The 70,827-nt window shown below is 40.2% G+C and overlaps 5 protein-coding genes across 6 annotated transcripts; 2 read left to right on the top strand and 3 right to left on the bottom strand.

Annotated features, from left to right (window-relative positions):
• Nucleotides 1-9,403: 9,403 nt before the first annotated feature.
• On the bottom strand, nucleotides 9,404-10,401 carry LOC133457727 (alpha-taxilin-like). Its single transcript, XM_061737039.1, has one exon. It carries the CDS (start codon nucleotides 10,378-10,380, stop codon nucleotides 9,742-9,744), a length of 639 nt encoding a protein of 212 aa, XP_061593023.1. The 5' UTR covers nucleotides 10,381-10,401; the 3' UTR covers nucleotides 9,404-9,741.
• A 32,219-nt stretch (nucleotides 10,402-42,620) lies between these two features.
• Nucleotides 42,621-47,349, top strand: nr2c2ap (nuclear receptor 2C2-associated protein). The gene is made up of 5 exons (XM_061737753.1): nucleotides 42,621-42,737; nucleotides 42,901-42,991; nucleotides 44,545-44,650; nucleotides 44,745-44,812; nucleotides 45,280-47,349. The coding sequence occupies exons 1-5, from the start codon at nucleotides 42,700-42,702 to the stop codon at nucleotides 45,400-45,402; spliced, it is 426 nt and encodes a 141-aa protein (XP_061593737.1). The 5' UTR covers nucleotides 42,621-42,699; the 3' UTR covers nucleotides 45,403-47,349.
• rfxank (regulatory factor X-associated ankyrin-containing protein) lies at nucleotides 46,485-49,457 on the bottom strand. The gene is made up of 9 exons (XM_061737751.1): nucleotides 49,239-49,457; nucleotides 49,028-49,132; nucleotides 48,769-48,870; nucleotides 48,618-48,683; nucleotides 47,722-47,822; nucleotides 47,517-47,642; nucleotides 47,350-47,416; nucleotides 47,185-47,265; nucleotides 46,485-46,855 (listed from the first exon to the last, which is right to left on the bottom strand). Exons 2-9 carry the CDS (start codon nucleotides 49,125-49,127, stop codon nucleotides 46,803-46,805), a joined length of 696 nt encoding a protein of 231 aa, XP_061593735.1. The 5' UTR covers nucleotides 49,128-49,132; nucleotides 49,239-49,457; the 3' UTR covers nucleotides 46,485-46,802.
• Nucleotides 49,458-49,500: 43 nt separating this feature from the next.
• Nucleotides 49,501-57,772, top strand: borcs8 (BLOC-1 related complex subunit 8). Of its 2 annotated transcripts, XM_061737749.1 has the most exons (6): nucleotides 49,501-49,634; nucleotides 49,814-49,926; nucleotides 53,907-53,971; nucleotides 54,069-54,176; nucleotides 55,852-55,943; nucleotides 57,265-57,772. In XM_061737749.1, the coding sequence occupies exons 1-5, from the start codon at nucleotides 49,598-49,600 to the stop codon at nucleotides 55,919-55,921; spliced, it is 393 nt and encodes a 130-aa protein (XP_061593733.1). In that variant the 5' UTR covers nucleotides 49,501-49,597; the 3' UTR covers nucleotides 55,922-55,943; nucleotides 57,265-57,772. The 2 variants fall into 2 exon arrangements, with proteins under 2 accessions (XP_061593733.1, XP_061593734.1); XM_061737750.1 differs by lacking the exon at nucleotides 55,852-55,943.
• tmem221 (transmembrane protein 221) lies at nucleotides 54,556-64,676 on the bottom strand. Its single transcript, XM_061737748.1, has 3 exons — nucleotides 64,263-64,676; nucleotides 57,796-57,881; nucleotides 54,556-57,090 (listed from the first exon to the last, which is right to left on the bottom strand). The coding sequence occupies exons 1-3, from the start codon at nucleotides 64,556-64,558 to the stop codon at nucleotides 56,558-56,560; spliced, it is 915 nt and encodes a 304-aa protein (XP_061593732.1). The 5' UTR covers nucleotides 64,559-64,676; the 3' UTR covers nucleotides 54,556-56,557.
• Between the last annotated feature and the right edge of the window lie 6,151 nt (nucleotides 64,677-70,827).

Genomic DNA, 70,827 nt, shown 5'->3' with positions numbered 1-70,827 from the left:
ATACAAGTGCAGCTGATTAAAGATGGTTCACAAAGAAAATTAAGCTCATTAGAGATGTTGAGTTTGCCAGCATTATCATGTATACAAACAAACAGCATCTCTGCAGACAAGTTGTCAGGACACCATTAGTGTAACACAACCAGAATAACACTTTTTCATTTATTGGCAAGGAAAATCTTGTTTGTAGTGGCAGCCATGTGCCAGCATTGCACCGACTCATTTTAGAGTTGGTGAAGTAACTGATTGGTAATCAGTTGCTTGAAATTGCCATAAAACCCCTGTAGGGCCATGAAATTTGAGGAAAGACTGTTGTGACACGGAGCTGAATCACCGTAGGTTCAGCAGTTACCAGGCAAGGCCGACAAATAAAGAGTTAAATTATGTTACGTACAACAGTAAATAATACAGGTTGATGAAGCTGACTAAATGAACTGAAGAGTTTCCCCCAACTGTATTACATTTCTGGCAGGAAAACCTTTAAGAATGTTGACTGAATGATTAGAAATGCTCTTCATGAAAGAGTCTAATCAACATCATGATCAAAATCCAAGTCAGAACAAATAAAAAGGATGTATATAGAGAATGTACAGTATGTATGTGAGCAAACAAGCAATTCCTATGGTGTGACATCTGTCCGAGTTATTGGAAATACTACAGATGATGCTGCACAAGAATCCTCTGCTGAATTGGTGGATGGAGTGAGAAGAAGTACATTTTATTGACTGCTTCAATCATCATTAGTTTAGCTCTTTTTACAGCTCCACTAAGTTTAAGATGTGAGGCCACTCCTTAACTGATGGAGTCCCTCTCAACTTGTGATATTTATATTTTTATTTTCAAACTACACAGCACAACATTGAGCTGCATTAGAAATTATGGATGAAATCACTTTCAAGATCTCGTCTCAGATGCCTTGCGCTGCTTTGTTTGATGTTGGCAAAGGAAGACAATTAAAGACATAGGAAACTTAGCACTTCTTTCTCTCTCTCTCTCTCTCTCTCTCTCTCTCTCTCTCTCTCTCTCTCTCTCTCTCTCTCTCTCTCTCTCTCTCTCTCTCTCTCTCTGTGTCAGCCTCTTATTATCCTCCTGAAATACACACACACACATAATAATTAACACACCAGCATTCTAAAGAACTGTTAAAATAGAATTGACATCACAACACAGAGGCTCTGACATGTGTTTTAGCTGTCCACTCATATTGGCTTTATTCAAAAATATGTGAATTTCTGGAGGCGTTAGCAGGCAGACACCACTAAAGGCTGTGTCTCGGTTCACGCTCGCTCGAAAACACAACCACTGATTTCAACAACTTGATATGGAGCTGACTTAGATACAGTGTAGCACATACACTAACCACATCAAACTGCATATATACATCCATGATCAAAAACCTTAGAGCTCCAACACATCGCATTTCTAACAGCAATATGAAGTGGCACCCTATGCTTGGGCAATGATAAAAGGAAAGCACAGCTACTATAGCTTCAGGGTTTTGCATCTCATGATGCTATGATTTGATGACAAGACAAGTACGTTTTTAAATGGCAGTTTCAGTTAATATCAGTTTGAATATTTCAAATTAATCAATTGATTAAACAATAACAGTAAGTTCTGTGTGTAGCAATATGAACAAATATCTGTGGTTCAGTCTGGTGGTGATCCGACGCTAGTAGTGTACATTTCTGACTTCAATTTCTGACTTCAAATTCTACACATACCAGCTTTAAGCTTCAAGAGTAAGTTCCCCTTCAAATTTGCTATTGCTATCCAGTTTACTTTCCATGAAACAGCCCTCAACAAATATTTATCTCATGTTTGTCTCCCGAATAATAAATCTTTTACTTTTATTTAGGAGATCAAAAACATGGAATAAACGATTTGAACATTTGCATGACACAATCACAATCCATCAAACAGACTATTCTTTTCCCATGACAAATCAGTAGTACCTTGTAAACAAATGAGCCAGAAAGAAGAACAGAGAGAAATATTTTTTTTTTAGAAAGGGCAACAAAGAAGTGCCTAGAATGTCCTTTTCTTAGCTCTCCCCCTGCAGTCGCCCTGCAGCCCAACATAGCTCATAACCGCCAGAAGAATCAATAATGAAAATGTGACTGCATGACAGAGTGCAGTGGTGTGAGGGATTGTTTCTGCTGTATTAGTAAACTGTCCCTTGTGAAACAGGGCTGAAAATATTTGTTTAGTCATTTTTTTTGTCACTTTATTCTATAAAAACAAGCAACGAGATATGATCATGAGTTGTTTACATGGACAACAAACCTCATACCACAATCAGATTGAGAAATAAATCTGATCAAGAAACTGACATTTTTTCATTTTCATTTATTCCATTCATGGTATATCTTCTTAACAATGTTGTACAAAATTCCAAGAAGTACACATTATCACCATGAAAGAAAAGGAGCAGGAAGAAGAAAACGTATGATACCTGCCCCTCTCTGTTAATACAATTACATTGACTTGCTGAACACCAATCTGTCTATACATATATAAACAAGAAAACAAACAAAAATACCACTCTTCTATTTTTTTTCTCTTTCTCCTTCTTCTTTTTTGTAGGCACTTATCTTTTCTTTTTTAAACATTTTCTTAAGCTGACACAAACTTGTGCAACTTTTCAGTTCCTTGCTTTGTCTATGCCATAATTTTACACCTGTAACAGAAATACACATTTGTTTTATGTTTAGCCTTGCAAAAGTATGTTTAAACAGCTTCTGTAAACAGCTACCTTAATCGAATTAGGGTAATAATCAGAGTAAGCAATAATAGCATTTAAGAATGTGAAATATACCGATCATATTCGCATTATGAAGAAACATAGTCATCTTAATTGATATATGACATCTTGTTGGAGTTTTCACTGCATTTGCATCAGTAAATTCCATGAAGACAATTGTTTCCAACCAGTCTTTACTTCTTATCCTCATCCAGTACTGTGGATCTTTGCGGGGGTAATGAAAAGTTACAGAATGACAGCAGAGCAAGCTGTAGGTGTTGGTGTATCTGCTGACATCTATTAGCAAGTAGAACACCGAATGTTCAAAAAGCAACAGGCCTACATGAGACTTCAGCACGATCTGAAGTAAAACAACAAAACAGCGTACGGCTTGATTATGGTGTTGAACTCATTATTTAGTTTTCTGGAGAGAATGGTGAACATCAAGCATAGTGACCAGGGTTACCAGATCTCAAGGAAAATAAGCAACAAAAACAACAACAACGGGAAAAAAAGCAATGTTCATTTGCTTTAGTTATTGCGACTGTTAATGAAGGCAGCTTAAAATTGAAAGTTGAGAGTCCCTGTGGAATGGCTCTGTGCATCAGATCAGGGAGGAGAGAGGGAACGTGTGTGCATGTGTCCATACTGGTGGGAGTGAGTGTGAATATTTCAATGTCACATTGTTTTTAAAAGTAAGGATGTGTGGCGCGTGTAATGTGTGTACAGTAGGTACAGTACAGCGTGTGACATTTAAATGCCCCTACATAATGAGCCACCATGTGGTGCAAAGATTTGTATGCACCTTCTGCTTGCTGGTTACCTTTGGAGCGCGGTCACGTTGGGTCAATGCCACGCTCAGACATTCTACTCAGGGCAAAGGAACGACATGGCCAAACCTTAAACAAGTTACAGCTTGGAAAAAATCCAAAACTCTGCAACCTCTTATTCCACATATTTCAAAGTGACTTCACAAAATAACAAGTCCAAAGTCACTTTTTATAAGCAGAATTGGCAGCACTGGTAGTGACAGGGGTGGATCTACAGGGGGGAAAGGAGGGGCATTTACCCCCCCCCACTCAACAGCCTCGCCCCACTGTTGCCCCCCTAATTATAATGCTACTCTGACTACTCTGCTCAAAAGCTCCCCAATGCATTGAAATACGGCATGATTCTTTTCTAAACTATAAAAGATCATCTTTGGCCCCTAAAATACTTCAGTGCCCCTCTCTAAAATCTGCTGGAGTCACCATTCTCACTAACTTCTCCCGATTTCCACCCGGGGAACAATATTGCCAAACCATCCTTCACTGATTACAGTTACACAGTGTATAGAGGAGTGTTGTTGTTATAGATATTGTTATGGTTAGGGAAGAGTATTCCCTGTTCTATGTATGTACGTATGTGTGCATGTACGTATGTATGTATGTATGTATGTATGTATGTATGTATGTATGTGTGTGTGTGTGTGTGTGTGTGTGTGTGTATGTGTGTGTGTGTGTGTGTGTGTGTGTGTGTGTGTGTGTGTGTGTGTGTGTGTGTGTGTGTGTGTGTGTGTGTGTGTGTGTGTGTGTGTGTGTGTGTGTGTGTGTGTGTGTGTATGTATGTATGTATGTATGTATGTATGTATGTATGTGTGCATGTAAGTATGTATGTATGTATGTATGTATGTATGTATGTGTGTGTGTGTGTGTGTGTGTGTGTGTGTGTGTGTGTGTGTGTGTGTGTGTGTGTGTGTGTGTGTGTGTGTGTGTGTGTGTGTGTGTGTGTGTGTGTGTGTGTGTATGTATGTATGTATGTATGTATGTATGTGTGCATGTAAGTATGTATGTATGTATGTATGTATGTATGTATGTATGTATGTATGTATGTATGTATGTATGTGTGTGTGTGTGTGTGTGTGTGTGTATGTGTGTATGTGTGTGTGTGTGTGTGTGTGTGTGTGTGTGTGTGTGTGTGTGTGTGTGTGTGTGTGTGTGTGTGTGTGTGTGTGTGTATGTATGTATGTATGTATGTATGTATGTGTGCATGTAAGTATGTATGTATGTATGTATGTATGTATGTATGTATGTATGTATGTGTGTGTGCATGTAAGTATGTACATATGTATGTACGTATTTATGTATGTAAACCTGATTTTGTCTGGGGTTTTTTTCTATTACCTCTGATTTTGTCAGACTGAAGGCTGTACTTTATGCCCTTCTTAGATGAAGGCTGAATAAACTGCTATTTGTAACTATTTGATATTTGCAAGCATCTCCTTGAGCCCTAACATTGTTGCGTAGGCGCAACAATTAGGTGTTATTCCAACAAAATTATTGTTTTTCTGTGTTATTGTTCTGAAGTATACAAATAGCAGGACATGAACCAATAACAGAAGAATGTCCAATGGACTCACCTGAAAATCACTCAAAAGACAAAAACAGGCTGAACAGAAATACATATTGAATGCAAAAAGAGGATGCAAGCCTTAATATTTCATGGCAGTGGCACCACCAGCTTTAGATGAAACATTTGTTCTGTGTCATCGCTCATTTCCCTTCAGCTCTGTCAGGTTCTATCCATACTCTGCTAAAAAAAAAATCCAAAGTCATTTCAAAAAGTACAGAAAACAATAAAACATCCAGCAACCTGCATTAACACAGTTTATGCATTAAAATTCAGTTCCAGGTGTGCCTTCCACGATGGCACTGTAAATGTTCAAGATTCAATTTGTTGCATAAAATGAGACATCTGCCCTTGGTGAATATTGCACATTTAAGATGTTGTTTACAGGTGTTACATGACAAACAGGACAACACACTGGAACGTATAGCGTTGCTCTTCAATGTGATTTGAAAGAATGTCTTGCTGTCTCAGTTAAGTGAGCTCTGTTCAGGTTACAGGCTCATGTAAGGATTTTACGGGTTGTACGGGAGGAAATGGACTGTGGGTGAGGTGATATGGAGAGAAGACAGGGATCATGAGCCAAAAAGTGTAATAAAAAAAATCAACACATTCCTTTGATTATTGGACAGCCCTCATTAAACATCAACAGTTTAAACCGTCTGCATCAAGGTTGCTGCTTTTTTATGGCATTTTTGTGAAGATGTGAACCGAGGAGCAGAGAAAATGTGAGAAAAGTGGAGAGATAATGTGCCAGTAATGTACTTCAGCTTCTTTTATGCACTAGTAAAATGGTTTATATCTTCTGTTTCAGCGAGACCATTCAATTATTAGTGAGCAGGTCAGACTGTAAAAGTACATTCATAAACCTGCATTTCTCTGAGCATGAATTTCAGTAGCTCCAGAGAAAGATTAAAGTGCAAATCAAATTTTCCTCAATACTATTATTCACAAGGAGGGTTTGTGGAGTCCTGAAGTTCTGTAATGTCTTTGCCTTTTTTTGAATGGATGAAATACATGGAGTGATTTCTTGCTTTTCTTTATCAATTCACCCACCATACCCTAGATTTTCTGTGGCTAGCAAATATAACAGTTTATTTTTCATTTATTAAGTTGGGAACTTATTTCTACAGATGCAGAGGAAATCATATTTCACTTGTAAAGCAATGCCCTGCTTGACATTGATGTATTACTGTATTTCATTCAAGAACATTCTCATTCACCCGTCAAGTAATTGTATTTACAGTCATGTGAAATAGAAAGTACACCTTTCAATTCTGTACTTTCATATGTGAGGTTAAAAAAAATCTTCTGGCCCTTGTTCGGGTTGAAATTTTTAACTCTTCGTGTCATCTTCTAACATTTCATGCCATCCAATGTTTTTGGTTTGTTACTGTGTTATTGCTCAGTAGATTTTATATTTCATGTCAAATATTACATTCATGTCTGAATATCATTCCTATTTTTCTGCACTCATTAGTGATGTGCAGAGATATAAATCTTGATTTTATATCACAAATGTAGCCAATAAGTTTGCACTAGTTGAGCTTGGTGGACCATGTGTTTGGAATAAAGCACATGTGAAGGACCAAGATAGAAGGCTGGGGGTTGTAGTTTTTTCTCTTCTCCAACGCACTTGATTGGACGAAGGGACGAGTCTCCAGGACCAGCCAACCACAGGAGCAGCAAAGTCTAAACCACGCTCTCTCCCCCTATAGTGTAAATGTTTACGTGCTGAACATGCAGGTTCATCTTATTTTATTTTATCACCTGAGGACTAGGTGGTGTAGACCCATGAGCTCGTGTTATTCTGTACAATACACTTCAGTTCCTCCTTCCAACGTTGGAACATGCGGTCAAACTTTGTTTATAAAAAAACTCTGACAACCTTGGCAGCTCTTAAAATCAGTTCATTACAACCTCAGATGAACAACAAAGTAGGAGATGTTGCACTCTGCTCTTGTTTACTGAACAAGGCAAACTGCAGAAGCAGTAGATAGTCCGAAAAAAATAGTTTTTTCTGGGTTTGAATCTAGAAGGTGACTTTTGTTGAGTATCCTTCTTAATTTTGTTTCCAATCATTTCCAAAAAACAAACACAAGTTGACAATGTTAAGGGTAGCAGATCAATATTTAGCTGGCGTTTCCCTTTAGATGGCAATTTTCCTGTTTTTTGGCCTCTGGAGGGTTGGAGATGTTTGTTTTTCTGCACCTAACAAATCAAGAAATCTGCTCCTCATTAAAGAATTGTCAGAATTAGAGTCTATTAAAACCCATCTGTGTTTTTTTTTTTTTATCTTCACCAAAAGCTGGTTTACTAAATCTATCTTTCTCAGTGGTCCAGGATCCCTCTGCCCTCCCTCCAGCAGGCTCTCCTAGAAGCAATTTATGTTGACTTTGCATTATTCATGAGCACCTAGTATTTATTACCATAGTACCTACTAAAATATCACGTTAGGTATCATGCAAATCTCATCACAGTGCACCTTTACCGCAAGTAATGACTGCAGCCAGAGACAGAAGAGTGTTTATAGTGAAACAGCTTCAGAATAGGAGAGTTCTTTATTCAGCAAACTACGACGGCCGTAAAATTACATTAAACCGACCGACGAGTTAGATAAACATTTACATTCATCAGTTATTTTATATTATGTTGAATGCAAACAATAATCAGTTTGGTAAGGAGCAATTACTTTTTGAGATGCTACAACTACTGTATAAACTGTGAGAGGTTGCAGATTATTTAAATTCAGAGTACAACTGGTGCATCCTCCAGATTCCTTGTTTTGCATTCCTGCCAGCAATGTATTACCCAAGCATCCCTGCAAGCGCAGTGCTACATGTGCAATAAAGAATCATTCAAAAGCAAGACCAGATGTTCTGCAGGTTGACCTGAGATGGATGGATGTCTCAACCACTTCTCCTGATGAGGAGCTCATTTGCTTTGGCTGCAGTGGTTAATTAGGCTTGACCATGGCGCCTGTTTCTGGACTGTCTGACCTGACCATAAATAACCCATGAGGAAAGCACTAATGGAGATGCTAATAGATAGCTGGTTCCTTTGGGACAAAACAGTTTGCTAAATCACTATTGTTTGATTTTTTTGCTTGTTTGTTGACCTTTTGTAGACTTTAAGTTACATTATAGCCCTGCATGTTTATTTTGTGTTGTCTAAGTAAAACTATGATTGCACATTATCATCTATGCTGATGAAACACACTGTCTACCTACTGCCAGCTAACTTTGATATGGACCTGCTTTCTATCACAACTTTTACCATTAACATTTCTCCAGTAGTTGCGTAATATGCTATGCTTCTCCAATTGTAAAAATGTTTTTTATTCTGCACATGTGCCATTGGAAGCAGACTCTTTTGCCTGATTTTACTAACAAAGAGCAGGAAAGTGAGGGAAGTGGGAGGAGGGGAGGGAGCTTTGAGTGTCTGCTGATAGGCTAATTCAATTTTAGGGAACACAATGGAGCAAGAGGCTGATTTCAAAAAGGCAAATTGTCACTCTGAGTGCCAGTGCACCTGTCTGGTTCTCCTCCTGTGCAGTGTGCAAGAGGAAGATGGAACCAGAAGAGGGGATCAGAGTGGGGCCCTGTGGTGGGGAGAAATGAAAATGAAACTGTTTGAAAAAACATCTGAAAAGCATTGAAAGGAAAATGGGGGACGCTTTTATGGCCGCTTTTGGAGTTCATTCATATGGGCACTCAACTTGTTTTGACCAGCTTAAGTGGGTGAACAGGTGGCCATTAAATGAATCAACCCTACAATGAGCAGTTGCCTCAGACCATAACCCCAGGGGTTATGGTCTTTTTTGTCATGCCAGTGCTTGCACACCATACCCCTTCCTAATTACCATCGATAGACAATCCCCCCCACCCCCCGCCCACACACACACCCGAAAAAAAAATGCACCCATCCTCCACCTCTATTATTTCATCTTCCAGACTGAGGGTGCTGTATCAGCTGCAGGCCCTCGCCTCTCCGTGCATTTGTTCAATTACAAAGCTGTCTGCACAGATTAAGCCCATCTGACAGCAGGGAAACACATCAACATACTCACACACACAAACACACAAACTGTGTTCTGCGAGAAAAGAATACACCCTGCACACATGAGCATCTGCCCGTGCACACCCCCTTGACTACTATTCTTGCTGTAGCATTAACAACTCACCGCTCACTTTCAATGACATACATAAAAACACATCTGTCAGCCCAGTGTCATGAACTGACTTCGTCATGACAAAAATGGGAGACGACACACAGGGATAAATGTTCAAAACAATGTATTTATTTATAATTAAATCAATCAAACAGGTAAGGTGAGGTGTGAGTCATCAGTTTGATCAGTGGTGTATGGCAGGTGTGGATGTGTGTAAGTGTAGTGTATGTGCAAGTGCAGAAAACTAAAGACAAACAAACTCAAAACAACCAAAAGAAAACCATGCTTACTGAGCAGGGGAGAGAGGCCAAATGGCCCTGACCAGCCTGCTTAAATATTGGGCCTGATTGGAGTCAGGTGTGCCTCCTCCTCTAGGCACACCCATGCAGGCTGGTCCCCTCCTCCTGCACATGAACAGAACACCCTGTTAAGACAGGGTGGGTCGTCACACCTCCCCCCTTAAGAGAGGAGACCAACAGGTACTCTGTAACTTCAGCTCACACATCATTTGAGACTCTACGGCTTCCTTTAGCAGAAAGTCTTTCTCTCTCTCGTGCCGCTCCTCCGACTCCTTCAGCAGCTCCTGTGCCTGATGCAGCTTTGCATCCACCAGCTGTTGCTGCAGGTCTTTGTGCTTCACCACTTTGTCGATGTGCTCCTCGCGCAGTTTGTACTGTTCGTAGAGTTTCTTGAGTTTTTCTGCCAGGTCTGCGTTCTCTTGTCGAAGGCTGGCGTTTCTCTCGTCGTGCTGCTCCATCTGAGTCTGGATGTCGTTCAGCGTCACCTGGAAATGAGAAGTCACCTCCTTCCTCTTCTCCTCCTCCAGCCGCGTTCTTTGGATTCCTTCCTCCTTGAGTGTCCGGTTGTGTCTTTGCAGCTCCCTGCAGAGGCTTTCCAGCTTGCTGCGGGCCAGGATGGCCTTGCTGTGCTCGTTCCTCAGGTTGTCTTTCTCCTGGACCAGCTGGTTCTGCAGCACCTTCATCTGCTTCTGAGTGTTACGGTTCTCTTCCAACAGTTCGGCGTACATCGTGCAAAGGCCTCCAAGCTTTTCCTCGGGGGTGCTCAGTGTGTTGAGGGTCTGCATGAGGAGGGCGATTTCTTTACCCAGACCGTTCACTTTGTTCTTCTTAGCATGGGTTACTGCGCATGCCGGCAAAACCTCTGTTTTTCCCTCTTGTTTACTTGGGTAAGATGAGACTGGGACCTGGGTAACCACATTTGGAGCTATAGCCTCAGCCCACACTTTATCCCCCGCCAAATCATTTCCAAGTATTACATCGACCCCTTCCACTGGTAACTCAGGCCGCACTCCCACCACCACCTCTCCACTAACCAACCCACAGACAATGCTCATTCTATGTAGGGGCACCGGAATTAACTGCATACCCATACCTCGCATCAAACTGAAATCGCCCGTGTCTGACGTGGAGGAGAATGGAACTATGTTGCGACGGACATAAGTATGTAACGCACCCGTATCCCTCAAGATGTTAACCTTAATTGCCTTTCCACCAGACAGTGAAACAAAACCCTCTGAAACGAATGCTGAATACCCAGCCTTAGGGTCACCCCCAGCAGAAAACATGTCAGGAACACCTTCCATTTTAACAATTAGCTGAGGTGAGGGGACTACAGGTGCAGCCAACGCGGACGGTTTGATTTGTGCACCACTCAATGTCGTCTCTTTAGCTTTAAGAGAAAAACAAGAATTTTTCCAGTGTCCAGTTTTATGGCAAAAATGACAAACATTAGGGTCACTCCGTTTCCCGGAACCATGCTCCGAATTTAGAACCCCTGAATCCCCCTGCTTTCCTGTACGAATGGACCCACCAGTTTGAAGCGTGTAGTCACCAAATACACTTTTGTGTGTTAGACAGTACTCGTCAGCCAAGATGGCCGCTTCTTGGGGGGTCTTCACTTTCCTCTCAGTTATATAAGTGGCAATATCAACGGGCACACAGTTTTTGAATTGTTCCAGAGTCATTAAATCACAAAGCCCATTAAAGGTTTTAACCTCTGATGCTACACACCATCGGTTAAACTGGACCAACATATCCCTCCCAAATTCCACATACGTTTGATGTTCCTCTTTCCTCCAAGTCCTAAAACGTTGTCTGTAGGCTTCGGGTACCAACTCATACGCACGTAGCACTGCCTCCTTAACAACCCCATATTTCTGACTATCAATCACTGATAAGGAAGCATAGGCCTCCTGGGCCTTACCTGTAAGGACACATTGGAGCAGTAGGGTGCGCTCACCATCTGACCAACCTCTGGCGTCTGCCACTCGCTCAAACAGGGCAAAGAACAAATCTGGATCTTTCTCTGTAAACTTGGGGAGTAATTGCAGATTAGAACCAACATTAAACTGTTTTGCTTCATGAACACTCAACTGGAACTTATCATGCTCCAATTCCAATTTTTTTAACTCAGTCCTTTGTTTTATATGTTCCATTTCTTTCTCATGTTCAAGTTTAATTTTAAGCAATTCCTTTTGTTGTTCAAAGGTTAATTGGCTCGAAGAAAATGAAAAAGTTCCACCAGCACTTGGGTTCTCATCATCCTCTGGGACCACCTCCTCTGACAACACACCCTTTGTCACCAAACTGTCGATCAGAAAAATCTTCACCCTAACCTTTGACAGTTTTGAATGGACAGCAATTTTGTAGTGCTCTGCTATTTGTACCAGCTGGTCTTTTGTGCATCTGTCCAGTCTATCCACAGATGGATCCTGCAGAAAGTCCTCCACAGAACTCATTTTTTTTTTTTTTTTTAAATAAAATTTAAAAAAAAAACCCACTGCAACAGTTTAAACTAACAAGTAGCAAAAGACCCCAGGGCCCAACTCCCCTATGTAACCTGCCTACCCAAAACCTGACTGACTGGCTCAACCCTAGTCTTCAGTGGCCCTCCCGAGTCCCCCCCTCCAACAAGGGCCTCTCAGTGGTACCACCACACTCCAGCTTTCGTGGAATGCAATCTAAACCAGACAAAAAAAAAAAGACAGCAGGTCCCATATGGAGACCCACTGTTAAAAGCTACTGGGAGTTGGAGCCCCAAGGACTAAAGCACTTTATAAACTTTATAAACCTGCAGTGAAAGAATGAGTTCCTAATGCTCTCCCCCCTCCCATACATACAAAACCTATGTGTGTCTCCCAAACCAGTCTGTTCCACAGAACACAAACAAAGCTTAAGTTTACCAAACAATTGATAGAAAAACAAGCAAGTAACAACCCAAATCTACCAGTAAACTTAACTAAAGTGACGAGCCCCCATCTTGTCATGACGAAGTCAGTTCATGACAAGATGGGGGCTCGTCCGGGAACTGACTTCGTCATGACAAAAATGGGAGACGACACACAGGGATAAATGTTCAAAACAATGTATTTATTTATAATTAAATCAATCAAACAGGTAAGGTGAGGTGTGAGTCATCAGTTTGATCAGTGGTGTATGGCAGGTGTGGATGTGTGTAAGTGTAGTGTATGTGCAAGTGCAGAAAACTAAAGACAAACAAACTCAAAACAACCAAAAGAAAACCATGCTTACTGAGCAGGGGAGAGAGGCCAAATGGCCCTGACCAGCCTGCTTAAATATTGGGCCTGATTGGAGTCAGGTGTGCCTCCTCCTCTAGGCACACCCATGCAGGCTGGTCCCCTCCTCCTGCACATGAACAGAACACCCTGTTGGGTGGGTCGTCACACCAGCACCTCCACATACAAAAACCCCAAACAGCACTAAGCAGGTCTGGGCTGGCTTTCACATCCACAAAGAAACAACAAGCCATAATGAGACTGAGAGCCCTTACTTAAAGGTAATTGTTGGAAAAACAGTTTACCAGTGTCTGACTCAGTGACCCTGCAGTTAAGATGCACAATCTCGAATGTGATGGTTTTTTCCAGTGTATGTAGCTAACATCGTTTCGAGGCAGGTAATCCAATGGCATGACAAAACGTCTAGGTGTCCCTCTCGTTGAGTCTTTTATTTATTTGTCTATCTATTTTTGCCTCAGTTATTCACCTACTTGTCTCATGCATCGTGATCTGCTCTCTTTAAGTGACTATCTGCTTGAGAAAACAATTAATTTTGTTCAGCTGTCAAGCTGTATTTTTTTACTTAGGGGCTGCATCTTTTCTGCACATGAAGGCAGAATGCACCACAGCAGCACAGTGAAGAATACCCGATTTTGACAGCTCCTCCAAATGTGATCTCCAAACGTATCCTTCATTTTGTGGGGCAGAGAAGACTGAAGTGCCTGCTCTTTTGCGGTCCAATTTATGCCATGATTCAACGTGCAACACTGATGATAATATGGTAGACCCCACAAAACGTTGACCTTCTGAGGATTAAACATTTCAGGGCAGCACACAGTGAGAAGATTTCTGGCTCAGCTTTAGGCACGGGATTTTCAGTGTGGGGTTTGCATGTTGTGTCTGTGCCCCCGTGGGTTTTCTCCAGGTAATCCAGATTCCTACCACAGTCCAAAGTCAAGTTAACATGTTTTCTAAATTGCCATTGGAGTGCATGCAAGCATATACCTTGTGGTTAAATATTTCAATGTGTGTATTGGATTTTACTTCCCTGCAGGTCGCTGTTTGGTGAATGACCAGCATGATTTTGATTGGTGATTTTGAAATAATCGGTTTAAAGGTGTATCGTTAATGATCTTATTTGCTGCACTTATTGCAGCTTGGCTGCCATCATCCTTGATTATGAACCATTGAAGACATTTTATTTGACATTAAACAGGTTTTGAAATGTAGTTAAGGACAATAAAAATTTGCCATTTTTGTTAGAAATGTTTATTTTGCAGTACCTGCGTACAGGTAAGCAGGTCATGGTCAAGAATTGTAAATATGTTGAAACACTGCTCGGTTCACATGCAGTTTAATATCACTTTTCAAGCCCGTTTCTAAGACTGAATTAATTACATTCTTAATCTCAGTGTATTTACTTTGCAATTTATTTTTATTCAGCTTATTCAGGATTTTCTTCTTATTCCCATCATTTCACAAAATTGATAGGAATAAAAAGAATAATTCAGCTGTAAAAAAAAAAAAAAAAAAAAAAAAACATTAGGTGGAGGTTAGACAACAACACCCAATTTGTAATATTGCAAGTTAACTATCTTGTACTTCAGGTTACTGATAAGGTCTTCCTCCAAAGCCCAAAATATTAAAACAAAGAAGTAAGCGGGGTACTGTTCATTTTCTTTTCTTTCTTCATTTCTGGTATCTATTTATATATTTACATTATTTGACCACTATTGTAATATAAATATCTATCATCCTTTTCTTTCAACCAAAAACTTGACCTCCAAAAAGTAAAAGGGGAAATTCTGGAGAGATGTGTTATCTTTTAAAAGCTTCCAAAATAGACTGCAACACACAGTTCGGAAATGGTAAAAAGTGAATACTGAAAAGGGAAAAAAACATGTTGGATGGATTTATTTTTGGCTGTTTTTCATTAAAATTGTATTTTTTACAAGCATTTTAATTAAACTTAATTAAACCTTCGATTTTTGTTGCATTGTTTGGTATCAGGAAAACTTTGTGTCTTGCCAGTCCCAGAAATGAGCCGAGTGTTGCCTCTCAGTTCTCCAAGGGCCATGATTTTACAGGAAGGATCTCTTCCAGGTTGGTGACTGGCTGGTGTGACTGACAGCAGAACAAGGCATCTCCAACCCTCCAGAGGCCACGTAAGATGCTACAATTGGCAGCCAGAGAGAAGAATCACCAAGCGCCCCATACTTGGCTCAAATTGTCCTGTTGCAGCACTGCCAGGTCCTTCCAGCACAGGCCGCGGATAGGTTGTCTCAGGCTTGTTAAAAAAGAAAAAAAGAATTCTGTTCAGTACATGTGTACTCAGGGGCATCCTGCATTATTATGGGGTATGGCCTGGTGCATGGAAAAATTGAACAGAGAAACTAAAAAAATAAAAAAATATGGACAGTGAACAATTTTTTTCATCAAAATATGACCTGTATTGTTTTTAGTGGATGAAGAATTCTGATTTATCTAAAAAGTTACAATAATAAACTTTATAATTCTCAAGAGTATAGGTAAAAATCCTTATCACAGCTTTACTATTACATCAATAAGAGGTAATACCCTTTTAATTAGATGCGTTATTAATGTGAAAGTACTGAAACATTAAATGTATTATTAGAAAAATGTATGTATGGGTTAAAACAAACTATAACAAGATATCTAGATTAAAAATAATGCAAAAATAACATGTTTTTGTATTTATTCTTATTTTTTTTTCCCATCAAAACAAATTTAAACTGCAGCAGGATCATCTTATGTTTGCATCTGACGGAGGAGGAGCTCACCTGATTTCGCTCAGCTTTAAATACGTTATGCCGACATTACCGGTGAAAGAAATATAGAGCTACTGAAGTCCTCTGTACGCTATTCATGGTCTTCAAAGGGAAAGCCTGCATTATGTGCATTGTTTGAAGAATGGAGTCTGTGAATTGAGTAGCAGCTTCAATCCTCTGTGTGACTTGACTATCAAATAGTATGAAGTGCCAAATGAATGTAGCAAGTTGAAGACTATTGTTGGTAATGAGAGGAAATTGTACAGCCTCATCAGCTCAACAAAAACCCAAATGAGCAGATACTTGAGCACCCTAAAACTAGAGCTGTGAGATTAAAGCCAAAAAGCACTGTCAGTCCAGGTGCCAACTTGATGCTGCAAACAAAAGTTTTCAACATATATGTTTTTTTATTGTCAGTATGAGTGCACTAATTATTGATGCTACGCTGCAGCTGTAAGGATGACAGTTTTTGCATCTTTTTTTGATCCTTTAAAAAGCCCTACACACAGTGAGTGTTTGTCTAGAGATGGATGAGTATATTCATGCTTACATTATTGACTATACGTCCTCATTTTTGCACTATGGTAGTAGATCCACTCTAATAACACAGCGCTTGTTCACCTGCCATGAAATAAGCCAACACAGTGTGTAGTCCAGCAACAACATCCAGCCTCAGGGACTTGAGTAGCTTGAAACAACTTAGACAGTTATAACATTGCCGTCAGATGCAGCACGTAAATACAGTTATTTCTAGCAGTTTTGGGGCAATGGCGGTTTTTATGATTATGCCTTTTTACATTACATTACATTTAGCAGGCGCTTTTATCCACAGTATCCTACGGTAACATAGTAGATCAGAAAGCAGGTGTAGATAAATCAGTATATAAATAAGTGCAACTAAGCGCCACCAAGACGATAGTCAAGTGAATTTATAAGGGGAGCACAGTTCATGACAGAAGGGTGTACTTGAAAGAGGACAGTTCTCAACACCTTCATGAACATAGGGACGGACGACTTTGCTCTTGAGGCCACAGGTAACTTGTTCCAGCACTAAGGAACAATGTGGGAGGACAGTCTTGAGTGAGGTGGCCTTGTGTGAGGACAGGGACAGGTCTGTTCTTGTGAAGATCAATTGAGTTCATGTAGGCAGGTGCAGACCCCAAGGTCACCTAGTAGACAGGTGACTGAAACTTGTGATTTATTCAAGCAGTCACATGTAGCCAGGGAGGCTCAATGAACAGAGGTATGATGCATGCCCTTATGAGTTGATTTAAAGACTAGATTTTATATTTCAGGTCAAATATTATATTCATGTCTGAATATCATTCCTATTTTTTCTGCACTCATTAGTGTACCCGCCATTTTCATTTTATATCACAAATGTAGCCAATAAGTTTGTGCTAGTTGCGCTTGGTGGACCACATGTTTGGAAACAAAGAACATGTCATAGCAGGTTGGGGGTTGTAGTTTCTTCTCTTTCAGGAAAGGCCGGCGCTGGATTGGGCCCTGGCAATGTGACGTGGCTGCACCGGATTGGATGAAGGGACAAGCCTCCAGGAACAGCCAACCACAGAGCGGCAAAGTCTAAACACGCCCTCTCCACCTATAGTATAAATGTTTACATGCTAGCCATGTGTGGTCATTTTTATTGCATCTGGGGACAGTCAGTGTTTTATCACTTGAGGACTAGTCAGTGTAGACCCATGAGATCATGTATTCTGTACAATAAACACTTCTGTTGAATTTTGATCAGATCAGTTCCTCTTTCCAATTTTTAAACACATGGTCAGGCTTTCTTTGAAAAAGAACTCTGACAGCCGCATTCTGGACCTGTTGTAGACTTTATACTACAGCACAATGGATTGGAAAAATAAATAAATAAACAAACAGTCAAAACTTGATTTGACTAGACTTTCAGCTTTAATTTAAAATGTTTTATAGAAATATGGCATTTACTATTTAGGAATTCTAACCATTTTAAAGAAACTGTCGCATTTGTCAGAAACTCAAAGTCTTAGACCCCTTTCTTGTTAGTAAACAGTATTTTATTATTTGGGTGTGTGGTACACAACTTCCACCGATACAACGTTAGCAGTCCTGCTTGCTTATAGTGCGGACGCTTCCTCTGCTTGCTCTCTGTTTGGTTTGCTTCCTTTACTCATATCTTCTTACTTCTCAGACACAATCGTACAATACCTTAAATCAGTGGCACTGAAGGATTTTTCCTTCAGTTCCTCCTAGCAGTAATAGAAATGAAAATTAAAGGAGCCGTCTGTAAGAAATGGCCAAAACTGGTACTGCAGTCACTTTCAAAATATTGTTGAGCGGCGTGGACCCTCCCCCTCCTCCCCCCGACCAGAGGTTGCCAGGTAGGCTGCAGAATGCAGCAGGAACGTAGGCTGCCATGGCTGCGATAATTAGAGCCGAGCTGGCAACCCGGATGCCGAAACAATACTGACTTGGTGATTGGGAGATAGGTTGAGGGTGGAGCTTCAGAAACAATACTGACTTGGTGATTGGGAGATAGGTGGAGGGTGGAGCTTCAGAAACAATACTGACTTGGTGATTGGGAGATAGGTGGAGGGTGGAGCTTCAGAAACAATACTGACTTGGTGATTGGGAGATAGGTGGAGGGTGGAGCTTCAGAAACAATACTGACTTTGTGATTGGGAGATAGGTGGAGGGTGGAGCTTCAGAAACAATACTGACTTTGTGATTGGGAGATAGGTGGAGGGTGGAGCTTCAGGCCAAAACAAAAAATGACAACATAAACATCAGTTGAGGGCTGCAACTCCTCTTTTTAAACTGGAATATCCTGGCTTGAGTGCTGTTGTCAGTGACATAAGTATTTGAAATGAACATGATTTTTAAATGTCTGTTGACATATCGGGGTCATTTTATGATTCGTTTTATTATTGCTCTTACATACAGCTCCTTTAATCAGCTTTTTTTACATTTTGTGGTAATGAGCTGTGCGATTTCTGTATTTAGAAAACAATCTGTAAAGTTAAAAAAACGTTTTTTGCATTTTTTAGTTGTTTAATTATTTAGGTCTGGATACATTACTAACAGATTAATACAGTTTGAATTAAAAGTATTGGATTGATGTATAGCAAATTAAAATACTACATAGATGGTAGGTGGACTTCCTGTATAGGTCATAAAGGGATAGGGCAGATGGATCCTGTCTTAATAAATCTGGGGTACAGCTGTTCACCTCAAACATTTTTCATTCTGTGAATCAGACACCAGCAGCCTCCGGAAAAGAAGAGGAGGCAAGGAAATCAACAACAACTGATAATGTAGGACAGCGTTATGAAGGACAACGGCTGCTGCCTGCTGAGATAAGGAAGGACCATGGAGAACAGCAGAGCCAGGAAGAGACTAATACATCACCACAACAACTGGAGTCTCCCCAGACTCCAACAGGATAACAAGTGGAGCCTCCGTCAGCCCCAACAGAGGACCCCACCCACCTCTTTACTCACTCAGCCCATGACTTCCCATTCTTGGATTTATCTCACAACATGAAAAACCTTGTCACGATTGGAATCCAACTCACACCACGCCCAAATCTCATCTTTTCTCCTCATAACCTCCATCATCCAGCCCCTCACACTAAACAAGCATTCATGGCATCATGATCTGTCTTCTCAACGTCTCAGAGATGACGAAGTTGTTTGTGTTCAGAATGTTCCAGAAAAACACTGATATGCACTGAGTGTAGGTGCTAATACTACCAGCAGCAACTCTTCCCATGAAAAAATATGTTCCCCTTATAGGAGAATGCTGGGATCAATTTGCATGAATTTTATGAACCACACTTTCTGTGTGGAGTTTGCATGTTCTCCCCGTGCTTGCGTGGGTTTCCTCCGGGTACTCCGGTTTCCTCCCACAGTGTAAAAACATGTGGTAAATTGATGATTCAAAATTGTGCTTAGGTGTGAGTATGTATACTGTATGTGGCCCTGCAATAGACTGGCGACCTGTCCAGGGTGGACCCCTGCCTCTCACTTGTGAGATGAGCTTGTCTTTTTTGGTATCCTGAAGAGGAACACAAATAAGAACATTAGAATATAATACCTTTTTGGTCCTGTTAGAACCAAAAAGGTTAACATTAGTGGTTTTATAACACTAGTTTAGCCACAACTGAAAAAAACAAGATACATAATGTTTGACAAAACAATCCCTGGAGTCTGCTTCAAGCACAGCGGGAAGACGTTTGAGGAGAGATGAGCACCGAATAATTATGTCTGGTGTCTAGTAAGACAGAAAAACATATTCAAGAACCAATTTAAACAGAAAAATATACCTTTAGTGAAATCTACATAAAAGAAAAGCTGTTATATCATTTGGTACCTGGTAAACCTCAATAGCACAGGTATGAAATGTACATGTACCAAAATGCACAATTAGGAAACTGTCTAACAATCAAACAATATGTCCGATATGGATGCTACCTTCTCTTCCCAAATATGTAGAAAAATACAATATAATGAGCCGAAAAGTGCACAAAAATGCCACAATGAAGATGAATTATAAACTAAAGTGAAATAATAAAAAGTGCCCATAATGTGATTTCGTTTTTACCATTGTGTATCTATCTTTCTCCATAGACATCTCTATGCACAGGGGTGGACAGTAGACTGGCCCTCGAGTCCCGGCTTGTGTGCACCCCTGTCTATGTAACACTATCCCATTAATGTCACGACCCTGATAAGTAATATACCTAACCACAAGTTAATATAAAACCATTATGTATAACACATGTATATTTATTTGGGGCTATTTCAGCATATCTTGATTGAAATTAAATTAATAACAATCATGGCCCTGTCACTGAAATGGATTTGATCTACTACACCTATGTATTCAGGCAGTTGGAACAATGTTAAACAGGGAAAGGGATCTACAGGTAATAGTCATGAGAGGGGCTAGGTCACTGGGATTGCAGCCAGAATGACATCAGGTAACTACCCTTTCAGTATCAATTAATTCACCATCATTACATGGCATGCATTAGATCACTATATATGGCAGTATGAGAACTATAGCTTTATTTGATCACAAGAACATAAAAGCAATGAGTAAATGTTGGTAATGTGTCATTTACAATAACCAATAGACAATGAATCAATATCAGAAGATGTTTAATTGTTATGGATGCAATATAAAACACATAAAAATATAAAATACAGTATATTTTACTCAAAGGCACCACGGTAAAACTTTATTTTCACCATAACGCATAATGACAGCTTTCCAGACTTGTACACATGTATTTTAGTCATCAATATCACTATTTGGAAAGCTGTCATCATATGCTATTCTTTCCTCTCTTTCTTTGCAAACATTCCCACAGTTTTGGCACCAACATAAATCTGTACAAGACAACCCTGCAGACTTACAGGAACATCTTTCTGTTTCATATTTGTCTTTCTTGCAACTGCAGTGGACTACCTGCAATACACTATCACGGGCAGGATTCCTGGTCATCCAGGTCACTGTTAAGTCTCCATCCTCAAGGTGCCATCCCTTACCAGCAGGTGAAGGAGCACACATCTGGGCTTTGAGACAAGACTTCGTTATTGCTGCCTGGTAATTTGCCCTATGGCTGTGTTGATAGAGAGCATCTGTTGTGGGCGGGATGCTCATTTCTGGCAAGGCTGAAGATGCCATACAAAATGCTCTGTATCGTGCCTCATCCACATTTGCTGTTGCTGATTGGTCATACAGGTGGCACACATATTTGCAAAGAACTGCAAAGGTAGACTGGTCCATGTTGAACCTCCTCCCCAGATTTGCAAAGGCAGTCAGGTACTCATCTTGGTCAGAGGCAAGAGTAAATTTATTTATTTTACCCTTGCCGTAAAAGGCACTAGTAGAATCACATCCAGAGAAAGTATGAATTCCAATAAGTGCTGAGCACACTCTGTTGCCAAGAGCTGATGACACTTTAGCTACATCAATGATCCTCGTTTTGTTGCCAACTCCTGTGAAGAAGTACAACCTAGAGTACATGGTAAATCGACATCTATGCAGTGTTTATCTTTTTTAGCAATCACATTACCCACACCAGTTCCATGCAAAGGTAGCCAGGCTGCAAGTGTCCTTGTGTAGGTAATCCATCTGAGACGGGTGAAATCTGCCACAGCTTTGCCTTTCACAGATTTTAAATGCATATAACAATGTTTCTTAACTGTTTTAGAGGACTATCTTCATAGTTTTCCACGGTTTCTTCGACAGTCTCCGCAGAGCTACTGGACGTGCTCCTGTTGTCAGCCATAGTTTCCGGCATGTCTGTTTAGTGTGTTTACATCAGGGGCCGCTGTTATTGGTCCAGCACGATCACGTGACGCAGCCGAAGCTCCTCTACACAGGTGCCGCTGGAAAGAGTCCCGCTATTAAAATAACGATTGTGAAAATACTTCCTCAAAATCCGAGTTCAACTTTTTATCCTATGCTTAACATAAATAGTGCTTTTTTTTTTAAAGTGAAAAGAATGTAGACCCCAGACGTGGGAGCGAGATTCTCTTTCTAAAGACATTTATATGGTTGACCTGACGGCCTAATATATAAAGTGGTCTCCCCTCAGCCTGCCAACTCAGAGAAGGAAAAGGAACCAAATTCTGCAGTGTCTGTACAGCCGCCCGGATGAGCCGTCCAGTGTCATGTGGATCTACGAGCCGTTCAGATTCTGCTCCCATTGTTACGTAACGACTTGCATCGGTTGGACTCTGATCCGTGAAACCACGCCCACAACTAACTCCGCCAGCCAGGGCTTCCACCATTTTTTTGTAGCGGTGTATCGCGTCATTCAGGCAGCCAATCAGCACAGAGCCTTATTATCATAGCCCCGCCCACTCAGAATCCCGCATAGATAATGAGGTTAGAGAATGGGAAGATAAAGACATGGTTTAGTGGCTGAATTTTTAATTTATTAAGCAAAAACAATCAAAAGCTTTTTAAGACATTCATGGCCTGTTTAAAATAGGTATTAGATGCCATAATAGGTCCCCTTTAAGTTTTCACTAAATGAATCTAAAGAGTAGTGACCACAAAGTGGAAGACTTTGTTTCATCTTCATTTACTCTGACCTGGTAATATCTATATTTAGTTTTATACCTATGATGAAATCTTTGAGAAGGAATTCTACCTTTGTTTTTCTTGCCATGCCTCTGTAGTATCACCACAGTAATAACAACGCAGATGCAAAAAGAGTAATGCAATAACTCACCATCAAGCACGTGTGCTGTATGACTTCCATCAGTTTCTTTCCCACAGTTCCTCTTTAAGAACTGGAAAATAGGATTAAGATTGGAGTATGCTGGTCCAGAGCCTCGAAATAAATCTCCCTCAAGATTCTTGCTGGCTATCCTGTTAAACTCAGTAAATACCTAAGAAATAACAAGAGGCAGACAAGAAAAGAAAAGCAATAAGATAAGACTACATAAATTCAGTTCATAACGCTAGCACTCACTAACATAAGCGTTCAAGTTAGAGAAAGGTTATGCTGCAGTTACTCTGCTGAAGCCTATTCCAGCTCATTGCAGGCAGATACATTTGTTCCATATCACATTTAGGACTGGTAGTTGCAAACCGAAACTCTAAAACAGAAGCTGGCTTATAAAATGATACTTTGGCATCTTTGATTGAGTGACTGCAAAAAATATTCGTTTGATTTGCTCTATAACCTTTTGGAAAATGGTTTTTGGAGATAATGAGGAAAGATGTCATTTAAAAAAAAAGAGCAGCTACATCAAGTTATTCTCCAAATCAAAGAACTCTGCCATTTCTCTCTCTGCATAATCTGCATCATCATTAACTTTCCTGGCATGTCGAGAGGTGCAGCTTGAGGGCATTAAAAGATTTAAATGTGCAAAGGCATTCCTCATGAAGGTGTGGTATTGGGGATATTTGTGTTTGGAAGCCATGTTCAAAATGGTAATACTTTAGTAAGTAGCCTCTTTACTCAGCAGCTAATGTGCAGTACTTACAGGTCAACCGCACTGCAAGACGTTTGACTGGGTTGATGCTTGCTGAGCCTGGGTGAATGAAAACTATTTTAACAACAAAAACTTTACTTTTTATATTATAGTCTCACCATGAAAAGTAAACTTATCTTTAGTAGAAAGATGTAATAACGTTTGATGAAACAAACATTTTTTTTTATTTTTTATTTTTTTATTTTATTTGCTACATATTAGGTTCAAAAATGTAAATGTTAGGTTTAAACACCCTTTTCTTTAAAAAAAAAAATGTATCCTGATTTTTTCCCATTTTTATCACCCAGTGCTCCTACCTAAGTCAGTCCTGAGCATTGCGACCCTCTACCAACCCCGGGAGGGCCCTGCACTGGGCTCAAGTCTCCTCCTTACTTACTAGGAGTGAGCAGGCCGCTTCTTTTCACCCAACAGGGAGAAGGAAGGATCATATTGTACAGCCCTGCTGCATGTTTTTGTGAAGGTAGCTCACATTAGCTACCCAAGGGAACACAGGGAGAACATGCAAACTCCACACAGAAAGGCCATATCGCCAACCCCCACTAGGGTGTGGTTGCTGAAGTCATGGGGTACTTCAGCACAATTTTTTTATCATGTAAAGCACCTTAAATTGCCTTCTTAAGCTATACAAATAAACCTGCCTTGCCTAAGTTAACTAGGGTTGACATCTGTGGATGAATATAATGATTAATTCAATAGAATTTTCTATTCCCATCATTCTGATTCAAGTCCAAAGAATCTGATTCCAGGATATGGGAGACTTTCTGACATGTTTTCTGGCTAAATCTAATCAGGCTTTCCTGTTCATTACTGCTACCATTGGTTTGCACCTTGTGTTAAGCTCTCTGTATTTACATTCAATAAGATTGTGGATTTTAACAATGCCTTCCTTCTCCAGAGCATTCGTGAGTGACTTTATTGATGTTGTGACAGGGATTTTCATCACCAAAGAAAGGATTCTGTAATCATCCACTTTAATTGCCTTCCCTGGTCTTCTAGGGCCTTTGATGTAGTTGAGCTCTCCAGTGGTTTCTTTTTTTTTTTTCTTCTAATGTACCAAACAGTTGATTTGGCAACAAATATGGTTTCTTCTATCTCTCCTTCATTTGCATTTAGATTTCTGTGGGCTTCATTTCGGTAGCCCCCGTCAAACAGCTGCCAGATGACATCTCGTTGTCTGATATCAAATTCAGAACTTTCATCTGATTCATTTGTCTTCAATAAAAAAGGAATAGGCCGCACTGGGCCAACAAACGTCTTTTATGAAGCCATTTGTCCAAACACTTTTGACACCCTAAAAACTGAGGGTACTTAACTTAGTGTCTGTAATTCCTTAAAAGGTCAATGCTGTATTTTTTGTGAAACTTCCTAAATTAAAGCTGAAAGTGTACAGTTTGTTGGTTAAAAATATATTGTGTTGGTGCTTTAAAACAAGTAATAAAACCTTTATTATTGTCTAATTACTTCAGGACCTATTTATAATGCTAAAGGATCTGCACTAACACAGATCCTCTGCTTCATCTGGCAGTGAAAATTAGCTCCTAAAATGTCAATGCCCCATACCAGCCTGCACTGAACCAGAATGCCATGGAAAATAACAACAAAAGGTGCACAGCTATTTTGGTGATGCAGTGCATTTTCTTCTCTAATCTTAACAGAACAGGGTGGAGGAGCTTCTTTGACGTGTCTGTCTGATGCTTGGCTGCTCAGGTTCACAAGGTGCATTGCTGTGCATAAAGCGAAACAAAGAGATTAAGATGATGAGAGTCATCCAAGTAACCATGCTCGTCTACTGAAAAACAGACTACAAGGATTAGCTATTTGTCTAGACTGCGGAGGTGAACACTGAACAGCAATGCTCTTGACCTGAATGAAATGAAAACAAACACCATACGCACAGTCTTTAATATTATTGCTATGCACCTGGTAAGTAACTGCAAAAATCCCCTAAACATTTAAACACACCTAAAAACAGCACCATTTTGCAGTCTTCCAAATCCCCCTCCAATAAAAAACTATTTTATTGTTTTATTCTCATACTATAACCTAAACCTGTGCATTCAAGATACATTCCCTGAACCATAAAACCTGCTGCTATTCTTCAGGACAAATCCCCATGACATCCCCATAAAATGATGCGCTGGAGCATCGCTTCACACTATGGTCTCCTGGTGCTTCACTCATTACTTCGGGCCCATGTCGTTGCTCAGATATCGGAGGCAAGCGCGCAGTTGTTGTAGTAGTTTGCAGACTGAGCCGGGGTGATCCAGGCATGTCCTGTGGGCATAAAACCACATCACGAGCAAGCGGGGCTTCTGACTGCCGGTGCATGTAGAAGGCACACTTCATGAATCCTGCCCGTCATAGCCCTGCACACAGTCAGGGCTGGACAGCCTGTGGGAGCCAAAGCATTGCTGCTCTTACATGTTTATCTTCACAAGATATCAGCAGTACACCTGTTTTATAGTCTACTAGTACTATAGTTGGGTATCTTGTGTCACTTCATTTCTAAATTCTTTCTCTAGCAAAGTAAATATAATCTCTTGGCCACTACGCAAGTAATTCGGCATTAGATTATGCGTAATCATCAGTCACTTACAGTAAGTCTTTAGTTTGAAACTATGAGAGTATAAATGCTCACGAAACAGACCAACACCTTCAGGTAACACATCTTCTCTATGATAGATAAATGTGTATACAATATCCCATCTGAACAAACTGTTGCATTTTTCAATCTGCAACGACATTTGTAGGGATGTATGACATTTTCTGATTGAATGAAAAAAGAATTGAAAGGACTATTCCCAGTGAGTCTCTTAATATTCAATATAATATTGTCACAGTTTGGAGTTTAGGACTCTGGACTCTGCCCACGCCATAGCCACGGACTCTGCCCCGAGGCCGGCCCCCCTGAACTGTCTCGCCCGTCAGCCGGGCCTCGAGGCTGGCCCCACTTTGTCTGTGTGTTGGCTTTTCATTTTCTTTTTTCCTAAATATATAGTATTTAATTTTTTTTTTTTGTTGCTGTTGCAATATTTATTTTAAAAGTTACCATATATATATATATATATATATATATATATATATATATATATATATATATATATTTATATTTTAGTTACCCTTCAAGATGTACACACCTGCTAAAGGAGGGTTCAAATATTTTGCTTTTATGGATTTGTGCTTCTGTTTTCCCATTATCCTTGTCTCTCACCGTGTTCTTTTTATTTATTTGTTGCATTTATTGTTTTGGCTAAAAGGACAATCTATTATTTCCTCAAAATTTAATATTTGCATTTTAAATCACATCTCCCTTTGGGTTACTTTGGAGATTATTTGGCAAAATTAAAAATCAAATAAAACGAAACAAAAAACATTCTGCTACAGGATATGCAATCATTGATTACACTGTTTTGGCACTTGCATATTTACCACATGTTCATTTTCCAGTTTTTCTTCATTATTTCATTTTTGCTTTTTAACGGGTTGAGAATAAAAGATTATCATCCAGTTCCTCACACTATTAGCAAGGTAAAGTGTCTGTAACTCATTATTACCATTCAGAAGTGCCCCACAATGTCATCATTGCAGAGGTTTTGGGCACTGACCATCTTCAATTTCTGGGTTAAACATACAACATACAACTCTAGAACAGGCTTGGCCCTCAATACAACTATTCCACGGTGAACGGTATTCCACGGTATGTACAACTGCTGAGTGGTGTCGGTTTGAGGCTGGGAGTCAAGGAAGCATTCACAGAGGTGCAGCAGGAAAAACTAAAGGCTGCACCATTAAGAAAAACCATGGATTGTTTTTGTGTTTTTTTACTCAGTCCACTGGAATCCAGTTACTTTTAGTACTTCATCAAGATTTAAGGACGTCTGTGGCAGGGTAGAGGAGCAGCAGCCACTCAGGTGATGGGTCACAGGTGTGTCCCATCAACCTCTCCACCCTGCCTGCCTTTATAGGGCTTGGCTGTACAGTAGCAAGGGGCTGCTGTGGGAGAAGGTGCTTGCGCACGTGTTGAGAGTGTGTTCTGGTGAATAAAGAGTTCTACACGAAAACCCTGTGTCCTTTCTGTCCTGTCGGTCGTGCCCCCGTAGCACTCGCCCTGCTACAACGTCAAAATAGCATAATCAGTACCTTGATCTTACAGTCATTCTTTCAACATGTGTAGTTGGAGATCTATTTAACAACATATAGACAAGGACCAGATAATGTGAGTGAGGCATTTGCTGCGTTGGTGGTTCACACTGTCACCTCACATTAACAGTGCTACCCACCACGGTAACATGCAGTCAGAGCAATGTCCAGAAAGCAGACAGGTTTGTCGAATTCCATTTTGTTTTAAGTCTATGAATGACTTTTAGCACACAAATTAATGATTGAGAGCACAAGCTGTCACAGTCTGTTCATTTAACAAGTAAGTTATCTGGTGAAACAATGAAAGTTGTCTCTTGTATTTTTGGCTTCTTGCAGTAAGCATGATCGCTGCACCCTGATGACCAGCCAACTGGGGAAAAGGTAAACTCATGGCACATTTTGACAGACAGGCAACACCTTGAAGAAGCGATGCAGAAATTTTATTTTGGACTGTATTGTATAAACAAAAACAAATGTCTAAGACAAAGAACAGTTTCAAAGTCCTTATGAAGAATTTATGAAGAAACAAGGTCCCAACACACCCAAATTAGGGAGACGAGGGGTTCATCCCTGAACCATAAGTAGTGAGTGAGTGAGTAGCAGAGAAACAAAGTGAAAATGGAAGAGCATGTGAAAGTTGTCGGCCCAGTGAATGGGGAATTTACATTGTTAAAACGCCCCGGCGGCATCATTGATAAAGGTAGAGGGATATGTGTTCTTTGTGGAAGGGACTTTGCTCACCCCCGAAGCAGCTCAAGTTTAGCCACATAAACGCAAAGAACCCAGTCGCGAGTGCAGCCTCAGCTAACGTTAGCAGCAACGATGTTAGCAATGTATCAAGCCATAGCAACGCTCTTCCCCAAACTAAACTAGAGGAGAGCACCGCGCGAATGCGCACGTCTGCGACAAAAAGGCTGGCGAATGTTCTTGCCAAGTGGATGTAAATGGCTAGGACTGCATCTGTTCAATCTGTTCAAAAAATAAATAAATGACTTTATAATATATGTTTTTTGTTGTTATATGTCAATCTTTGATCTGCCACAATAATGTAATGAATTTAAAGGAAAACACCTCTAGTTGAGGACTTTCCTCGCCAATTTTAGGTGAGATTAAAAAAGAGATTCATTAGATTAATTAATTACAGACCTTAATTAATTAACCACAAAAAATGTTAATCGCTTGACAGCACTAATTACTATACATTCATTCTATCATTCATTCTACTCCTTTTCATTTTAATCATTCATTCATTTTTGTTCCTTTTCTTTTCCCCAAATAATGATGTCCTTTTGGCTTCATGAAGTGCATACTATACCTCCAGCAGGCACTGAGGGGTTTTTCAGCCAAGGGGGAAGCAGCCCAGATCAGAATTAACACCTCCAAGCCTGATGCTACAGTTCTCCGTTTGTAAGGGTTCTCTGTAGGTTGGAAAATCTCAGTACTCAGAGTAAGATTCCCAGTACCTCTGGGTCATATTCCTAAGTGTGTGGACGGTGTGGGAGATTGACAAGATGATTGAAGGCGACCTGTCGCTAGCGGAGCACGCGGGGGGGCAGAGGGGACGGCCGCCCCGGGCCCACCGCTGTGTAGGGGCCCACGCCGAAGGGGAGAAAAAGTGTGCAGAATAAAATAAGGAAAGTTGGACTAATTCCTCGTTTTTCATGGGGGTTACGTTCCAAAAAGAACCCGTGATAGGCAACCTTTTTTTTTGTTTTTTTTTACAATTATTATACAAGGCTTGAAATTGCGGAGATCAGCCGCAACCGCCCCACTGCGACCAGATTAATTGGATTTGAACGGGAGAAAATGAAAAGTGATTAAAAAAAAAATACAGTAAGTACTGTAGGACAAATTGTAACTGGCACGTATTTCACTGCTCTTCTGATGCAGCTGCATCCTGACTTTACTCGCTCTGTAGCGTCTTTTTCTTCAGAAGCCCGCGGTGCAGGTGTGATTTTCCAGAGAAGAACATAGTTATGGGCCGTTTTTGTCGCTCTTTTTTCTTCTGGGCAAAAAGATACTTATAAGCCAACATGACACTATGAATTATATCTGAGAACTGTAATGAACGATTCATCAAAGCTCCCGTTCTTGAGCTGCTAGCTGAAAAATTATTGGCCGTTCTCAGCATTGTTGCTAAGCAGTGTTGGGCAAGTTACATCCAAAATATAATACATTATATATTACTAGTTACTGTCATTTGAAAGTAATTAATTACATTACAATATTACTATATCTGAATTGTAATGCGTTACACTACTTGTGTATTACTTTTGAGTTACTTTCAACAAAATAGCAAAAAAAGATAAATCTTGTCCCACTGGCAGATTTTTCTACTTATTTCAAGTGAAAATGTACTTGAAACAGGTGAAAATTGTCAAATAAGTTATTTTTCTGGTGTTATTTTTCTGGTGATGACTCTAAATGTTGAAATAGCAGTAAAACCACATTCATTGATGAAATGACATAAAGGATGGAAAGGAGGGATGGCAGTTTTACAGGGGGGATGATTTGGACCGTTTTTATTTCAGGGGGGGATGATTTGGACCGTTTTTATTTCAGGGGGGGATGATTTGGACCGTTTTTATTTCAGGGATGATTTGGACCGTTTTTATTTCAGGGATGATTTGGACCGTTTTTATTTCAGGGATGATTTGGACTGTTTTTATTTCAGGGGGGATGATTTGGACCGTTTTTATTTCAGGGGGGATGATTTGGACTGTTTTTATTTCAGGGGGGATGATTTGGACCGTTTTTATTTCAGGGGGGATGATTTGGACCGTTTTTATTTCAGGGGGGATGATTTGGACCGTTTTTATTTCAGGGATGATTTGGACCGTTTTTATTTCAGGGATGATTTGGACTGTTTTTATTTCAGGGGGGATGATTTGGACCGTTTTTATTTCAGGGGGGATGATTTGGACTGTTTTTATTTCAGGGGGGATGATTTGGACTGTTTTTATTTCAGGGGGATGATTTGGACCGTTTTTATTTCAGGGATGATTTGGACCGTTTTTATTTCAGGGATGATTTGGACTGTTTTTATTTCAGGGGGGATGATTTGGACCGTTTTTATTTCAGGGGGGATGATTTGGACTGTTTTTATTTCAGGGGGGATGATTTGGACTGTTTTTATTTCAGGGGGGATGATTTGGACTGTTTTTATTTCAGGGGGGATGATTTGGACTGTTTTTATTTCAGGGGGGATGATTTGGACTGTTTTTATTTCAGGGGGGATGATTTGGACTGTTTTTATTTCAGGGGGGATGATTTGGACTGTTTTTATTTCAGGGGGGATGATTTGGACTGTTTTTATTTCAGGGGGGATGATTTGGACCGTTTTTATTTCAGGGGGGATGATTTGGACCGTTTTAATTTCAGGGGGGTGCCATCACATCATCCCTCATCCCCCCTCAACTCGAATACTGCTCACACGGAACTCAGAACTTCTTCATAAATAACTCCCAGAGAGAAAAAAAAACACCAGCAAGCTAACAAACAAACCAATAAAGCTCTCAGAGTTAACAAAACGAACCAGCAATCAACAACTCGCAGCTGTTTTAACCTCTCCTCCTGATGGGCTGCAGGTGTGGTTTAAGGCTGATTTATGGTTCCGCGTTACACCAACGCAGGCTCGTACTCTTCGCCGCGCGCAGCTCTCGCCGACTCCGCACTCATATATTTAATACATTTATGAAGCCCATATATTAATAAAGCCTCACTTGGCCGAGCCCTAACGCTGAGACCATGGTAGATTTAAGTTACACGCGGACACGCCGCACTGTTGACTTTTCCCTGCCGGCTCTGCTCACTGAACAGTCCCCACACAAACAGTGTCCAGCGGCGCTACGTTCCGCCGCGCCGCGTTCCCAACGCTTTTTTCTGTTGTCGGGATGTCTCGCGGACGCGGTGTTGGTGAATTCTTTAAAAAACAACAGCTAAACGGGTTAAAATGCGTTGTAACGCGCGTTACTTAGATTGTAACGAGTAAAATATTACCGAAAATGTATTAGTAATGCGTTATATTACTGCGTTACAGCAAATGGTAATACATTACTGTAATTGCGTTACTTTTGTAACGCGTTACCCCCAACACTGTTGCTAAGCGACCAACGTTATTAACGCAGGAAGTGAAGAAGTGGGGAGACTGTTTAGCCAATCAGAATGCAGAACACGATGCACAATGTAAATCTGTGAAGCGGCAAGACCGCAAGGGATTACTTATAACACTTGCGTTCATAAGGATAAAGTTGCTTAAAAAATTAAAATGAAAGAAATAGTCCCTTCTCCCCTTGTGTGTTTGCCTGTCATGCACGGGTACGTGCACGCGCATGTTGTCTGTTTACTTTTAGCCAGTTGTCGCATCAGAAGTGTAACCTTAAATAAAGTTTTTGCATTTTGTGTACCCACCCCCCCCGGATGGAAATATGTTTTGTTGTGGTTCTCTGCCCACCGCTGGATAAAACCATCATTGGTAAGCTGTCATAATATAAATTATTTCTGATAACATTGTCATAATGCTGAATATATGGCCTTTCCTATATTGTTTGTTGCTGTTTGACCGCCGTGTTGCTCGGTCATTGTGTTAAATACATGTCGTTGCACATTGTAAACTGTCATGTCATGTAGGTTGAACACGTGTGTCTGAATTGTGCTACTCGGCTGTATTGAATCTGACAACACTGAATGTCATATGATTTTTATCTCCAGTTTGATACTTTTATCTTAAAGTCTGCATTAGGCTTATAATAGGTTTGACATAATGACTGGCAAAATCCATGGTGCTGAAACCTCATGTGATGGTTCTGACCGTGTCGCCTGCGTGCTGTGGTTGTGTGTCAGAGGGGCTGATCTGTGGCTTTTCATCTTTTTTTCATCTTTTATGTTTCAACGGGGATGTTTAGGCCACAAGGGCCCATCAAGAAGGCCTGGCCCCCCCTGGGCTGGGACCCCTGCTCCGCCCCTGCGACCTGTCCAGGGTGGACCCCTGCCTTTTGTCTGTAATGAGCTAGGATAGGCTCCAGCAGACCCCCATGACGCTGAATAGGAATAAATGTGTAGTAATGTGCAAGAAGCAGGAGCACAGAAGCATCACACTGGTCAGGAAGTGTGCAGGAAACAAGTTAACTTTTATTTCCTACAAAAGTAGCGTTTTTAACAAAGGAAAAATGGAACGTTGATCATCTCATTGCATAGAAACAAAAAAAAAACCTAAACAAACATTCTCAACATACTCTAAAAGGCCTCCTCCCCAGTTTGAATCAGCCTATCAGAGGAGGTCTGTGAATAAGAGGACAGAGACAATTAACAATGAAACAATACATTTCTTAATTTGTTTGGTTCAACAAATAGAAACTAATTTCTGAAATGTAAAGAAAGAAAATACAGTACATTCAAAACTAATCAACAAAATGTACAACATGAATAATCCAACTTAATTAACTGAAAATATTTCCGCTCATTCTGTTGACTAATCACAACAAAACCCACTTCTTTCTGGTCTCCATAAAGAGAGACCTAAAGAGGTGTGCTCCCTCTTCGAGGGAGTTAGCACTTCCTCAAAAAATTGGAATACAAAATGGATAAATGAATGGATCTGGGCAGCACCTGTAGTATTGCTTTGGGTCACTGAACCTGTAGCAGTAGTGTAATCACTTCTCTGTATGCCAGGAGGGTGTGTGATCAAGGTATGTACAGAGGAATGCCGGGAAGGGGTTTTGGACAAGTCCAACAGTGAAGAGACCTCGGAGCACACCCAGGAATTGCTTGAGAGATTATAATTCCCAACTGACTTGAGAACACACTGGTGTCTTCTCCGAAGAGCAGGAAGAGATGGCAGTGTAGAGGGAGGTCTGTTTCCACCGTGACCTACTTGGAATCAAGTGGCAGCACTGGGTCTGTTGGTACTGCCCAGGAGAAGGTTACAGATAAATGATGCTCTCCACAGAAGACTTATAGAGGATATCCAACACCTTGCTGCACACGTTGCTTAAGCTTCCTGAAAAAAGTGCAGTCAGCTGGGTTCTTACTTCTTGATTGTCTCAGTGTTGTGTGTACACAGTCTGCTCGGTTGTCGAGGTGATTACTCAGGAATCTGTATCCTCCCACCACCTTCACTTATTCTCCCAGGGTGGCAGTAGGGTTTTGCTTATAATTGTATGGAAAGGTAGTTTTACAATGCTTTAAACCCCAACTCGAATAATCCATCTACAACTTTCTATACTGTTATAGTTGTGACTCCAACCCGGTCAAGAATGACTTATACACATATAATTATGACATATATTATGAGCTGGCTAATACACATAAAAACACACATATTTACAATTTATTCCAATGTTTTGGTTGATTAGGAACTGAATAAAAAATTAATTACACATTATTAAAACACAACTAATTTCCAACTATGGTAAAGTAGACAATGAGCTTCAACCTAATTTTTACCAAAAAAAGACTTGAGCTGCACTGATCTCTGAGCAACACCAAAACGAGCACCAGTGATTGTTCGGTTAGGGTTAGGGCTGCAGTTGAATGTCCTCTGGATTTGATTTGTATTAAAGAGTCGGAGCACTTGATGTTGATATTTATTTAATTGAGAGAATGATTATGGTACATATGCTGTCACTTGTGTTTATAAAGACAGGACATTTAATTGGACCACATCAGGCCATCAGACTTAGGCAAGAACTTTAAATCAGACTGGCCTATATTTCTGTAATTGGTTTTTCTCTAAAAGTTACACCTGAAGCCAAGTATAATTCAGTTTCTCCATCTGTGTTGTTCCACATACACTCACTGGCCACTTTATGAGGTGCACATAGTATACTTAATAAAGTGCTGACTTTGTTAGGTTGCTCAAATGTACCTAATAAAGCGGCCGGTGAGTGTATTTCCTCCATTTTTATCCAGCCACCAACATGGACCACTTCTATAAGCTACTGTCTGTGACAGTGTCAATAGTTAGTATGCTTATAATTCCTTCTACCTTTCACTGTGTACCTTTCACTATGTAAATTTGCTTTTGAATAATTAGGTGCACATTAACCTTGATCCATCTCTGCAGCAACAGAACTTTGAATATTTCTAACATTAATTTTTATGTTTAAAAATCATGTTCATTTTACTTTCTTCATAAATAAGTTCTTTGTTATATTTTTCTGCATTGTATTTTGTGATGTGTGATTTTTCATATTGTTTTTTAGCAGCTGTTTTATTGGTGTTATATAAAATGTGTTTTTCCCATTTTGCTGTGATATTTTCACTCAAAAGTTTTGCTTTCAGAAATGATGTCTCATTTTCAACTTCTTTGTCATGTTTTCTGAAATGTGGATGAATTTTCTCAAATATTGAGGTTTTTTTTTCTCTCTTATATTTTGGGTTTTGTTCGTCTGTTTTGTCAAATATTTTTGTGTTCTGCACCTCAAGGCCACTGTAAGAAAGTGAGCTGACTCAGTCTTGTCCACACAAACACATCGGCAGATAGCGAATGACTGAGCACTCCCTTCCCTCTGCTTATATACATCACACAAGATTGTTCTTTGTAAAGACGAAAGCAGAACATATTGAACAAATGCTCTGAGTCTTAATGACTTAATTACAGAATCTCGCTTAAACTGGAGCAGAACATTTCAACACGGAGATGAGCAAAGGAGCCATGCCAAACTCAAGATCCTCTTAATTGCTGTACAGCAGTGAGCAGATGTGCCTCGTGTTTCTGTCAATTTCCTGCTTATTAGAATTAGTTGGGACACAAAGAATCCCAAATATTACCTTCAAAGACTAAATGATGAATGGCTCCTAAGTGGAATTATGTCAATCTAATTTCTAACAGTTTACAAAACATGCTCTAAATGAAAAAACTCGCTTTAGGCAGCTAATATCTAATTTATTTCATTATAAGAATTCAGATTTATCAATTCATATTTAACACATGGAGTCCTTAATATTAAAAACTGAGTTTTTCCCCTTACCTACCAAAAATAGTTTTATTTTTCCTGGTATAAAGTTATTTACAGTGTAAAGCAGACTAAAATCAGAGAGCTACACGCTCAGCCCCAGCCTCACCGCTGTAACCATCAACATACACCAGCACAAGCATTAATTAACCAACTCATTAAGACAATCTGCCCAAGTGCTCACAGCTCATAAAGTCTGGAATAGACCAGTGTGACAGTGTGACTGTCACGCGATACGGTAATTTCAGAAGACAAAGGGTAATGACATCTAACATCTATCATATTTGCACAGAATTTAAGATTCAATTTATTCAGAATCGTGTTATTTTTGGTGCTAGCAGGCCACTTAATGAACTGTGTCTGTTGAATCACCCACTTGAAAAACATTGCAGGTGTACTACAAAGAAAATCTTATCTTTTAATAACAATAGTATACAAAAAAAAAAATCATACTGCACAGGAGAGATGAAGCAAACAGTCGTCAAAACACTAATGTTCCTTTCTCAAACCCACAAAATATTGTCATTAATAAAGCATAAGGAATGTTTCTAATAGCATGGATGGGGATTTTGTTGCCAAAGCAGGAAAGGATTGCTGGAGACAAACTTCAGATACTGCAACCTAAATGTTTATCATTTTCAACAAGGAAATGGAAGTGAGAAGCATGTTTCCACTTCATCATCCAGACACAGTGGGTGTTTAGTCTGTAAAGCATATAAAAATTATCTTATTGTGGATAATAAAATATTTTCTGCCTCATGACCACCAGGGACCTCTGTAGGTGTGAAAGGACGCTGTGAAGAAACATCTAACTCAATTATGAAATTAAAATGAATCTGAACTTATTCAATCATCTGCTAAAAAAACTAATTTTAAGAAGTCAAACAAAGTTGCCAGAAACCTCTAACATCAGTCATCTACTTTTTTTTGTGTTAATTACTGCGAAGTTTGACCTTTTGATCTGGTCTTAAATGCACGTGATATTCAACAGTTATTAAACCATATATGATGCTAGTGATATTTAATGCATATCCTATTTGCCAATTTCCATGACATGAAAGAACACCTCACCGTTGCCACGTTTAGTGAAACATTTATGGATTGTGAGCTTAGATTCAAACTGAATACCAATGACATAAACATGCAGATCCAAAGAACACCACCATCTGAAAATGGGAAGCCTTCGAAAACTTAAAATAAAAAAAAAAGGCCCAGTGCAAACCCTATCACAGACCACCAAAAAATGCACAAAGTTGCATGTATCGCATCCTTCCTGATGATAAATCAAAAGGAAATTAGGTTCACAAGTAGAGTACAAGTATATATTGCTTTGTGGGGGGAAAAGAAACTGTCTTCTCACAGGCAGCTTCACTGACATGTAAGGGATAGTTGTAGCATCAAAAGGCCACAAAGGGAGATGATGTCTAGCTCTACAACTGCAGCCCTGTTTGGCCTGGATTACAATATAGAAACAACAGCCACTGCTGAGCAGCACCAGTACTGCCCGGGCAAGGACCCAACCTTCCATGTTGATGCACTGGACTGGTGGGAAGTGGATGAGCAAATATCCTTGACTGCCAACATTAGCACAAGTACACTCGTGGATACATACAACCACTCTGCCATCAGACAGAGCGCTTTGAGCTGCAGAACCTGTTGTTAAACAGAATGGGCTCTTGTCTCCAAGCTCATTTTTCTTAACAAAAATGTGCGTGAAATGGGCTGCAGACCTGAACAGTTATACTTAGTCGCCTAAGTTAGGATTGACATGTTGAATTAATGTTCGTAACAGTGTTGTTGTCACCTAGGTATGTTGCCATTATGGTTTAATTGAGGTCAACAAACATTTTCCCGCAAAGCCTTCAAGTGCTGTCTTAAACAGTTGAGGTTCGGCATGTCAGCTCTGATCTCTAATCTAAATTCCCCACTTTCAAGGTTTATTTTGGAGGTGATGAGTAGAATTTAATCCACAACAGCGAACATAAAACGGAGCTCGCCTTGTGTCCTTGTGTCCCTGAACTAGCTCCTAGAATTTATAAAGAAGTTTTGGGGAACTCTTAAAAATAACACTGCATCACTGAGGAGTAATAGCAAAACAATAAAGGTTATGAAAGCCTTTTAATGCCTGCCAAAGGGCTTGTTAGTGTTATTCTTAGCAGTGTTGAATGGTATTTACCGTATTTTCGCGACCATTCGGCGCACCGTGTGGAAAGGCGCACCCTCATTTTTGTGTGTCATTTTTAGATTTAAAACATACATATGGCGCACCGACCCAAAAGGCGCAGTCTACAGAGCAGAGCTGCACACACGCGTGCCGCAAAACATGCCGGCCGGAAAACACACACACCCGCTGCAGAACGCACACACATGCAGAACGCACACACAAGCACACAAGCGCTTATTTAAAAAATAGAGCAGGAGCAAAACCTCTGTTTCTGCATTAAAGAGCTCCACTAATTCAGCTGCGCCAGTCCGAATTTCCTCGGTGTCAGACACTTTCTGCACAACAGTAAATAAACTTTTCATACCCCGTTGTGCGGATCCTCCACCGCGCAGAGCCCGTCTCTCCCCAGCGGGGTGGAGCAGCGCGCGTCACAGCGGCTTTAACCGGGAATGTGACCTGTTCGGACCGGCTGGGGCCGAAGCCACCCACCTGTATGGGAGCAGGGGCTCCCGGGGAAAGACCAGCGGCATTTCGGCCGGATCTGCCCCGGGGATGGTGCGCCCTGGCCCGGCAAACCCGCGGCGGGAGCCTGGCGGCTCCTGAGCGCATCCTCTGCATCTTGGTTACCGGAGATCAAACCGTCAGATTTGCCTGAAAATCTTGCAGGTTGAAGTTGATCCGACCTGGGACAGACCCCTGAAATCCCTGCTCCTAAAGCGGGTGGGAACCAGGAGAATTTGATCTGATCCCACTTTGGGAACCTGGAAGTCGGGTTGCAGCAGTGCGCGTCACACGCGCTGCAGAACACAGAACACACGCACGTGTGCTTATTTAAAAAATAAAGCGGGAGCAAAACTTATTTTGATTGTACTTTATTTCACTTTACCGTACACATCAAGCAAATCCTTCAAACTCTTCTTCTTCTTCATCACGTCCGCAAACCATGGGTGCTTCACACCCCCCACCTTCCCCCTTTAACGTCTGTGGCTGGTGTCATTCACGTCCGCAGACCACGGGTGCTTCACACACCCCCCCTTCCCCCTTGTCTGTGGATGGTCTCCTTCACGTCCGCCACTCCCCCGGGCTTCACCCAAAGCATAGATATGGCGCACCGTTTCATAGGGCGACCGGCACATTTAAAAAAAAAAAAAAAAAAAAAAAAGGGCGCCTTATGGTCGCGAAATTACGGTATGTTGTTATGGTCATCACTAACATGCAAAACCGAAGTGAAGTAGAACATGGAGGAGGAGAAGATTATCTCCAAACATCTCTGTCAGAAACTTTTAATTGAACTATATAAAACTGATGATGAAACATAATATGTAAGCAAAAGCTGATTTTCCATAAGACAACAAAACTAATCACTTTTCTTTTAGAGATTGAAGGATCTCAGCCTAATGCTTTAAGCTACTGAGATGTAACCTAGTCAACGCACTTTTGGCTGCTGCTGCTCACGTTCCCGGCAGCGACGGAAGAGCCAGGACGCTGTTCTTCTGATGCAATTAAAGATGAATTTATTCCGATTTCATGGACAGTTCATCAGACAAAGAAAACGTTGGCAGTTAGCGCCACAGTGGTCAAAAACCTTTTGCCCTTCCGGGTCAAACACCTGCCAAACAACAGTGACGTAACCCCCTTTATACTTGCGCCTCAGGTAACAACACAGCGACACCCATACACACACAGAGTGAACAACAACTCATAACATATTTGGCTCCTATAGAGATGATTGATCAAAACTGTTTTCATAACCATGAAAAAACCACCATGTTATTCTTAACATGTTCACAGTCCAAAGAAATTTGACATGTTGAGAAAATGTTCATTTGATCTTTTGCTCACTTGAGGCACGGAAACAGTAACCGTAGTGCTGCACAAATGTGCAGGATCCATTATGCTAACAGTTTGTTCGAGTGTGTGATTTGTGAAATAAAACCACCATATGCATAAATAATTTGAACATGGTTTAATGTGAGTTACTTAATTTGAGACATCCTCTCCAACTATTCTGGCAACAACACAAAATGAGCATATTGTGCATTCTTAGGACGAAGGGCCCATTGCAGCCGACTCGACATCATTAGAGTCCCACATGGACACCGTTCGAGGGGCCACAACAGCAGCTCATCACTCATCCATCACTCTCATGGGACTGCTGGCCAGACGGGCATCCAACTTGGCTCCAGTCCAGGAAATTAATTTTGCCACAAAAAAAGAGCAGTTTGAAAATTAATTGTTGAGGCAGGACTTCTGTACGGAGCCTGTAAGAGCTCAAGTGAAGAAAAAAAAGTAACTTCGTGGCCACGTTAAAGTTAATCGAGAGCACGTTATGTCTCATCGTGAGCACAATTCATTAAAGTGTGGGTACGATTAACAAAGCGTGCGCACATTTTGGAAAATTGTGCGCACAATATATCATAAAATCATTAGTACGATACCCTTGATCAAAATGTAATAAACGTGCGCACGTTATATTCAATCGTGCTGTAATGCGTCCCTTATCAGCCATAAGGGCATTAAGATCCTTTAAACATGGATCTCCTAAGAATTTACCATGGGTTAGGCATGGCGCAAAAAGAAATTCTGGCAACTCTAGCCACCCAACATGGTATAGTGATCAGTCTAGCCACTTTAAAAAGAATGCTTAGAGCAAGTAATCTCCGTGGTCGGAATTATGATGATCTAGGTCTCATCATTGATTTTATTTTGGGACAACTCCAAGGCCCAGGAAGCCGCTCAACTGACGCTCCTCCCAACGAGCTCCGACCAACCGCCACACGCATGCGCACACTCACTTACCCCGCGCCTACCTGCTCTCTACCCACATATTAAATTGATTAAATCGTGTTCATGATTTAATAACTCGTGAGCACGTTATATTAACTTGTGCGCACAGTTTAATAGAACGTGCACACGACTTAATAGAACGTGCACACGAGTTAATTAAATGTGCTCACGTTTTATTAAATCGCGCGAACAAGTCAATAAAACGTGCGCTCGATTCTGTCAACATTAAAAATATATTGCATGATCCTTCACAGGCGCCGTACTTCTGAGTAACATGTTTGCAAACTTCCAAAGACATTCCCAGAGTGATGTTCATGTTTGTTTGGGTTTTTTGTTTGTTTGTTTTTTTCATTCATCTATTTACTCCTGAACATGTACAGTCAGGTCCAGAAGTATTAGACATCCACTTTGGTTGATGCGGTTGAGCTAACCAGAGTTTTATTCCTAAGAAAATATCAAACTGTTAATTTTGCCACATCTAAGATTTTTGCCATACTCTTGTAGTTACATGATGATGATGATGATGATGATGATGATGATGATGATGCTGATGCTGATGATGATGATGATGATGATGATGATGATGATGATGATGACCTTCTTCCCTTGCACTGAGATCTACTAGGACTTCATATTGGTAGCGCTAGTCAAACAGCTGCCAAATACCAACTCAGTACCTGGTACGTACCTCAGTATCCCAGGTTCAAGTCCCCAGGTTGGCAACTGAGGTGAACCACTATGGGCCCCTTAGCAAGGCCCTTAACCGCATAACTGCTCTTCGGGCACAGGAACAATGGCAGCCCACTGCTCCTGGTGCAACCAGTGATGGGTTAAAGCAGAGGACTCATTTCAGGGTGTTTCGAGAGATATATATTTGCTTTATGTTCCTTTTTCTTTTTTTGGTGTCTTGTAAGCCCACTCGGGCTGGGCACTTCATGTGCATGACACGTAAATAAAAAGTTAAATCAATCAATCGAAATATATTCTGACAAATAAAGATTATTATCATTAACTCAACTCCAGCCCTTTTATCTGCTTCATTTTTCCTGAAGTAACGACATAATGGACAGTACCTGCCCAATTAACTTCTTTTGTCGAAATGCTTTTGAGCCCCTGAAAATGTAATAATTTAGCTTAAAATAGCTGTAATACTTAAATAATAAATGTCAATTTTTTTTTTTTTTTAATTCATTGTTGCTGTAGTAGCAGTGGTGACTTGTGTGTTGGAAGGGTTGAGTGTGGTGGAGGGGCATCCAAACATCATAATAGAGTCACCCTCCCCAGCCCCCGTGTGCAATTTTCACGGAGGCTGAATTTCATCAGGTTTTGTATTTCAGGGCAATTGATTATCTCCACTGAGAAGACACTTGTGACAAAACCTCAGCAGGACTTCTCCATCTGCACTTAACCACGTGGCTTTAATGACACACATACACACATTCTCAGTTATTGCTTCCCAGGTTATGAAATAGAAGTATAGGAACACGGTTCCCTAAGGAAAGCAGTAAAACCTTAACCTAATGTTGGTCCCTGGGCAATGAACCGGAAAAAAAGAAAATCATCTGCACATTTGTCTGAAAACACATACGTCATCATTGTCCATGTCTCTTTTGTTAACCTGTGTTTCATTTGAAGGTTGAAATCGGTTGGAGGATCGATTCGGCTTCACTGAATGCGGCCCTATCTTCCTAATCGATTCTTATCTCCCTGCCCTTTAAATCTCACGTGGACAAACCAGATATGAGAGCTTTAGGGATAAACACATAGATGGAGAGCAGTGCAGCCCAAAACTAGAGTCGAACTAGGTTCAATGTTCAATACTCTCAGCTCCTGAACGGATCTATAAATGAAGATCAGCTTACTTTTATATGTAATTTGTTGTTGAGAGGAACATGTTATATATCCACGGGACGTGACTGCCATCTAGTGGCGAAAAGAAAAGAGAAGCGTAGCGTAATGACGTCATGTCGTAAAAATAAACACACGAGTCCAACATTTGACGGCAATGTGCGATTTAAAAATGCGATATGGCTTCCTCGCTGATTTGCGGCGAAACACAAAGCAGGTAAACACATTTGTAGTCTTACACCAGTGTAAATGAATCACCTAGTTATATGTAAGGGACTCTATTTGAGCCAGAATCTCCGTGACTTGTCAAATGCTCTGCTGTAATTAAGGCTCTTTACATGTAAAGGTTTACATGCGGGTTCCTGTCATTGCTGTTTTAGGGTGAGTTCGGTGTTAAACAGAGATGTAAAGCAGTTTGGAAAGAAGTACATGTTTGACTGCAATGAGGAGACGTGCTGGAACTCAGACCAGGTACTAACTCACACTTATTATTGTTTATTACACCTTAAAAATAATACATCAAGTTAAACTGTCTTCTACTAATGAGGAGTAACTCAGTAATTGCACAAATGCAGTCTGAGCTTTAACTTCAACTAAATGATGAATGTTTTCACCAGTTTGTCAGCATGTTTCTCACCGCGGTTGATTTTGTTTGATATTGGATATTCAACATTCAACACCCATAAAACGTGTGATACATACCACTGATTTTGGTCAATCCACTTGTGATGTGTTCATGGTCATCTAGACTATATATCACAAAACAGTAATTATTAAAAAATCATATATATGGGCTGATTTAAAAATCATATATATGGGCTGATTTAATGTGGTTTAATGAATTCAACACCCATAAAACTTGTGATACATAACACTGATTTTGGTCATATTGCTTGTGATGTGTTCATGGTCATCTAGACTATATATCACAAGAGAGTAATTATTATAAAATCATATTATGGGCTGATTTAATGAGGTTTAATGAATTCAACACCCATAAAACAATCAGTGTTATGTATCACACGTTTTATGGGTGTTGAATTCATTAAACCACATTAAATCAGCCCATATATGATTTTTAAATCAGCCCATATATATGATTTTTTAATAATTACTGTTTTGTGATATATAGTCTAGATGACCATGAACACATCACAAGTGGTTTGACCAAAATCAGTGGTATGTATCACAAGTTTTATGGGTGTTGAATTCATAATATCCAATATCCAATATCAAACCAATTCAACCGCGGTATGTTTCTCAATCGTTTTAACCCTGAACCACTGAATTGTGCAGAAATGTCCAGCCTCACTGTTTAAGACTAACTTAAATCAACAGCACAATTCCTGAGACACATTGTTCAGTGGACATGGATACGTTTTCTTTTGTGTGTATGTGTGTGTTGTAGGTTACCACTCCACTACAGCTCATCCATAGGTGTGAAATATAAAACCTGATTTAAAAAAAGGGACCTTTGTTTTTATTGTGAATAACCATCCTGTCCTGCCACATACACAACAGACTGAAACTATTGTTTTCATTATTCATTATTCTGTAATTTGTGTAGCTGGTTGATAGACCTTTCTCACAGCAGACATTTGAAATGTTATTTTAGGAGCTGCTGAGCTCAGTTAATGATGACTGCATCCCGCTCGCTGCAAAGGCCTGTTGATGAGCACACTGCTTCATTACATCTGGCCTTTTATGGTGTGGCAGTTTAAAACATCTGCTGTGAAAAAGATCAATCAAAGTGGCTTTGTCTCTGAAGGAGTGATCCACCGTAGTTAGGCAATGTAGTCAAAAGTCCAAAATGCTTTCTGAATTGCAGTGATTATTTTAATGCTAGAAAAATGTTAGAAACCATACAAATGGTCAAAGTTCTGGCTTTTTCATCAACTTTGAAAATCAATGGGAATTTGAATAGATAAATGATTAGAGTTATCCTGAGTTTATGCAGTTCCTTCACAGACAAATGAATGTTAAAGCAGCTGCAGTGATGTCATCAATGTCATATCTGTTTTTAGGGTGAATGTCAGTGGGTGTCACTGGAATTCCCGGGGTCTGTAAAAGTGTCGGAGATAAAGGTCCAGTTTCAGGGAGGCTTCTCGGCCAAAACATGCAGATTAGAAGGTAAGCCCCACAGGTCGTTTTATCACTTCCCTTCTGACTGGTGCTTGCAAGTATGGCAAGATACAACTTGCTTTCCCACTTTTGCTTTCTGCAGGTTGTCCCAAAGAAGAAGACCTCAAAGTGCTCGACTGCTTTTACCCAGAAGACGACAACTCTCTGCAGATATCCTTCACTCTCAAAATGCATTTGCATGCACTCCTTTGGGGATGGGTTTGGGGAATTCTGGTTGGCAAATTGAATAAAACTGTTGAGATATTTTTTTTCTTTATTCAATAGAAAATATGGAAAATTATGAAAATAAAATGTAAAGGTGATTTGATTACATTAACATATTAGTCATGGCTTTAATCCAGTAATATGGAGCATGTGAATAATCCTTAAGGTGAAAAGAAAAAATACTAAATCATGCACTGGCATTGCATCATATTTGTACTCAGTTATAACACAAAATGTAATTTTTTCCAAATGTTAAATACCGGGAATTTTAAAGAAACTCAATATGTCACTATAAGAACACAACGGGCTTCCTGTTTCTGTCCTTGATGGATTAAAATAAGCATCAGACAATATTTTCCTGGGCACACTTTTCATCACTACCATCTTTATCTTGTTCTTAACTCCACACCCACAGCTTTCCCATACAGGAGGCCATTGCGGTGGACAAAGTAAAAATAATGTTTGAGAATAGTGCTGACTTTTTTGGGAGAATCATAATTTATTCCTTGGAGGTCCTGGGGGAAAAAGCTTCGTGACCACCACGTTTTTTTTTCTTCCCCCTCTTCTCGTGAGAGGAAATGACCTCTGGGTAAAGTATAGGATGGTGTGGTGACACTCTGAAACGCGTCATCTGCGCTACCACCTTGCAAACTGATGTGAACTTGGCCTTTTTTGGTATGAATGCATTCAGAGAGATGTCCCACAATCTCACAACTATCAAGTATTTGCTGCAGTCATTAAAGCTTTTGTACTCTGCTCTCCATACCTATATTGTGCCTTTTTCATTTAAACCATAATTTCAATTAAAATATATTTTGTTTATTGTAAAACTTGTTTTTTTGTAATTTATGGTTTGGTTCCTGAAGCAAATAAAAATTCTTCTGCAGCACAACCGTCACATTTTAGTTGTCCCGTCCATGATTTTTTTGTTTTAAAGGGGACCTATTATGAAAAACAAGTTTTTTTTCTTGTTTTAACATATATAAAGTGGTCTCCCCTCAGCCTGCCAACTCAGAGAAGGAGGAAAGCAACCAAATTCTGCGGTGTCTGTACAGCCGCCCGGATGAGCCGTCCAGTCTGATGGGACTTCTACGAGCCGTTCAGATTCGGTGCATTTTCGTTACGTAACCAAAATGCAAACCACGCCCACAACTAAACACCGTGTCCTAACTGCATGCGAGCGTCCGACTATCGCGTCGCATTGCGTGACATCGGACGCTCTCTGTCCATCTCCCTCCAGCCAGCTGCCACTTTATTGAGGTTTTTGTAGTGAAATGAGGAGGTATCATAGAGATAACTTCTCATTTCAACTAACTGGATCAGCCGTTCCTCATCCATGACTGTTTCCTACAGCGCTTTCAACCGGCTTTCAGAGGCAGGAAGAAAATAGAAGCGGGGGCATCCGACAAATGTTCAGCTCAAAACGGCGCGCCAGCTCGCGCTGTGCAGCGCTTTGTCGCTGCGGCCAGTTAGGACAGTCCAATAGAAAATAAAGCAAATGGATGGATGGAATTGATTTTGTCGCTGATGCTCACTCGCATCGCATGCAGTTAGTACACGGTAACTCCGCCGGCCGGCGGAGTTACGAGGTTAGAGAATGGGAAGATAAAGACATGGCTTAGAGGCTGAATTTCTAATTTATTTAGCAAAAACAATCAAAAGCTTGTTTTTAAGACATTCAAGGCCTGTTTAGTAGGTATTAGATGCCATAATAGGTCCCCTTTAAACATACAATGTCAGACATACAAACATATGCATTTAAATGGAATGAAAATCTGATCAATTAGGAAATGCAGTTTTGTATGTAAATGTTTCTACATATGGGCTGAACTGTCATGTTGAAAAGTCATAACATTTGTCTTCATCGCCAACAGCTGCTCGTGAATCGGAGATAAGATGTGTCAGAATGTCTTTTATGGATTAAGTTCAACATGTGTCATGTTGGTGGCTTGTAGAGTTTCAGGATGTGGTCCTCCAAAACCTTCTGAACTGGGGGAGAAAAAAAAAAAGAAAAGTTAATTCTGCAAAACAATTTTACGGCACACTCTTAGAAATAAATTCCAGGTTAGAGTTTGGGCTCTGGTTCTGGATAGAGAATTTGAAATAATTTCAGAAATAAGAGTGCTACTGAAAATCTTCTAAGTCATAAGCAGACATCTCCAAGGAAAAAAACAATAGACTATCATGTTAAATACTTGCAAAGGATGCTGGTTGTTCTGAGTTTTTTTTCTTCAACGCTATAAATGATTTATTCAAACTTGAGTGCTGACAATAATTGTGAAAGTGATGTATAGCGGGTAGAGGAACATGATACATACTTTTTTTGTGTCCAAGGGCAACAGCTAAGGCCATTGGACTGTACCCAGAGTCTGACTCAATGGTCATATCTGCTCCTTTGGCTGAAAGAAAGCACCGACACAGGAGTTAAAGCATTTAAACTGAATGTACTTCAATTTCTTCTGATTAATAAACATTTTACACACCTAATAGTGCTTCTACACACTTGACATGGTTTCCTCTTACAGCGTAAAGAAGAGGAGTTCCACCATTCTAAGAAAAAAAAAGTGTGTACAGTGTTAATAAAAAAACAGCACAACTGTGTTTATTACAAATGATGTCAAGTATTGGTGATTGAAAGTCCTAACTATACCCAGTCATAGGTGTTAATGTCAACTCCATGTCTGAGAAGAGACTCAACAATGTCCACATAACCTCCAGAGCTGGCAAGGGTTAGGGCACTCTCTCGCTCCCTTGCAATTGTTTTTGGGTCTGCACCCTTCAATAAAGATGACATAAACATCAGTAAGATGGCAAGGTTTATCTTCCTGACATAAACAGTATGTCTTCTTCTTAACCTTTTCCAAGAGAAAGTCTACCACTGCTTTCTCTCCAAACGCTGCTGCCCACATGAGAGGCGTGAAGCCTCGTTCATCCTGTCTGCTGAGCAGCGAACCGTCTGCAAGACAAAACAACATGCAGTCCATCTGAATTTTAAAACATTTAATATCAGTGAAAACAAAAAGTTTGAATAGTGGTTGGAAGTAGGAATGGGCGATATTTTACCGTTCACGATATATCGTCAAAAAAATTCCCCACGGTAAGAATTTGTCATCTCGCGGTAAAAACGATAAATTCCCGTTGACGTTTTTGTGTAAAGCTGATTTATGGTTCTGCGTTAAATCGACGCACAACGTACGGGAAGGAAGGAAGGAAGGATATGAGCCTGAAAGAGAGAAAGAAAGAGAGAAGAAAGAAAGAAAGAAAGAAAGAAAGAAAGAAAGAAAGAAAGAAAGAAAGAAAGAAAGAAAGAAAGAAAGAAAGAAAGAAAGAAAGAAATGAGCCAGAAAGAAAGAAAGAAATGAGCCAGAAAGAAATAAAGAAAGAAATGAGCCAGAAAGAAAGAAATGAGCCAGAAAGAAAGAAAGAAAGATAAATTCCCATTGATACGTGTTTGTGTAACAAACATGGCGGATCTGAGTCATTACAGTTTTGCGGTACAGGTGGGCAGATTTAATTGGTTTTTATCAATTAAATTTAATTGGTGTAGTTTAGTAGTATTTAGTATTCTTTTAGAGCAGTGTTTTGGGGGCTCCAAAGACTGAATGTGGTGATAGATTTATAGTTAAAATGGTGGAGTTGAATTGGTATTTTTTTTATCGTAATTTTTATCGTTATCGGGATAAATGTCAGAAATTATCGCGATACATTTTTTAGTCCATACCGCCCATCCCTAGTTGGAAGTAACGTTCACCTTTACTGAGGTGTGCAGCCACCTGTGAGACCTCTCCCTGGGCTGCCAGCTGATGTATGGACAGAGCTGGTGGGGGCGGAAAACAAATAACATGGCTAAAACATTGAAAATCAATCCCTTATACCAGAGCTCTTTTCAAAAGGCTACTTACAATCTAATGTTGCTGGTCGTACTGAAACTTCGTTCCCACGCTGCTTGTTGGTCAGAGTTGTGGAGTGTTTGAACAGATCATCTTCATCCACATCCATGTTCTCTGGAGACACCAGTCCAAGCAGATGAAACCAGAGTCAGTGGATGCAAAAGAGTAGCTATCTCATTCTTCATTATGTGACGTCAGGTGTCGCACAAAAATGTATGCCATATCAGAAAAAGAACCACAAACTAGTAACTTGTATTATCAGGCAGATTACCTGTGGATTTGTCCAGTCTTGAATCAGTGGAAGACTCATTTCCACCAGACGGATGGATGTGTTGGCCATCTGCAGCCTCTTCATCCCCTCTCGTCTCCATTATAACTGCAGTAAAAATATTACACATGTACAACATAATTAAATCATGCCACCAAGAGAGAGCAGACAAAAAATGCAATACTTTATGGAAGAAATAACATTTTCCACTCACCACATCCAGGTTCCCACTCGCGCTAACTTCCTTTTAGAGAGAACAGAAAGTAAATTATTTCAGGTTAAACGGTGGATTTTGCTGATCCTCCCGAGAGTGCATTTCACGTCGCTCAGTTGTTTAGCTACTTAAAAAATCATCTGTATGAAAAAAGAAAAATGGAAAACCCCTTTCAATCGAGAGCCCACGTAACATGCACCGCATCCAGCGCTGTTTGGAGTAGGAACTATTCATGTTGCAGTCTAGGTGTCTGCCCGGACAACTGTGGTGTGGCACAAAAATACGGAAGAGGGTAGCGTCAGCTGACTGTATTCATTATTCACTCAAACCCTGGCGTTGTTAACTCGACAGCCTCTAACATGGAGGATCAAGAGATGCAGCTGAAAGTGCGGCGAGGTAAACATCAGCAGAGTAAATTAGTGCATAACTAGTGATGTTGATGCTGCTGTGAGAGCTGTTTACTGAGCGTAGCGGTGCAGCTAAATGCTGTGGTGGTGTTGTGTGTTTACGTGCGTCTTCCTCAAACGGGTCACGTACTCTTCTATTCACTTGTTTGTGCTTCTTTACTTTCTCAGTGAGCGACAAGTTCACGGAGAGTATGTACGTCCTGGCCAACGAGCCGTCGGTGGCTCTGTACAGGTTACAGGAGCATGTGAGGAGGTCTCTGCCCGAGCTGGTGCAGCACAAGGTAAAGAGAGACACCTGTTCACGCTGACCTGCACACCTGCAGCAGGAAAAACATCATAGTTTTGAAAATTACACTCTTTTGTGTAAATATGTTGGTTTTTTTTAGTCATTTTATTTTTTTATTTTATTTATTTATTTATTTATTTATTTATTTATTAACATACAGTGCAAACAACGAAAAAAGACGACATCTCTCTCTCTCTGTGTGTGTGTGTGTGTGTGTGTGTGTGTGTGTGTGTGTGTGTGTGTGTGTGTGTGTGTGTGTGTGTGTGTGTGTGTGTGTAAATAAGATGAGAGATACATAAATTGAGAATATTAATTCGAGAGTAAATAAGTAAACAAATAAATAATTATCATATAGAGTGGTGTAGCATGATATCATATAAATATAGCATAATAATATAGTAATATCCTAATATAACATAATTTTTATAAAATATTATAACATATAACCAAATTATATCACCATACTATAATATATAACAATATAATAACACTATAGTTTATCATCCCATGAGATTTCATAACTTAATATAATAATACACTATGAAACAATATATCATGATAATGCCAGGAATGATTATTAGAGTTAGAATTGGTAATTTATACATTGATTTGAGGGGTGAGGTCAGACCGGGGCGTCAGGGAAGCGAGCAGGAGCCCCCCACCAGACTCCAGTTGCCCGACCGGGAGCCCCAGCAAAAGGCAGGTAGGACGGCAGTGAAAGGAAAACCCCCCTCCCTTTTTGATTTTAAGTATTTTTTTAAATTTTATATATATATATACATAGCACAGCATAACACACAGCAAAAAGCAACACACACAGAAACAACAGGAATAATAAATAAAATCAATTATACAAAATTGTAATATAAAAATGACTGTACATGTAGTGCAAGACAAGAGATAAATACATTCTAAAACTTAGTGCAATGGAAGTGGGCAAGGGGCATGTTAAAGGTGTGTAGTATTCATTTTGGCTCCAAATTATTGGTGTTCATTTAGGGAGTGCCTTGAGAATGGTGGTTTTTCTTTCTTTCTTTCTTTTCCTCTTTCCGCAATTGTCTGTTTAAATGCTGTTCAAATGACAAATCCTGATCGATATACGTTTCAAGATTTCGCACAGTTGTACTGGAGGCCATCACAGCATCATCTAATCGCTTCCTGAGGTGTTTAGAACTTAAAATAATAACCTCTGTTTGATCAGAATTTAAAAGCAGGTGGTTAGTGGACATACAGGTCTTAATGTCTTTGAGACATGCCTGAAATTTGGATTATCTTTATGTTACTCTGAGTTTAATAGAAAAATACAGCTGCATAACAATGCAAATTTGACGCCATGGGATTATACTTCATGTATGCTACATGTATAAACTGAATTAAACATGAATGGCCCTAGCACTGAGCCCAGAGGGACACTGTAGCAGACCCTCACCTGGTCAAAAGAAACCACATTAACATGAACACAAATCTGTCAGCTAGATATGATTTTAAACCAACCTAGAGCTGGCCCTTTAATCCCAACATCAGGCTCTAACCTGTGCAGTAAAATGCTAATCTACAGTGTCAAAAGCAGCACGGAGGTCCAGCAGAACTAGGATGGACACTAATCCATTATCAGAAGCCATAAGAAGGTCATTAGTTAATCTAACCAGTGCTGTCTCTGTGCTATAATGCATTCTGAACCCTGACTGAAAAACTTCAAACAGATCATTTCTATACAAATGGTCACATAACTGGTTTGCAACTACCTTTTCCAGAATTTTAGACATAAATGGAAGGTTACAAATTGGTCAGTAATTTGCTAGACAGTCTGAGTGAAGAGAGGGTTTATTGGGTAAAAGTTTAATTACTGCAACTTTAAAAACCTGCAACACATATTGTGAGTTCAGGGATGGGTTCAGCCGATCTAATATTGCCGTACCAATAAGAGTAAAAAAAAAAAGTAGTAGAGTTGGGATGGAGTCTAAAGATACATGGATGATTTAGCTTTATTCACTACTGGGGTTAGCTCAGGGAGGTCCATAGGAACAAAACGGTCTTGGGTCTGGTCAGGGCCTGAGGAAGTCACTGAAGCTGTTGAAATGCCCACAGCTGCTGCTGGGAGGGCCTGGTGGATTTATGCACATAACTCTCCGAGTGAACAAGTCAAATTTAAAATTAGGCCTGTAGGCAAGTTCCATATGCATGTCACTAATTAAAGTGGTTCTAAAATAGATAAAAATCACCTTTTGCTTTATTATTTGCTGTTTGTAGTTGAATTCTATTGAGAGCCGTGGGCTATAAAGACTTGCCAGAGAAACTGTGAGAAGTAATTGTTGGGAAGTACCAAAAAGAGAGGGATATGAAAGAATATTGAAGGCATTGAATGTTTCAAAGGACACTATCAAAACCACCATCCATAAATGAAATGAAATGTGGCATCATAGAGATGTCGCAACGACCAGGAAGATTCTTCAAAGCTGATGAGAGGATGAGGAGAAACGTATCAGGGAGGCTACCAAGAGGCCAACAGCAACACCGAAGGAACTACAGGAAATGCTGGCAGATTCTGGTCTCTCTTTACATGTAGCTATTTCCAGTATTCAGCACAAGCATAGCCTGGGGAGTAGATGGCCGATGGAATCTGTTTCTCACCAAAAATATATGCAAGTATATCCAAATTATTCAGTAACCTCAAACCTTTTGTGTTCCAACACAACAATAATCCAAAGCACACATTAAAACCCACCAAGATGTGGCCTCAGAAAAGGGAAATAAGACATTTTTGAATAGCCTTGTAAGAGTTCGTACCTCATTCCCATCAAAAACCTCTAGAATGACATAAAAAAGAGCCGTACTCAGGAGATCCCTTTCAGTTTGAAGGAACTTGAAGCTGCTTCCACAAAGTTTTAGTTAAGTTGTAATTTAGTAATTTAGTTCAGTTTTAAGTTGGGAAGGGTGCATTCAAGCTGTGGAAACTTTCCTTTTTTATTTAAAACATTTCCAATAAATATTTCTTTTTGTTGCAATATTGAATTAAAGATGTAACACATCCTGCATTTATGTTACTATTTCTTTCTTTATGTTCTAAAAATCTGCAGTTTCATTAGAATGTGTAAACATTCAAACTCACTGTACACCTCACAAGAAACTCCATTTTACTTTGTTTGAATAAGAAAAACACTATAAAGCACTTTATAGAAACTAGAAAACATTAAAAGATGCTGCATGAGTACAGACACCTCATACATTGTACATACACACATACATTATTTCTCCCAGAGAAGATCAGTTCCTTTTTTTTGCCTACAAGTTCATCCTTGATTCCTCTCATCTCATCTTAGTCCCTTCCATCAAAGTTAGAAATTCAATTAAATTCAAAAATACTTAATTTTATCCAAGTTACATCCCAAAATGAATGACACACGTTTCAGCTAGTTGATATGCCTCGGGTGATTATAGATATAGTCTAAAAACTAAACGGCTTCCAGTATATCGAGCTGCAAAATTACAAGGTTCAAGAAGTATCTTCTTCCAGTCTTCCATTTCTCAGCTTTTATTCAACTAAAGTTAGTCTCCCGTTGCGAAATAAGCTTTGTCAATGGAAACAAAAAACTTTTTTTTTTCTTTTTGTCATTTTTAAGTTTCCTGTTACTGTGATTTGAGCTGCTAACATAGTCCACAAAATAGTAAAATGTAATAACGCGGGCTCAGCACAGACACTGAATTTAGTTTTTTCTATATCTCTCTGTATTTTTATTGTCTGCATCTAAAGCTTGAATGTGGAAAATTTGTTGATTTTAAAAGATACAAGAAGCTCACTTATCGCCAAATGCACCACCTGCATAAATATTAGGGGAACCACTATCCCTTCTCCAGGTGATTGTCATTTTGTCTCTGCATAACTGGAATTAACCTAAAGCTGTGCTCCCAGCTCTATGACATCCTCAAACTCTCTCATTATTTTTTGAATTCTCCTCTCCGTCATTTCTGGTACAGACAGATATGCAGAGCTGGGAAGAACAAAGTCAAGGAGCCATCTATAGTGTGGAGTATGCATGCAGGTGAGCCGATTCATACTTTAAATATTTATGTAACCAGAGCCTCGCTTACCCTTTGCCTTACCCGTTAACACCTGCATTAATGTGTTGGTTTTTGCAGTGCCGTGAAGAGCATGGCAAACAGCGGTCTATATTTCAAAAACGTTGACAGCCTTCTCCGGCAAGCCATCAGCATGAAGGAACAGATTAACAACTCTCAAGGGCGCAGGTAGGAGGCATGAATGAGTGTGTAGACTGATGGCAAAAGTGTAAGCGTGAAACACTACACTTTTTTTTTCAGATAGTTCAAGATTTTGCAGATATCACTATGATGCCCTCTGGTATAGTCATTCTTTAGTTTTTGTTTAGTTTTTTGTAATCGTCACAGTTTGTTTTAGTTGACACGTTCAGCTACTTAAAAAATAAAAGCCATCCTCTGTCACATGACTCCCATATTTGAAATGATACAAGTTGACATAGTTATGATAGCCATAGTAATGATCTCACTCTCCAAATTGCAGTGTCTCTCAAGTATCCAGGTATTATATATATGGATTTATTGCTTTGTTGGAGGAAAAATGTTTACCAGCCAAGATGTATTCCATAGGTTTATTTTCACAAACCATTCAGACTAAGGGGCTATCGCTACCCAGAAAGCAAGAAACTGTGGGATTTAATTTTATCAACTGGATCACTCACCCATACAGTTATGAATAGAAAGTACACATTCTTCTGTGGCTTCACATGAACATATACACATTTTGGGGGGGAAATTGGTAAATACATCCACAGCAACAGCAACAACAGATGAAACGTGACATTTTGTGACTATTTAACAAACACCTACATCAAAATATAGAAGTACTGCATGAAAAATGAAGCACCATCCATGAATTAAAAAGCGTGTAGACCTACCTTTAGTAGAGGTGGCATATCAATATATTGCTGTGGAGGAATTCCACCCCTCCAAACAACATAGCTTCAGTTCACTTTATTTTGCAGGTATTTGTTTACCCAAAGCTCTCCTAAGTTCCTGTCACATGATTTAATTTACCCTATGGGTCTGATGGCCTCACATTTGACTCTTAACACTGATTTTAAGGTTCTCTTATCTACCGTAGTTTTTAAAATCTCTGTAACGGTCTCGGGCCTTCTTATCTGTCTGATCTGCTTTTACCCTATAAACCGTGACGGACCCTGAGGTCCTCCAGCACCAGCCTTTTAATCATTCCCAAAGTTAGAACTATAACCCACGGTGAGGCATCATTTCATTACTACGGCCCACGTCTGTGGAACAGCCTGCAGGAGAACCTCAGGGCCGCAGAGACTGTTGATGCTTTTAAAAGCAGGCTCAAGACTCACCTTTTTAAATTTTTTTTATCTGGCAACCCTCCCACAAAAGCCAACCTTGTTGAGTTACCTTTTAATTATTCTGTAATGAATTTAGCATATGTTTGAGCATTTAACCTGATTAAGCATTGATTTGGGTAAATAATGACATGCTATTTCATGTGATTCATCTCTCATTGTTCATTTGAGGTTTAATTTTAAGATTGCAAGGGAGCAGATGAGTTATTAATTGTGCTGAAACACAAAATCCTTGCCAGAGTAGATGTTCTTTATTTTTCCACATACCTGCATGTCCTTGAACTTTTGGCCTCCTGAGTTCCTCCGTGTTTTTGTTTATTGCATCTCATTGTCCATTTTATTTTATCCTTCACCAAAATGAACTTGTATCAGCCATTGTTTTGGGATACATTTACTCTCCCTATTAGCTGCAGTGACATTGTATCTTTGGCTTCTACTAAAATCTTCATAAAAAATGAGACCCTCATTACTTCCTTACTTTTTCCCGTCCTTTCATTGTTTGTTTTTATTTTTTCCCCATTGACACCTGCATGCAGCTTACATGACGTGACCTCATCTCCCAGCGCCCTTGTCTCAACTCCACAAGCCCCATCCATTTCCTCATGAGCTGTGGTCAGAGGTGCTCAAGGTTAGTAGTTGCTCTGACATGAGAAAGTCAGAATTCATGAGAAATGAGTGAAAAGTGCATTTGGCAGACCTTTTTAAAAACAGCATTTTCTGTAAATAGTTCAAAAATCATATGGTAAACTTGATTATTTTTAAACTGACTTGTGTTTGGGTGTTGTTGTTTTTTTTAAGAATTTATTTAAGGTCAATGTGAAATCATTTTGAACACATAAGAAAACATTCAGTACATCATTCATCCATACATGGCATAAAGCTATTATATACAGCCAAGAAGTATTTACATTAATGAAAGCTATAAATGTGCCAGATTGATACTTGGATGGCATTGGCATTTATGTGATAAGATTTAAATCATGTTCATTTGTAAAAAATACTGAAATTGTTTTCCATCAAGTTATCAGTACTGCATAATCTGAAGCTGTGAAAACTTGGGTGTTTTAGACCATAGTCCCCTGTTGTCTGCAGTCATGATAAACTTAGGTGGAAAATGTACAAGCTAACAGTTCTATCTCTGCGGTTAGATTTCACTTGTCGAACTCTGGTGGAGTACTTTTGAGGATATCAATTGTCATTCTACTAATCATTCTTTCCTTTGACCAGGAAAACAGTTTGAAGTCAAACAAGGGTAGAGTCTTTTGCAGAAATCCCCGACTTGCGTGCAAGAACACTCCTCATCTCATTGTTGACGCCATTCCAGGGTTTAATCTGGGCCTGCAGTAAACCGGATTCAGTAGACAGGGTCCTGTGCATGCGAGGAAAACTTCCATTGCTGCCGTAAGCATCTTTATCACTAGAGAGAACCTGAGAGCCTTCAACAGGGGAGTACTGCTGAGGCTGGTACTGTTCTCTCCTCGGAGTGAGAGGGTAGGTGACTGGATGCTGGACGTGAGACTGGCTGCGGTGAATACGTGGTTTGTCTGCGCCGACCCTTAGCTCGCAGGGCCGAGAGAGGGGCATGCTGTTGCTTCCATGGTCGTTCTGGTAGAGGGTGTTGATGTGGTCGCCGTGATAATGCCTAGCGGCGCGGGAAGCTTTGAACAGAGAATGCACCACAGCCGCCAGCAGGATCAGGACCCCAGAGGAGAGAACGCAGGCGCTGGCAACACCTGTCTCCATCTCAAATATCAGGAGCATGAAGATGGACATAGCTGCCAAATAAGAGAAGAGGGTGGCATAAAACAAGTGAATTAATGGAACCATAGCGGAAAACAGTTTTCTCTACAAACAATGAACAATGTTGGTCTGTAATGTGCCAAACTACTGGAAACAAAATATGATGTGAAAGCTACTCCTCTTAATGTGGTTGTTCTGTTTGTCTGCAGGAAAAGGACCGTGGACCCGGGGGTGTTGAAGGAGGGGGGAGAAAGTCACAGTCCTGGGATGTAATGCGACTTCAAGAGTCGATGGTGTTGTCTCTACAGCGTCTTGCTTTTTCCACCTTTTGATTGTGGCTGAAGTGGGGTCATGAGGGTGACACCCCCCCTCACAATGAAGCGGTGACCACGCCCACCCACCCACCAGAGTACAAGCCACTCAGTGGAACAAAGAGCACCAGCACCGCCAGGTTCAGCATTAAAAACACTTAAGTCATGGCTGCTCAAAGAATGCATTGTTCTCTCGGACTGGTTGGCTGGATTAGAGGGAAAGCAGCAGTGCTGTTTTGCGCCTGCTGATGAAAATCCACTGCAACAACAACATTTTGGGCCCTAGTTTTCAGATTTTTACGAGGAGGTGGATGTCTAAGAAGTTGATATGATATGCATGTCAGATCAAGTAAAGTGCTTCAACAGAAAATGCTGCCAAGAAAAATAAAATGTCATGAAAATGTCAGGTTTTCAATCTGTTCTTCTTACCTATCAAGTACACAGACACCCCCAGACAGAAGAGTCCAACAGCCACATGTCGTATACCTGTGCAGTCCAACAGGAACCAGTCTGCTCTGTTGGGGGAAAAAAATCCTGAGTATGACTAACTAAACATTGTATGTTTATGCTTCAGCATTAGTTCATAATTTTATTTATTTATTTTTCAAAATTTCTGCGTGAGTTAACACAGATGACGTGCATTTGTGTTAGAACTTTGTTTTGTATTATTCCTGCTCCTTTTTTACATTCTTCAATATGGATTTGTATTATAAATCCAAAACCTACAATTATTGGTTATTTGTTTTAACTGGTATGTAGTATCTGATACTCGTAGACATTTTCTAAGTGTCCCTTCTTGCAGTCAGGAGGTCCTGGGACACAGTGTTGAATCTGTATGCTGCTGTGGGAACGGCTGTGTGCTGGCTGCATAATGAGAGGAAGGCCATTGTTTTCGATGGGATTCATTCGGGCTGGGAGGTGGGGGTTTACAAACAACATTGCAATGTGGGCCTCTGCTCTCTGACACAGAAGGTAACCTCCTTTTGTGTGCCTGATTTTTTTTTATTTTATTTTTTTATATAAACTAGAGCCATATGAAATCCGTTTTATTTTTTGCCCAATTCCGTTTTATTTTTTCTCAAATTCCGTTTTTTCCATTTTAATATTTCTGAATTCTGTATTTTGCTTTTTATCGTCATTTTTACCATTAAAAAAAAGTGTCTGGTAAGTGGAAATGAATAAATGTCCACAATTTAATAATATATAACAGTCCATTTAATGTTTAAAGTGCCTGAAATTAGTGAAATACTGTTCAATTACATTTTAAAGAGAAATAATAAATATATAAATATTTGCAACTTAACATGTGTAACTTTAATTACACATATTTTTCTCTCTTAAAAATAAAATAGATTTTATTTTATTTCAAATGCTATCTTATTTTATTTCTTTACCAGCAGTTTGAATTTCCCCTTTTCTTTGTTAATTGTCTCAACACATTTTTATAATAAATTAATATAAACACATCTTAACAATTGAACAGTTTTGCAGTTTTTCTTTCTTCCCCTGTAATAATCTTTGCGGCCCACTAGATGGCGCTCGCGGCCCAAGTGTGGGCCGCGGCCCTATGGTTAAGAATCACTGCTTTATATCATTAATGTGCAAACAGCCACAAAGTCTTGAACAAACTCTCGCCTTGCGTCTCCTGATGAGGTACTTGATGTTATGGTTGTTTGCAGGGCTGGTGTGCTTTGAGAAGCACGTTGTTTTTCCTTGTTACTTACATGGCTTTTGGAGGCTATGTGATCGTCGCACGTGTTTTTTCGAGTCCAGTCCACCGTATGTTGACAATATTTACAAAAAAGCTTGTTGCCTGATGCATAGAAGTCAGCGTACTGCTCTGCTCTGTATGTAGCACTTAGCGTGGAGTTCCGTAACTTTTTTGCAGACCCTAGAGGGGAGGGAGCCGCTCGCTTGGATGTCATTGTTTTTTGTGGAGCACTGTGGAAGTGGAAGTACACGCCCGTACCATTTTATTGTGAAAATCAGAGAGCTCTGTTTCCGCCCTAACACACAGCACAACTGCATGGAGGACGCTGGTCAGTTATCTTAACTCACATAAACACATTGAACATCCTGTTAAACCTTCAAATTAAAATGTAAAACCATTTGACGATCATGATGTAAACAGCAGCACGTGTGTGTTGTGTATGCGCGTTCGCGTGCGTGGCTTAAGCTCGCTCCACCGTCTTCACTTGATTTCTAATGTTCCATTTTCTCCCGAAAACTGAATTTAAACCCAGATTAGGGCCAATTCTGTAATATTCCGCGTTTTATTCTAATTCCATTTTTATTGGTCATTTCCGCGATTCCGTCCGCGATTCCGTTAACACGGATTTCATATGGCTCTATATAAACTCAACAAGATGTAATAGTTAAATTTAGCATCCAGGATAAGGCTGTGGTTTACAGTCAAAGAAGATTGTCCGGGCATCAGCAAAACGTATGTAGGCAACAGCTTACACGGTTTTTCCACTTACTAAACCAATGTTTTACACCTTTTTCCCGGAAAATAGGATCAGATGAAGGATGAAGAGTGCTACATTGTTGAACTATTTTATTACTTAAATACTAATTATATTTACATACTTTTTGGTATTTTTACATTGAAGTATTTTTTGAATGTAGTGATTTAAGTTAAGAGATTTACTCTTTGGTTACAATTTGGTTATATGTTGACTTTTATTCAGAATTTCAAAGTTAGTATTTCTTTGAATAATCGAAAGCCAAACATGCACAAAGTAATAAGTACATCCTCAAAATTTAAGTTAACGGTTTTGCTATGATCCATATTGTACAGCTCAAAGAAATTGCTTTACCGGTACATTATTCACCATTGTTCCTATTATTAGTTATTTAGTGCGCTTGCAGAGCCAAAATTACTTTACTTGACAGAATAATGTAAAACAATAAAATACTATTTTTAATAATTTTACAAAATCAGTTTCCTGAAGTCTTAATGATATTCAACATAAAATTAGCATTTTGGATCATGTCTCTGAGGCTCTGATGGCCAAAGCATCCACCTCCAATCGGAGGTGAAGTAGAGGTCACTCCACACCCGTCTTCCATGGGATATGCTCTGTTCAAGCTGTTCTGCAACTTTATATTACCCACTTCTAAAGTACAGCAAATGACGCATGACAGTTTATTTACAAGTAAAAAAGTAAAAGGTGGATAATTTTCCTCTAAATTAAGTTTGAATGACTGGATAAGAAGTTTTCAGACAAATTGAAAGGATTATGTTAAATCTCGATTGATTATTTGTCACCCCAGACAATCACAATGTGGTATCTCTCGTTTTAGTTTTACTTTCATATACGTTCCCTTCAATGATCAATAGAACAATAGTAGCCACCTTAATGGTAGTCACTTTAAATCTACAAAGCATGTACATGCTTGATCTGTTAGTTCCTATGAAGCTCCCAGACCCCTGAGGTTCATCTGGATCTGGTTTGTTATGGTTCCCAAGAACCAGAACCAAGCAAGGCGAGGCAGCGTTCAGTTATTCTGCTCCTCACCGGTGGAACAAACCTGTAGACCTGAGGTCTGCTCCAACTGTAGATCCTTTAAATCAGGGTTAAAAACATTACTGTTTACTCAAGCGTACTCTTAAATTAAAAAATTACTTGCTGTACTCTACTGCCCTTACTTTTTAATAACGTGTGCTTTTTATTACTTTACCTCTTTTCTTATCATTTTATTTGTTATTTACTGTTTAATGGGTCTTGCTGCTTTTAATGTTGATGCAAAGACCTTTGAAACTCACGAACTCCCGAAATTCAGACAACACGTCACGTGTCCCACCAGGGACACGCGGACTCTGGACCATTGTTACACCGTCATAAAGAATGCATACCGCTCTGTTCCCCGCGCAGCTCTTGGTCACTCTGACCATTGTCTGCTCCATCTCATCCCTACCTACAGGCAGAAATTAAAGACCTCGAAGCCTGTAGTTAATACTGTTAAAAAGTGGACTGAGGAGTCAAAGCTGGAGCTTCAGGACTGTTTTCAGATCACCGACTGGAGTGTCTTTGAAGCTGCGGCCTCAGATCTCCATGAACTGACTGATACTGTTACATCATACATCAGTTTCTGCGAGGACATGTGTGTGCAGACCAAGACGTTCTGCACATACAATAACAACAAATCCTGGTTCACTCCGACCCTCAGAAAACTACGCAAAGACAAGGAGATTGCCTACAGGAGCGGCGACCGAGCCCTGTTCAGGCAGGCCAAAAACACACTGACAAGAGAAATCAGGAAGGCGAAGCGATCCTACGGCGAACGGCTGCAGAATCGCCTCTCTGCCAACCCTGACCCCTCTTCTGTGTGGAGAGGCCTGCAGAACATCACTGGGTTCAAAAGACCAGCTCCACGCCCTGCAGGCAACCACAAACTCGCCAACCAGCTGAACAACTTCTACTGCCGGTTCGACTCATCATCATCACCATCATCATCATCACCATCATCATCACCTTCATCATCTTCATCATCATCATCACCTTCATCATCATCATCATCACCTTCATCATCATCACCTTCATCATCACCACCTCCCCCCCCCTCACCCTCCCCCCCTGCGGCTACACCTCCACCATCCCCCCCCTCCCCCCCCTCTGCCCACCTTTTCACACCTCACCTCAGCCAACCTCCCCCACCTCTGTCTACCCCCCTCCCCCCACCCAAGACCCTGCCTGCACTGAAGATCTCTGTGGAAGACGTGTGCCGGCTGTTCAAAAGGCAGAAGATCAGGAAGGCTCCTGGCCCGGACGGCGTGTCGCCCTCCTGCCTGAGAGCCTGCGCCGAGCAGCTGGCTCCCACCTTCACACGGATCTTTAACCGGTCCCTGGAGCTGTGTGAGGTGCCCTCATGCTTCAAACGCTCCACCATCATCCCAGTCCCCAAGAAACCCACCATCACAGGTCTAAATGACTACAGACCCGTCGCCCTGACGTCTGTGGTCATGAAGACCTTTGAGCGGCTGGTGTTGAGCCACCTGAAAGACACCACAGGCTCCCTGCTCGACCACCTGCAGTTTGCCTACCGGGCAAACAGGTCGGTGGATGACGCAGTCAACATAGGACTGCATTACATCCTGCGTCATCTCGACACCTCAGGGACTTATGCGAGGATCCTGTTTGTGGACTTCAGCTCGGCGTTCAACACGATCGCCCCCGCAATCCTCCACCAGAAGCTCACCCAGCTCACCGTGCCTGCCTCCACCTGTCAGTGGATTACCAGCTTCCTGAGTGACAGGAGGCAGCAGGTGAGGCTGGGGAGCATCACATCCAGCACCCGTACCATCAGCACTGGCGCCCCCCAGGGGTGCGTCCTCTCACCACTGCTCTTCTCCCTCTACACTAACGACTGCACCTCAGGGGACTCTTCTGTGAAGCTCCTGAAGTACGCGGACGACACCACCGTCATCGGCCTGATCCGTGAGGGTGACGAGTCCGCGTACAGAAGGGAGGTGGATCAGCTGGTCCACTGGTGCAGTCGGAACCACCTGGAACTGAACCCGCTCAAGACTGTGGAGTTGACAGTGGACTTCAGGAAAAACCCACTGCCACTCCTCCCCCTCACCATCCTCAACAGCACCGTCTCCTCCACAGACTCCTTCAGGTTCCTGGGGTCCACCATCTCCCGGGACCTGAAGTGGTCCACCCACATCAACTCCATCAGGAAGAAGGCGCAGCAGAGGTTGTACTTCCTGCGGCAGCTCAGGAAGTTCAACCTGCCACAGCAGCTGCTGATCACTTTTTACACTGCAATCATCCAGTCTGTCCTCTGCACGTCCATCACTGTCTGGTTTGGATCAGCCACCAAACTGGACAGGCACAGACTGCAACGGACCATCAGGTCTGCAGAGAGGATAGTTGGGACTATAACCTCCCATCTATCGACGACCTGTACCGGTCCAGGACCAGGAAACGGGCAGGTCGAATCTCTGCAGACCCCTCACACCCGGGACACCGCCTGTTCCAACTCCTCCCCTCTGGACGGCGCTACAGAGCTCTGTGCGCCAGAACCTCCAGACACAAAGACAGTTTCTTCCCGCAAGCGGTTGCTCTGATGAACTCCCACAAACAATAAGTCTCAGAGTAACCAAACACGTGCAATAAAAATCATCCAGCCCCCCCTTTAATAATCATGTCTGCCTCACTCTGCTGCACCTCTCACTCTTGTACTTCCTTTTGTATAATTTTTTGTATTTTTTGTATAATTTGTCTGTTAAAATTGTATATAGGTTATACTATACTTATTCTTATTTTTATTCAGAACTATCCTTCTTTTTATCACTACCTCAAACTGCTGCACCTTAAAATGTTAAAATGTTTATATGTATATAGTAATACCACATTTGTTTATTGTTTATTTGTTTATTGTTTATTTTTTTTACTACCAAAGAGCGAAATAACCGAATCAAATTCCTTGTTGGACAATGTTCGAACCTGGCCAATAAAGCTGATTCTGATTCTGAAATACCTTGTGTTGAATTGTGCTATACAAATAAACTTGTCTTGCCTTGCCTAAATCAGCATAAACGTGGCTCCTGAACATACTGAACCAAGTATGGTTTTATTTAACTGAGCAGACTAAAGGCTGATTTATGGTCCCGCGTTACACCAACGCAGAACCTACGCCGTACCCTACGGCGTAGGTTCTGCGTCGATTATTTAACGCGGAACCATAATTTAGTCTTTAAGAGAAAGAATGTTACATTTGGACTGTATTTATTTATTTATTCATTTATTTATTTGTTTTTCAGATATAATTTTTAGGTTATAATGATAGTGTAATTAGTGGTAATGAGGTGCGTCACACTTGACCAGAGCTACCTGACCAATTGGCACCAGGCGCGCAGCAGCAGCAGCAGCAGGTGTGTTGAGTACCTGTCGGTGTCCTGCTCTGCCCTGCAGAGCTCCGCGGAGACGTAGCTGTGCAGCAGACACACCACCACCGAGCTGAGGTGCAGGGTGAGGGCCAGCGCGGCCAGCACCGCCGACACCGGCAGCAGCACGGCCCACACCGCGGCCGGGAGGACCTCCGCCGTGGGCGACTCCTTCACGGCCTTCTGCTGAGACTGCAGCTGGAAGATTAAAACCACCGACAACACTGCCATGACGGCCGATAAGATCCCCAGTAAAGACAGGACCATGAAACATCTCTGGTTGTACTTTTTCTTCATGTCTATCCCCGAAAAGTATCCAGTGGTCAAGCTGCTCCGGAGAGGAACAAGAGGGAAAAAAAATGAAAAAAGTTTCCTTCCCCCCCCCGTTGGGCTCCCTGGACACAACCCACCCAACCCCGGCGCTCCTATGAACGCCAGACGCGCTCTGGCATTGTAGTGAGCGAAACCTGAATTATGGTTCTGCGTTAAATCGACGCAGAGACTACGCCGTGGTACGCGGCGACGCGCATCGTACAGTACGTAGATTCTGCGGTGGTGTAACGCAGAACTATAAATCAGCCTTGAGTGTTTGAGCGGCTCCCGTCGGGAAGAGCGCTTTCCTCTCCAGCCCCGTCGGGAAATGTGATGGATGTTAAATCCCCAGATTACAGTTCCCAACACCGGAGGTTTTCTGTCGGATAGTAGAAAACAATACAAGTGAACACAAAGCACCAGAACAAAGAGAGTAAAATATTCATGTTGGTTAAAATTAGAATTATTAGGCAAGGCAAGTTTATTTATAAGCACAATTCAACATAAGGTAATTCAAAGTGCTTTACATCAACATTAAAAGCGGCAAGACATAATTAGACAGTAAAAAAGTAAAATGAAATCAAATTATGAGAAAAGAAGGTAAAATAATAAAAAGCACACGTTGCTGAAAACTAAGGGCAGTAGAGTAGAGTATTATTACTGTCGTTATTCAAATGTATCCGTTTAAGTTGTCTTGAAATGCAAAAGTTATTTTTTGTAAAAAAAAAAACACAGTTATAAAAAACAAATGTGTGTTAATTAAGAAATGAAACAAAATTACAACAAAAAAAGGCCATGGTTTATTTATCATAACAAATAATGTTTTCTAAGGTTGCTACTTCTGTTAATGCTGATATTTGTTTGTTTGTTTTTCAACTATTTTAATTTGCCATTTTTGTTTCATTTGAGGGTGAAAGATGAGCATTTTGAGCATTTCCATTAAAAAAAAAACTCTGTATGCAGTAGTGCCAAGAAGCAGTATTTAACATACTAAATAATCTACATAGTGTACTTCAAGTTTGTGTTTTTTTTTTTTTTTTTAGAGGAAAATTTTAATTGAACCCACTGTAATATACAACTTGCATTGACGATTTGTGAGGAAGAGTGCAATATTTTCATTCTGTGACTTTTAGGTTATCTGATGTTTTCTGATGATTAAACTGTAAGCATGTAACTAAAATGACAATGCAGCTAATATTCAGCAACAGGTCTTCTGGCAGCACGGCAGCACAATCCACCACAGCCCCATGCTATAGCTATGATAAAAGGTGTGCAGCTTCCTTTAGATTAGCCCACTTCTTATGTTGTGATGTGGACTACTATCCTCTCGAAGTGATTAAAGGATTAGTATCGCTCTTTTTAACAGGCTATCTGAATGCTGCTTGAGATAAAGTAAATAATCATTACAAAATAAACAATAAAACCATGCACTGATAGTAACTGATTCAAAGTGAAGTAAGGGGAAAAATATGTACAGTTACCACTTATTTGAAAAAACTTTGAATGAGTGAAATCGAAAAAAGGCAGGTGTATGTTTCAGCAAACTTTTAAGGAATTTGCAGCAGGGCAACTGCCTTTGCTCACCGTTGTTCATTGTAAAATATCCCTTTTTAGACTCCATGACCTCCTACTGTAATTAACTCTTTACTCGTTTTCTAGGGAACATGCACAGATTAATTTGATCAGTCAAGCCCTCATCTGGACTTCTGTGTTGGATCCAGGGTTTAAAATTGTATGCTGTCTCTGAAATCTGTTTGACTAAATCAAACTAATGATAAATATTAATTATAAATGCACATACTATACACACTTCTGGAGCACAAGCATCTTGACCTATGTAACTTCAGCAACTCGTGTTACAGTGGTCTTATTGTTCTGTTAAAGGTTGGCGTTTTGTGGGGAGGTAAAGGTGTAACCCTGTATTCTGTTGAAGCAGATAAGGCCGTAGCTATAAAGGCACACACTGTGAACAACTGCTTTCACACATGTGCACTGACCATACAGGCTATTTCTGAATCCGACAGCTTCACCACATGCTCTTTAAGGGCCGTGGCTGATCTTGTTGAAAGCAGAAGTGAGAAGTTTCAGGAAAATGAAAAAAAAAATGGACTTGACGTCTAAAGTTCTCAAAGGCACTTTTATCTCTAAACAGTTTCCATTTTATTGTTCTTATCAGTAATTCTGAACAATGTGTTAAATAGGGTAGTGGATTCCACCCTCAGCGAAAATGAAGTTGCTGCAGTGCTTAGAGAAGAAGGGCAGAAAAAAATGCTTGTGCAGAAAAGCCATCCCAAGGAAGGATACAGTGTCTTCTTCGCTGCAGGTGATTAGTTTGCTGCAGTTGCAGATGGGGATTTGCTCCTTTCTCCTCTAGCTGATGAATCCTGGCGGCGAGGGCTGTGGCAATCTGTTGAGATGTTGCTAACTATTGCATCAGATGCACAGTTTGAGACACCTCTCAGGATTTCAGTCTATTTGTGTGTCTTTGCGTATATAGCTCTATATGTCTATTTCTGCTTGTTGATGTGCTTGTCTGTGTATGTGAGAGAAAAATTGAGCTGTTATCCACACTTCCACAGCTCACGTGTGCTAATAATTTGCCACCCTATTATTTTTAGAAGTACATTGTTTCACGTACCAGAAATAGGCCAATAATGCAGCTTGTGCAGTGATTCAGTTATTACCTCTAAATAGATCTAATAACTAACAGCCTGCCTTCTCTCTTGGTTGCTTTTGATCGTTCTACTTTGCTGTTTTTATTTTCACACAACGCACTGCCCGTCTCCTGTGTTTATCAGTACTCCCAAGATCTGCTGCTAAACAGCCACCTTAACAAGCCTTAATGGACTATGCTGCATTCTGACCAAAATATCCACGATTAACTTTAATACAAGAGGGCAATACAATAAACGTAACAGGTGGACAATGTAATACTAACAAAACAACAACTTTGCCACATATGATGTCCTCTGCCGCTTTTGACAACAGTCTGATATGATCTTGGTGATTGATACCCTTTCATTTTGAAGGTGTGGTTTGTCTTATAATGTCCTCACAAATGGAGTTATGTTCTTAAAATAAAGTTGGTGTGCACAGTTTGGTGCCATTCTGATCTCCAGGGGAATATTTGACTTGTCTAATACTCTGTGACAGGCAAAGGTCATGACAATGGAAGTGAATGCATGCCTGATTAAATATCCCTTAGTTGAACCATTTAGGACTGAAATATTAGCCAGATGATCTCAAATTATTGTTTATTAAAGGAACAAAACCATGTTATTGAAAATATATCTCTTAACTGATATTCTATTTTATTTGTTCTGTTTTATATAATGATGGCAAAAAATGTAATCTCAGTCCAAAATAGCTTTACACTATGATGCATGTCTATCACCAGAAATCTAAGATTCCCCTCCTAATACTAATAATGTAATAGATCTTAGTAAAAACCAAATACAACCTCAGAACAACAACAACAAAATATAATGATTATAAAGATGCATTATTCCAATATTTAAGCAAAATGGGTTTGGTTTATTTTTAAGAAAAAAATGAGATGAAACACAAACAAATGTTTTGCACCCCAAGAGATTTGACACCTCTAAAAACTTATCATCACCTAGTATCTTGATATTCTTGTCAGAATGATTGATATGACGACTTTAGAACGACTCAAACAGCTCAATAACCAGAAACGACGAACACCTCTATGTAGTTATACAGCCCTCAAACCATTAAAATAACTGCTACCCACATAGTGTGAGAATGAGTGAAGGTACATTTGAAGAATAACATTTCTCCACTTCTTAAGCGCATGAGCGGAGTGATCATGCTTGGCGCTTGTGCTGTAGCCTATGGCACAAACAACATTTAAGGATTCACTTTAACGCCAGGAAATTTTAGAAGCTTCATACTACGTGTAAAAACTAACAATGGAAAGGAGATGGACCTAAAAAAAGCACCGCAACCAATCTAAACCAAAAACCACACAAGATTAGACGTTTTTTATTACCGAGACAAATTTAACATTCCTCCAACATGAAAAGAGGACTTCTGAAAATGCAAGCTGGAAAATTCATCAAAGGAAATACTATTGTATTCCCGCCATCTTTTTTGTCGGTCGCTCTCTTTATTTGGAACAGATGAACACAAAATAAATATCCTTGGTTTGCATAGAAAGTTTAAAGAACATATTGGATGGATGGATGGATAGATAGATATTTCTACTTCTTACAACAACTTTCAACACAAACACATGTATTACTAAGTACTCCCATGATTCAGTATCTTGCAGGTCCACCTTTAACAGTAATAACTAGAAATAGTCATTTCCTGTATGACTTTATCAGTCTCTCTCACTTGTCTGAAGGGAAGCTAAGAGAGGAGAAACATGATCTTGATTCCTAATCTGAACTCTTGTGTTTTTAGGGCATCCTGCTGAAAAGTTATTGCAGCAATCGTATCATGAAGATATACCTGGGCTAGGATTTCTGCATCACTCAAAGCATGATTTTCCTTATTTTCATAGTGTTGGGAAGCTGGAAGGAAGGAGTTATGAGAAATGCAGAAATAGTACCATCCAGAGCCTAGACAGACTATTCCTGAAGTGACAAGGTCCATAGAAAGCAATCACAGTCTTAACTGAGTTTAGTAGCAGGAAATCTGCATCAATTCAAATATTTATGCTGTTGAAAAATATGTATTGCCCAGATAGCTTATTGGTTTCGCTCTGGCTTCATGGATAGGTATAACTGAATATTGTTTGGATAGCAATGAAAGGTTTTGCCATGCTGTTCAATAATAGTACCTAAAAGAAGCTAAAAGTAACAGCTCAAGTACGGAACCCTGTGAAACACCATGACCGAATGATGTATGAGTAAGACTCCTCATTCACATGAACAAACCGTAATCTGTCAGGTAAACCAAGCTAATGTTGTTCTTTTAATACCAAACTGTTCAAGCCTCTGAAAAGAAATGTTTTGATCAGCTGTGTAAAATGCAGCACTGATATCTAACAGGACAAGTATTGACACAAGTGCACTGTTTGAGGCCATGAGGAGACCATTAGTAACTCTCGGCAGAGCTGTTTCTGTATGATGTCATCTGAAGCCTTGGGTTGTTCTTATTTTCCTCAATTGATGTTGAATAATAAGGAGTTCTAGCTTTGCAAAGAGTGCTAAGGTGTCTTTTCAGACTGTTTGACATTCTTCCAATAAATGGAATATCATAACATATCAGTTTTGAAAGCTGCTTTAAGGTATGCAGCTCTGAGTTAAGCTATGGAGCTATAGCCTCTTCTGGCTGATTGGCTTCTTTTCAAAGGGAGAACATTTTCAAATGTTGTATGCTTTATGTCCATATAGTGATGTCAACAAGAGAATCAACTTTTGTTAATTTCCCTTTGGGGATTAATAAAGTATTTTGAATTTAATTGGATCTCTTAGTAAAGTCCATATAGCAATCTTTCATTCCTTGGGACACAGCAAGGAAGTTAAGAACTGTTTCTTTAAGCTTACAGCATTCTCTGAAACACACATGCTACAAGGACAATTTCCTCACACATGCTGTGTAGACAATTAATGTAAAAAAAAAAAAAAAAAACATAAGGTAAGACCAGGTTGTGAGAAATACTATAAGATTTTTACTCATGCACATTTTATAAAAAGCCAAGAATGTAAAATAGAACTAAAGGCACAAGTTAATTCTGCTGCAATGCTTCACTTGCTTCTCACCAAACAAGACATTGATATCACACAACTCCAGTTAGGTGGTTGCAGACGTCTTGTGCTTTGTCCATTTGTAGATTTGTGAATGTCAGTTTGGCTTCGGTTGAATTTTTTTTGGTAGGCAGACGAGGCTTTCTCCTGGCAGATTTTCCAAACACACTGTACTTCTTCTATTTGTGGTGTCATGGACTTCAACATCAAGGACTGATGATTTGCAGCGCCCGCCTGAAACATATCCTCTTACATGTAAATCCCTGGGAACCAGTGAAGGGCCACTTATTATATGTCAATAAAAAGTATTGTTATTATTCTGAGATTACATTTAACTATTTTCTATTTTCTTTATATATATATATATATATATATATATATATATATATATATATATATATATATATATATATATATATATGTATGTATATGTATATGTATATGTATATATATATATATATATATATATATATATATATATAATTTTAAATTAAATGCGCAGGATTAAGGGAAAGGTACTAACTCTTGCATATGAGT

The sequence above is a fragment of the Cololabis saira genome, chromosome 13 (genome assembly GCF_033807715.1).
Source record: "Cololabis saira isolate AMF1-May2022 chromosome 13, fColSai1.1, whole genome shotgun sequence".
Lineage (NCBI taxonomy): Eukaryota > Metazoa > Chordata > Actinopteri > Beloniformes > Belonidae > Cololabis > Cololabis saira.
This window is presented reverse-complemented; position numbering and strand designations above follow the sequence as displayed.

Bases quoted from the DNA above. Each gene is read 5' to 3' on its own strand.
- LOC133457727 (XM_061737039.1), bottom strand. From the start codon at position 10,380: ATGCAGACCCTCAACACACTGAGCACCCCCGAGGAAAAGCTTGGAGGC.
- nr2c2ap (XM_061737753.1), top strand. From the start codon at position 42,700: ATGGCTTCCTCGCTGATTTGCGGCGAAACACAAAGCAG. The intron at 42,738-42,900 runs GTAAACACATTT...TTGCTGTTTTAG, and splicing joins TGCGGCGAAACACAAAGCAG to GGTGAGTTCGGTGTTAAACA. The intron at 42,992-44,544 runs GTACTAACTCAC...ATCTGTTTTTAG, and splicing joins CGTGCTGGAACTCAGACCAG to GGTGAATGTCAGTGGGTGTC.
- rfxank (XM_061737751.1), bottom strand. From the start codon at position 49,127: ATGGAGACGAGAGGGGATGAAGAGGCTGCAGATGGCCAACACATCCAT. The intron at 47,643-47,721 runs GTTAAGAAGAAG...TCTTTATTGAAG, and splicing joins TAGACTTTCTCTTGGAAAAG to GGTGCAGACCCAAAAACAAT. The intron at 47,417-47,516 runs GTATAGTTAGGA...TTTTTTTCTTAG, and splicing joins ACATTAACACCTATGACTGG to AATGGTGGAACTCCTCTTCT.
- borcs8 (XM_061737749.1), top strand. From the start codon at position 49,598: ATGGAGGATCAAGAGATGCAGCTGAAAGTGCGGCGAG. The intron at 53,972-54,068 runs GTGAGCCGATTC...TGGTTTTTGCAG, and splicing joins AGTGTGGAGTATGCATGCAG to TGCCGTGAAGAGCATGGCAA. The intron at 54,177-55,851 runs GTAGGAGGCATG...ACCTGCATGCAG, and splicing joins AACAACTCTCAAGGGCGCAG to CTTACATGACGTGACCTCAT.
- tmem221 (XM_061737748.1), bottom strand. From the start codon at position 64,558: ATGAAGAAAAAGTACAACCAGAGATGTTTCATGGTCCTGTCTTTACTG. The intron at 57,882-64,262 runs GTACTCAACACA...TTCCCCCAACAG, and splicing joins GCAGAGCAGGACACCGACAG to AGCAGACTGGTTCCTGTTGG. The intron at 57,091-57,795 runs GTAAGAAGAACA...CTTATTTGGCAG, and splicing joins GGTGTCTGTGTACTTGATAG to CTATGTCCATCTTCATGCTC.